The sequence below is a fragment of the Vipera ursinii genome (assembly GCF_947247035.1).
Source record: "Vipera ursinii genome assembly, chromosome: 6".
Classification (NCBI taxonomy): Eukaryota; Metazoa; Chordata; class Lepidosauria; order Squamata; family Viperidae; genus Vipera; species Vipera ursinii.
The window spans coordinates 44,870,207-44,929,272 of record NC_139515.1 but is presented as its reverse complement, the minus strand read 5'-3'; the positions used below and the strand labels follow the sequence as shown (position 1 = coordinate 44,929,272).

General features: G+C 40.3%; 1 protein-coding gene across 6 annotated transcripts; it reads left to right on the top strand.

Annotated features, from left to right (window-relative positions):
- Window positions 1–4,122: 4,122 nt before the first annotated feature.
- On the top strand, window positions 4,123–58,487 carry ZFC3H1 (zinc finger C3H1-type containing). 6 transcript variants are annotated; one of them, XR_014492885.1, is made up of 35 exons: window positions 4,123–4,840; window positions 8,004–8,417; window positions 10,720–10,766; window positions 11,024–11,222; window positions 11,340–11,566; window positions 13,949–14,072; window positions 17,621–17,718; window positions 18,669–18,872; window positions 20,011–20,175; window positions 20,477–20,614; window positions 21,632–21,750; window positions 22,547–22,693; window positions 24,555–24,729; window positions 24,870–25,001; window positions 25,924–26,472; window positions 26,700–26,809; window positions 27,783–27,914; window positions 31,133–31,254; window positions 32,304–32,405; window positions 32,520–32,636; window positions 33,290–33,473; window positions 34,091–34,277; window positions 35,102–35,293; window positions 36,171–36,408; window positions 40,574–40,676; window positions 43,032–43,230; window positions 44,594–44,688; window positions 45,588–45,698; window positions 46,318–46,422; window positions 46,925–47,090; window positions 48,574–48,674; window positions 53,933–54,034; window positions 54,375–54,666; window positions 57,337–57,399; window positions 57,526–57,565. XR_014492885.1 is itself a non-coding variant. In XM_083365938.1 (35 exons), exons 1-35 carry the CDS (start codon window positions 4,270–4,272, stop codon window positions 57,661–57,663), a joined length of 5,913 nt encoding a protein of 1,970 aa, XP_083222064.1. In that variant the 5' UTR covers window positions 4,123–4,269; the 3' UTR covers window positions 57,664–58,487. The 6 variants fall into 6 exon arrangements, 2 of the variants coding, with proteins under 2 accessions (XP_083222064.1, XP_083222063.1); XR_014492886.1 differs by lacking the exon at window positions 57,526–57,565 and having other exon boundaries at window positions 54,375–54,451; window positions 54,627–54,666; window positions 57,337–57,359; XM_083365938.1 differs by having other exon boundaries at window positions 54,627–54,666; window positions 57,529–58,487.
- The last annotated feature ends 579 nt before the right edge of the window (window positions 58,488–59,066 follow it).

The following is a 59,066-nucleotide window of genomic DNA, read 5'->3' as shown; positions in this document are numbered from 1 at the left end:
AGTTTGTCTTCAAACGTAGACCTCAGCTCTTCCAGGAAAATGTCTATGTTTCCAAGTTCCAGTGTGTCTTCATCATGAAGACTGGTCACCCATTCTGCAGCCTCCCCCTCTAGATTTGTTGCCGTTGCATTCACCATCACCCTCTTATTAGGGTAGGCAGGAGTGTAGCGATCTAGGTGAGCCCACACCTGGTTCATGAAGAACATCAGCTTATCTGGATCTCCATCAAAGGTGGCTCTGATTGGCAGTGGGTCTGCAGGGGGTGGAGAAACCCAGTACACTGGACACCAGTCATGCCGCTGGTACTGAAGCTGTGGCTGAGGTTGAATCTATCTCTGAAACCCTCTCGATTGCCCTACTGGGCTTGCAGCTCAGCGGTTCCCAACCTTTTCTATACCCTGCATCTCTAGAATGCTTCTGATATATTCTTGCTCCCCTTACAAAAGTTTGAAATAACGGCAACAAATTATGCATATACACTATAATTTTGAAAACCCAAGTTTTCACACCCCCTGAAATATCATCTTGCACCCCTGGTTGGCAACCCCTGGCATAAGAGATAGAGAGCTGTGGGAAGAGACCAAGGGGAACTCAGCAGCCTTCTGTACCAGAAATCTTCCTCTGCTCGGTAGAGATCCCTGATGGCTAGAGCTTCCTCCCATGCCACTGTCCTGTCAGACTTGTCCACATGGATTTTTGGTCAAGCCCCAGCTGGTGGAACTCTGTCCCTAGACTGGGCAGCTGTCTGCTTTTCATCTGCAGGAGTTGTGCCAGGATTAGCCATTGCTCCTTTCTTCTCTACCTTGGAATCTTCACTGAGTCTTTACCGTCCTCCCAAAAACATTGAGTAGGCGGTTGGGGCTCAGGACCCAGAAGATTGCTCCTAGATAGCCTTCTATCTTAGAGCAGTAAAAAGTTTAGGGAGGGTTGGTTTAATGCAGAGGTCCCCAACCTTTTGGGCACCTGGGACTAGTTCTGTGGAGAGAGGCTTTTCCGTGGACTGGAGGGTGCATTGTTTTGTGTGCTGCCTGCATCCCATGGATGGGGCTTTGCTTGTTTGTGTGAACCGGTTGCTGGCATGCTGTGGCCCAGTACCGGTCTACAGACCGGGGCTTGGGGACCCCTGGTTTAATGCCAAGGTTCTGACTAATGAAACCAAATAAATCAGAACTCCAACGCTTGGAAGTTTTCCCAAAGCACATATTTATTGGATACATAATATCGGTACTGTAAAAACTTAAACCAACTGTAAAATTCCCCTTAGGGATTCAATGTAACTAAATGTAACAATTCCCTCCCCTCTATTATGCTATAGATCATGCTACCCAGTGCTTTTTTTTTTTTTTGGAAGAAAAATAAAGGTGCCGGAACTCACACACGTCAGACAATCTCTGTCTACAAACTTTTATTACTTTCTTTGCCCACCCAGAGTTAAATGAAGTGAAGCATTCGATATTGTATGTAAGGTTTTGAGTGATGTAGTGGAGCTGCGCCATGCCTTGTGTCTTCATCATGCCTTCAGGCTGATAGAAATTGTATATTTCTATTTCATGGGAAGTAATCCTTAAGCATCCTCCTGTGCCCCTAGTGCAATTTTTTGTCTTGAGGAGTTGAAGAAAAAATTCAGCTCAAAAAGTTTAGTTGGCTAGAGCACAACACATGCAGCAAGCTGAGTCCTTGAAAAGCCTTTAGGACCCAGTTAGTTGCAGAAAGATTTTATTTCCTCGGTTCATCCCTTTCCCATACTTTCCAGCCTGGAGTCAAGGTAAGTAACTCACAGATTTTGCCACCTTCTTTCCAGGCATGCAGTATATTTAGCAAACTAAGCTGTTAAAGGGGATAGAGATTGGAGGGCAGAAGTGAGGAATTTAATTTCAACACTTAATTGAGGGTGGGGGAGAGATAGACCAGTCTATCAATCCCAGCTTTTTTTTCTTTATTGAAGAAATGTGGAGTTGCAGGGAGAGGAGGTAAAAGCAAGGAAAGGTTTTTGGAAAATTTACCTGAAGCTGCCACCTTAGCATGTAAGGTCTGGTTTCCCAAAGCCTAGCAAGAGCCAGGAGAGAGGTTTGCAGTCTTCTGGTAGCCAACCGAGCAGGACAGAAAGCTCTGAAAGGCTAGGAAACCCATCCTGTTTTTGCCCCAGAAGGGCAGTGGCAGAACCAGGAAAGGCAGGCACACCCAATCTTTTCATTCCCCATTGTTTATTGCTAGCAAGTCAGTCGGTTATACAGTGGGCATGAGTGCAAGCATGGAGTGGGAAGTAGAGCATGGGATATATTGTGTTGAGGGAGGCTTTGGGAGGCCCAAGGCAGGTGGGCTTGTGCCTGCATTAGGCCTCCCAGGATCTCTCCCACCCCGAGGCACCCCATGCTCCACTTATTGACCTGAGAGTTCAACAAATACACTAGGGAGAGCAGGGATGGCTAGTTGTTACTTGAGTTACTTCATTTAATGTTTTCCTGACTTCTGACCCTAATGGGCAAGCTCCATTAGGATTGTAATTTAAGGACCACCTGTACTCCACAGAGTATTCCAGGAGTTGCTACTCTCTGGCAATGCTAATCAGGGATGGTTTGTATCATTTGCTCCTTCTGTGTCACCTTATATCCTTCCCCCAAACCTGGGCTAGTTTTGTGTCAAGGATTTAGCAAAATTTCAAAATTGCTCTAGGTCAGACATGTCAAACCCGTCAAACACGTGATGTTGTGCAACATATCAGAACTTTTTCCCCATTGCCTGGGATGCGTCCGCTCTGCGGGCCGGCAGTTTGACACCCCTGCTCTAGGTCTAGGCTCATGTTCAAAAATAATTACAGGTGGTCAGATGCATAGGAGTGGTTATGTCAAACAGAAGTACAAGGGCAGCTTTGTCCTTTATCATTTCATACCTCTCTGTACCTGCAAAATGTTAGTTGGGCAACTTGATAGGTGGCTAAATTCAAAATCTACACTTGATTATATTCACTTATTCCTACCTCTCCATTTGCTAAAGAAAGTTATTGTTTTTTCCCTAACAATAGATGATGTTGAGTAGGAGAGGAAACAAACCACAAGAATCAACACTTTCCTAAACTTGTCCTAGGGAACATTGGAAAGTTATTACATACTAGCCTCATTGTTGAAGCTATGATGGCAATTAAAAGTATTCCACTTTTCCGCTGCATCATGAACTGAAGTGAAGCACTTAATTTAAATCCATCTGGCTTTGCATCCAAGTTTCTACAGTGACTAACCAAATACATATGGAAAGCCCAGAAGTAAGATATTAGCATCCAGCTGTTTCTAGCAATTGCCATTTTTTTTAAAAAAAACTATACTATGGTATTGGCTTCATGATTTAAACTGACAAGATTTGGAAAGGAACTCAGTGGTTTTTTTCTAACTTCCTGAATTTGAGCTGGGCTCCTCAAATCATGGTCCTATAATATTTCTTTCTAGAGATGGATCATGCTCAGATTCTAAGAAAGATTCTGTTTAATAAACTCCCACTGTCAGAGTATCCCTCATTTCAAGTTTGGATCGCCTTACAGTAAAGCTTCTGATGCACCTGTTGGAGCTTAGAATAAAGCTATACTTTTTTCCCCCTCCAGATGACAGTCCTTTAAATAATTGAGGAACGCTGTCACTTCTCCCGCTGGCTTTCTCTCCAGACTAAACATAGCCATTTTTAAACTGTTATTATTGGATTTCGTCTTCATATTCTTCATGTAAAGCTTATAAATGATAGTTATCCTCTCCACATCTTATAGCGGAGGATCCCACAAATTAATTATGAACTGTACGAAACCCACCGGTAAAGCTGAGTTCTGTCTTGTCCTGCATCTACGCCTAAATTAACCTCTATGCAGACTTTATTAGATCTTCAGACATTCTTTTCCTCATAATTTTTATAGCAGGAACAATTGCCGTTAAAGAACCGTTATTCTCTCGCAGTTCTTCGTTGAAGCACAACTGACCTCCTCAATTTCCTGACGGCGGGGGACTACAATTCCCAACGTGCACTTCGCTGCCCCTTTTATGATGCTCCTCTGCCCCCCCCGCCGCCGCCGCCGCCGCTACCCTTTGAGGAAGGGGAAGAGTAGAAAAAATTAAGTCTCGCGAGAGTCTTGAGAGCAAAGGGGAAGGGTGGTGTTTCGCGTACAAGTTTGGGGTCTGACTGGGCCGTCGCGCCACTTCTTAAAGGATACCGAAAGTGAGCGGTACGTCTGTGGGCGGGCCAGCTCGAGGCGTTTTCTTCTGCGGCCCAGTTAGCGCTGAGTAACTCTTAATGGCGGCTTCAGCGGCTGAGGAGAAGGCGGCGACCCCGAGCGACCTCTCGCCGAAAGAGGAAGGGGAACTAGAGGACGGAGAAATCAGCGACGACGACAATAACGATGCCCCCCCTGAACCCAGCGGCAGAGACCGGAGTGGCGCACGGGGCCCCTACGCTCGACGGAGGCCGCCTCCCGACCTGCGAAACAGCCTCCCGTCCTCCTCTCGCCGTTTCCCTCATTTGCGCCACCAGCCTCCCCCGGAACTCGGACACGGCCATGGGCACGGCGGAGGCGGCGGCTACCGGCTCAAGGAGCCTTTCCGTCCCCAGCCGCCTCCTTCCTCCTCATGCTCGCGGCTGCCACCCGGCCCGCACCCCGACGCCGGCCCGAGACTCTCCTTCTGGGAGCGCAGCCACAACGCGCTGGACCGGTTTCGTTTTCGAGGCAGGGCCTACCGGGGCGGAGGCCGCTGGGGTAGGAGCCGAGGTGGCAATTCCCCTGGAAAGCCCACGGGAGGAGGAGGAGGTGGCGGCGGCGGATACGGCGGCGGCAGCCAAGGCTGGAGGGAGCCTTCGCCTCGGAAATGTATCCTTGTCACAACTGGTGCCTCTTGCTGCTGCTGCTGTTTTATCTGGAGGGAAGGGGTGCTGTGCATGAAACGAGTGAAATTTGCTCTCTTCGTTTTAAGTCTGATTCTGAGTGTCTGTTAGCTAATACAGAGCGATAATTCGGGAGAAATCCTTTTGCTGTCTGCTTGCTCAAAGGTTGGGTGGAGACCAGTGACGACATCATAAAGCAGGGGTCTTCAAACTTGGCCCTTTTATGACTTGTGGACTTCAACTCCCAGAATTCCTCAGCCAGCTTTGCTGGCTGAGGAATTCTGGGAGTTGAAGTCCACAAGTCATAAAAGGGCCAAGTTTGAAGACCCCTGTCATAAAGAGTCGAGGGCTCTTTCTAGTCGGAGGGTAATGGAAGGTCTGAATTGCAGAGTTGTTGAGGTTTGCCGAGAAGAATGGGAATAGTGCTCTCAACAGATCCAGAAGTCAGCGGGTTGGGAAAGCTGATCTAGAAACAGGAAATGTGCAAACACACGAATATTTGCAGAAGGGGGGGGGGGGACATGTTTTCCTAGACTTTGAACCGCTTGGAAAGCTGCGGTAGAATTGAACGTTAATAGAGACTGGAAAGATTCGTTGCTTTCAATTCGCTCTGTTTTGTTATTAGCTTTGAAATGTTTAAAACAATTTCATATTTATGCAGATTATTAAGTTCAGTTTTGGAAGAGTTTATTAGTGCCAGGAGCCCTGTGGGATATTGTACAATAATCGTTTTTTTTAAAAAAAAAAACATGACCATTGGCTGTGTTCTAGTTCTAATGTGATTAGGATAGTATTTAATTTGTTATTTATAAACGTTCAAGTATTTGGTAGGAATAATTCAGGGAGGTTTAGTGTGCAACTTTGTATACTATATTGATATTAGTATAATATGATTTCTAAACAGTCAAAGGATTATACTGCAAATTACATAGCTTAAGCCTGTGTTACTAAGAATATATGGAGCATGTGACCTGCATTGGCCCAATTAGGTCAGCATATTAACACAGAATTCTGGTAGATTTTTGTTGCACTTGACTAGAGGCTTTATATCTTTTCATTGAAGGTGCATTTAATGAGTTTGAGCTGATATTGAATATCATTGCCAAACGTTACAACCACTTATTACTTAAATGGCATATATTGAAGATCTGTTTTTGTTTGGATTGGTTTTAATTATGTAGTTTTATTCATGCAACTATGGAGCAGGATGTAGTTTTGGTCTGTGTTATTTGCATTTCAAATATATGAAGAATCACCGAGAACCTCAGAAGCTGTTCTTGAATGGGAATTCTCTTGCAGTTTATCTTTATATTATTTTGAATAAAAATACCTAAAGACAGTCTCAAACAACATATGAGACTTCCTCATCTATTGCTTTATTTTTCGTATAGTTTAGTGGATGCACCAATAAATTGAGTTTTATTCAATTATATTTTAAAAGTGTAAAATTGCTTTAAATAGTTTTACATGATCATCTTGGCTTATGAGAATTATTTCAACATTACAAATAGAATAGCCAGCTTAAATTTAGCTAAATTATTGATATCTGTATTTGAAACTGCCCTGCCACTAGGCCATTGGATTGATAATTTGCAAAATGGGATAATTCAATAGAAGAGAGTTCTATTTGTCTATTGGTCTAAAGCCAGTTTGGTGTAGTGGTTAAGACTCCAAGTTAAAAAGCATGAACATGAATTTAAGTCTTCTCTTAGCCATGAAAGCTAGCTCGGTGTATTTGGACAAGTCACATTCTCAGCCTGACTCGCCTCACGCAGACATGTCAAACTTGCAACATCACGTGACGTCGCAAGACGTATCGGGGACTGTTTAGCTATTGCCAGAAAGGGGGTGGGGCAGCTTCCGGATGATGTGTCTGGCCTGCGGGCTGGCAGTTTGACATCCCTGCCTCACAGGATTGATGTGAGAAAAGTAGAAGGAGGAAGGTGTGTTGGATATGTTCGCCACCTTGGGTTATTTGTAAAAATAAGGCAGGATACAAATAGATAAAAATTTAGCAATAAATAATATTTTAATAAGATAAATATTGAAGAACTTATACATATTTTATCTTAATTATCAAATAGCTAAGTCAGACTTTCTTGTACGTTTGAAGCTTCCAATTTTTATCAGTTCAATTACTCCTGTATAAAACCCTCTGGTTTATAGTTCTTCAGTTCTTCTAACATATAGTTTAGGATGCTTTGTAATTAAATATAAGAAAACCTGCTGAAAAGTGTAAATGTGAGCCATTAAGAAGTATAAATAACATCAGAATTGAAAGTGAATAGTCAATATCTACCAATATCAAGAGCCTACGTTTGACTTGGCAAATAAATATGAAAGATTGCATATATAGAAAATTTACACACAGTAGAATAAGTTGTTTTTGTATGAGATAAATTTGAATTGTGTTGCAGAATTATTTTGTAGCCCCATATCTTGACACTATGTCCATTAGTACTTTTTAGATCTGATTACTTGCCCAAATTCCTAGCAGACGTCAAGAAAATATCTCTTGGGATGTGTACTGAAGCTAGACATATTTCAGATGAGAAATTATCAAACTTGATTGTGGCAATATCTTCAGGGGATATATCTAAAGTGCCAGAGAAGAAGCAGGTATAATGAAGAGCCACTCAAAATTTATTAATGGTGAATAAATCTGAATTTGTTACAGTATAATATGTTCTCTTTATTATGAAAATATTTTCCTTCCTTCCTTCATCTGTAGAAAGTAGGAAGGTTGGAGGGAAAGAGGAGGAGAAGTGGGGAGAAACGGGAGGGGAGTGGTGAGGGAAAGAGGAGAGGAGAGGAAGAGGGAAGTAGGAAAGAAAGGAGAAAGGGAGAAAGAAAGTAGAGAAGAGGGAAGAGAGAGAAGGAGGGTGGATACAGTGAAAGGGGAAATGGACGAGCAGCACCCAAACTTACGTGTATGTATTTATATATGGCGATATGTTTGTTGACTTGTTTGTGGAAGAAATGGGAAAATAAAATTGAATATAAAAAAAGAAAATATTTTAGAATATATAATGGTGTGAGCATGCAATAAAATCTCTTAATACTGAACATTGCACTTCAATATTGGCATATCTTCATTATAATGGTATCAATAAATGTATCCTAGATAAATTCTTTAATTAATGAATCAGCCAAAACATTTGGAAAGTCCCCATCTCGCAAGCAGAACTATTCTTCTAAAAATGATAACTCAGTTGAAGAGAGTTTTGAGGACCTTTTGTTGAAATACAAACAGATTCAACTAGAACTTGAATGTATTAATAAAGATGAGAAACTGTCTCTGAATAATAAAGAAGACAGTGCTCAGCAAAGCAACAGTGAAGTGGCCAGTTCAGAGGACCGAGTAACAATTGAGAATGTCAGTATTACAAAAGATGCTGCAAATGAAGTGTCTCCTGAGGAGAATAAAGTATTAACTTTTCAGGCATTTGAACTGAAACCTCTTAGGCAAAAACTGCCCACACTAGCTGAGAGGAGCAAGTTGAAAAAAGCAAAAGATGGAATAAAAGAACATTCACAGAAAAATGACCTGGATACCAATGAAGGTAATAAAAAATACATGATCTGATTATATGCAACCTTTTTGAAATTAAATTTCATTTTAAAAATATTTTTCAATGAAAAAAGTTTAAATTTTACTAGAAATAATTTATTTATTTTTTTTTATTTTTATTACATTTATATCCCGCCCTTCTCCGAAGACTCAGGGCGGCTTACAAGCTTAGCAGTAAATAATGCTTAGAAACATTTTGATTTATTAAGATATTTTCTGCTTATTGGAATTAAGCTATCAATTTTGAAAAAGCCAATAGTTCAAGTAAAATATATTAAAATTGAATCATAGAACTTACAGATTAAAAGTTTCTTTGATGTAGGCTTCATTCACATAACAAACTAAGTATGGGTTATTTTAATTTTGATTTACTGAATTAAGCCAATTGGCTGGGTTTGCATAGTTCAAAGTCATAAAAACAATAGCAAAGGTTAAAATTAACTAGATTTATGTTATATGTATACCACGAAACTTTCTTTTTCCACATTCCTGAACATCGTTTATTCAATATATACAATCATTTTATTGGTAGTATATATTGAAAGAATACAGCAGTTTTTCCTGAATGTTCAGTTGTGTTGGTAGTAACCCATTTTTCTACCACTTTGCCATTGGAAAGCCTGCAACTCATATGAAGCTTTGTTTATCGGACATCTGTCATCTAGGCATATATATTTTGAACATCATTACAATTTTTAGCCATGGTTAGTAGAATGAAGTTTAATTGGCTACATTGAAAGAACAGGAAGTCCTCAACTTAGGATGATTCATTTAATAACTGTTCAAAGTTATGATAGTGCTCAAAAAAGTTACTTATAACCAGTTCTGGCATATATGACAATCGCAGTGTCACCTCAGTGTCATGATCAAAATGCGAGTGCTTGACAATGGGTATACATGACAATTACATCATCTCAGGATGATGTAACTGGCATTTACAATCTTCCCAGAGGTCTTCCAACAAAGTCAATGGGGGAAGCCAAATTTACTTAATGACTGTGGCAGAAAAGGATCTTAAAATCAAGAATATCCTCCTTAATGATTGAATTGCTTAGCAACAAAAATTTTGGTCCCAACTGTGGTTGTAAGTCGAGGACTATTTATTTATTTATTTTTATTACATTTATATCCCGCCCTTCTCCGAAGACTCAGGGCGGCTTACAAGCTTAGCAGTAGCCTTCATTCTATGTATATGCCTGCTTGTTAGGGCTTTCACACACCCCCCAAGCGGCATTATTACAAAGTCAGCTTATTGCCCCCAACAATCTGGGTCCTCATTTTACCTACCTCGGAAGGATGGAAGGCTGAGTCAACCTTGAGCCTGGTGGGATGCGAACCTGCACTAATTGCAGGCAGCTGGTGTTACTTAAGGAGGCATTAGCCCACTGCTCCACCAAGGCTCTTAGACTATCTATTGGGTTGCTTTGATGCTGATCTCCATTCTGATGAAAAGGAGCTAGAAGCCTTCCTCCTGAACTCTTTTTACTGTTCTGTTATTTTTCAAATTTGAAGTTGGCTCCCAGAAGTTACTGCAAGAATTAATTAGGAGATATGGGTAGTCCTCATTTAATAGTCCTAATGGGGACCAAAATTTTCATTGCTAAGTGATATGGTCATTATGCAAATCATCACATGACTGTACCGCTCAGTGATAGTTTTGCTAGTCCCAGTTGTGATCATTAAGCCACTACCACACTGTTGTTAGGTCAAGACCTCACACTTCTCCCCTGTCATGCTCCCCCCATGCCTGTCTCTCCCTGCCCTATTGGCTGCCCTACATTTTCTGCCCCATCACCCCATTGTCCCATACTCCACTCTGCATTCTGCCATCATAACTCTTGAAGGTGGTCTTGTAGTCCAATGCCTGCCAAATGCAGGAATTCCAGACAAATTGCTGTCTGGTCTTTTCTTGAAAACCACCTGTGATAGAAAACCTCCAGCTTCAAAAAGTAGGCTGTACTGTTGCTTAATAGCTCTCACAGTCAGGAAATTCCTCAGTTCAAGTTCAGATGTCTCTGTAAAGCTTTCGCCCATTAGTTCTTATCTTTCCCTCAGGTGCTAGAGAGAATAAATGTATTCAAACTTTCCTGTGGAATCCCCTCATGTATCAGAAGACTACTGTCATGTCTCCCCTTAACCTTCTCTTATTTAAGCTAAATGTACCAAATTCCTTTTTTCTTTGTAGGATTTAGCTTTCAGTCCTCTTACCATGTTTTGTTCTACATTTTTAAATCAGATTGTTTGAATGATATTGTCAATATATTTAGAAAAATATTGTTCTCTTTTTCAAACAGATGAAACAGAACAAAAGCTTGACACTTCTGATGCAGCAGTAGAGAAGGTAAAATATATATTGCTTTTGCCACTGAAATCAGGAGCTTTAAGCATAACATAAATTTGCAGTGTATCTTAGTTTGAAACTACAGCTGAGCTTAATGGGGGTAATTCCTAGCAAATGTTTCAAAGTTCCAAGTTAGGTTATAGTGCCAGAGATTTTTTTTTCTATCTTAATGAGTTCATCTTGCAAGTGAAAATGTTTTGATATTAGAATTGGATGAAGGATTAAAGTGCTTATTTATTATTTTATTCCTATAATAGAAACTGTTGGATGAAGAACAAGAAGTATCAGAGTTACAGTTAAGACTACTAGCTCTTCAGTCTGCTAGTAAAAAGTGGCAGCAGAAAGAGCAGCAAGTAATGAAAGAAAGCAAAGAAAAACTAACAAAGACAAAAACCATACAGCAAAGGGGCAAAATCAGTACAAAATCTCATTCTGCCAAAAAGCCAAGTACTGCAGGTAAATAATTAATCTAGTAAATGGTGGTTTTCACAAGCTACATTCTTGGTAGATTTTCTATGGGGAGTTTTTTGGAGAAATTAAAGTATAGTTACCGTAATTAATTTTCTTTTAAAGCTAAGCAGGCTCTAAGAAAACAGCAGACAAAGGTATGGAAAAAATTACAGCAGCAAAAGGAACAAGAAAGACGTCAGAAGGAGGAAGAACAATGGAAACAGGATGAAGAGGAGGAAAGAAGAAAAAGGGAAGAGGAAATTAGAAAAATCCGTGATCTCTCAAATCAAGAAGAACAGTATAATAGGTTCATGAAGCTGGTTGGTGGAAAGATGAGGTCAAAAAGCAAGGTATTTACTTACATGCTACCTTTTGTAAGGAAAAGAGCACTTAAATGGTTGTTGAGGATATCACATAAAATATTGCTACTTCTGTATTGTATACTACACACACACACACAGACAGAGAGAGAGAATTTTATCTTTCATTTTGAGATGTTGGTGATAAAATTAATTGATTAATTGATTCTAGAAGGCATGCAAGGTTAACAATAAAAAAACCCAAGAAATTAACAAAAGATTAATACAGAAGACAGCACATACCTTAACAACAGGAACATGCTTTAGGACTGTAACCATCCAAATGGCTTATGAGTAAGTCCTTGTTTCAATGATTTTTTTGAATAAGGTTAGTGTGAAGTTCATGAATTTTGGGGGAATGCTGTTTCAGATTGATGACAACATTGTAAATGTTTATTCACCAAAATTTTAAGTTGGTGTATTGCTTTGCTGCAAATAACATTGCTAAGCATTAAATTAATTACCAAAAGTAGTGTTAGTATTTTTATAAGAACAGCATTTTCTTCTGAAGAAATACATCCTAAGTATATAACACATGGGGATATTTCATATTTTAGTACTGTAGAGAATAAAAGCATTGACTAGGTGGAATTCAAAGCTAGAATCACCTGTTTCTAGATTTATTCTTAATCTGCTTTTATTCATATTGTATATGTATTTAGTATGTATATATAGTGTTTTGGATCTTTGTGATCCAATCTTTGTTTACTGGGGCCAGTGCAGGAGTTCACCCCAATCTCATGAAACATGCCTCTTCTGCAAATTTCATAAGATCAATGAATAATATGGGCGCATCTTTGAAGAACTATATTAGTTAGTTAGTTAGTTCTCTCCAACAGTATAAAGTCATTAATGCTACCAGTATGGTTAGCCACCAAGTATTGAATCTACCGTACCATATTTCACTTTAACAACTTGTCATGAGAATGTCATGCAGAAACTTGTCAGAACCTGAGGTAAATTATTACTAAAAATGAGGTAAATTATTTTCAAAGTATTCTTTGTTCACTAAGGTTGTTACTTTATTAAAGAAAGATGCAATATGTATCTCACATGTTAATTTTTTGGCAAAGCTATGCTGATTTTTAACAATCATGGCTTTGTCTTCAAGATACAAAAGGCCTTTTGTATTATCTAACAGTTTTTCATGGCATTAGTGGGGTCATAATCCTGTTAAAAAGAGAGAAGCAGTGTGTACTTCTGCAGAGGCACTTGTTAGGAGAGAGGGGCCAACCACTTGCCCTACCAATGCATGAAACACAAGTAGATGTACTAGACATAGCTTGACCTGGAGAAGCAGTGTTGGCAGAGAACAAGGGAGTGGTTGAGGTTATGCAGAAAGATGCTTATTTCTAGGACATGAATTACAAGTAGTCCTCAATTTAGAACAAAATTGTGCTCAGAGGTTTGGTCATATGCTGGGGTAATTATTAACTGGGTCACCATGTGACCTGATTCAATTTTACAACCATTTTTACAATGGTCATAAAGCAAGTCACCTTGGTTCTTAAGCAAACCATGTGGTCATTAAGGGAATACAGTATATCCAATGGATGTTACAAAAATATTCCAAATCATAGTCATGAACTCTTTGGCATAGAGCTCTGCCCTGCATGCTGTTGAATCAATCTCACAGGCAGCTCTTCCACTCTTTAAAATCTAGCTGAGTCCTGCACATGAGGGGAAGAGAGCGACGGCTGTGTTGACAGGGTAAACCAAAGATCCAAGCCTCCTTCATTTGCCCTGGGAAAGAGTTTTTCTTCCACATATAGAGCAAAAGAGCTGCCTGTCCCCCTTCGGCAAGCAGCTCTTTCACACTGTGAGTGGAAGGGAACTCCTTCCAGAGCAGGTGAATGGGACTTGAATCTGTCGAAGCCTCATTCAGCTTGCCCAGGGAAGGAGCTTCTTTCCACGCACGGAGCAAAACCTGCCAAAGGAGGGCAAGCAGCTCTTTTATTCTGTCTGCTTAAAGAACACAACTGGGAGAGCTGGGATTGTAGTCATTCAGCAAAACGTTCATGTGAGCGTCTCATTTAATGTCTGCAATTTCCAATGGTAATTCTGGGCTCTGTTATGGCTGTTAAGTGAGGACTACCTATACAAAGTTATTTGGCAATATAATTGCCTTCAGAAATTTTGGTCTCTATGGTGTCTATAATCTGATTACCTGCCATTATAGGTAGGTCTTATGAGAGTTGTTTACAAAAGTATGAAAAGAAAACCAGTTTGCATAGCACCACTATAGCCTTTTTTCCTGAAAACAATTTGTACTAAAGCAGGCAGTTTTTTGACAGTTTTATTAGGAGTCAAGAAGGCAAAATTGTATTTGATTGTTTGAAGTTCAAATATAATTAATAAATATACTTTGTCTAGTCTTCAGATAAAGATTTGAGAAGGTCCCTAGATAAGCAATCTACTGAGAGTGCAGGAGGAATTTATCAGTATGACAATTACGATGAAGTTGCTATGGACACAGAAAGTGAAACTAACTCACCTGGTAAGTACTAATTTTTGCTGATTATGGTATATTCCTAATGCCATTTTTATATTTGCATCCTATATGTAACTAATTATTATTCCTGAATGCAATACTACTGAAATCTTTTGTTGATTTAAATTAAAAAAGGAACGCCTCAACAATTTTGCATTTTCACCAAGTGCCATGCAAGACACAAAAATTATGAATAAGATAAGAAGATAGGTTAAGGAATGTCAAGCCAAGGTAAAAAAAAATGCTATAATGGTACGATTGTATCATATTTTGATTGGTTGGTAAAAAAATAAACCATAGGCCTTTTTCTTTTCTTTTTCTAATAAGCATTCTGAACCCCATGTACTGTTGAACAGGCAATATAATTTGATACACAGATTTGGAAAAAGCATTTCCTTAGCTTAACTTAACCCTGAAGTGTTTATATAAGAATATATTGATGAGGCCTATGCAGTAAATGAAATAAAAGGCATTTTCATTGAAGGTTCCAGCCTCTCCATTTATCTTCACCTATTCTGTTTGATCTTTGTTGGCAGTTTTATTTTTCCCATTGTTTTATTTTTCTCTGTTGTAGATGATACGTATTAAAATATATAACTATGCTATTCAGTATATTCATAGGCAGTTTTGTTCTGAAAATAGCTTCTTAGTTTGAGTGATGTATTCAGATACTATTTTGTCTGTGGCCCTGCTTGCGTGTATATATCGTCCTCTTTTCAATCCCTCAGTTTTATTCCTTCCAATCAGTTTTGTTTAAATTATGCCATAAACTATTTTGTGGAGTTATTTTAAATATTGTAAAATATTTTATTCAAAAGTTAAAATGCAAACTCTCAAAAAAGAACCAAGAACTAAGCAGGACAGAAACAAGAATAAGCGTATAAAAATACACGAACCATGTTTCTCCAAAAATAAGCCTGTCTTTTTGTTGTTGTTGTTGTTCAAAAGACCCATTAGGGCTTATTTTCGAGGGATGTCTTATTTTTTTGCCCTCCAAGCAGCAGGCGGGGGGAGGCAGGGCCATCAGGGGTGAGGTAGCGGGTGGCAGGCTCGCTGGAAGACCAGGTTGGAAGGCAGGGGCTGCAGCATGGCACCACTCCTGCCCTACCACCTGCCTTGCCACACACAGGGAAGCACAGGAACTACGGAGTTTTGCATAGTACAAACGAGATAGAAGATACTGTTACTGCATCAAAGCCATTTAGTCCAAGGTGACCAGTAAATGTGTTTTCAGCTTTTACACTGTTCTATTGACTAAATAGAATATTAGTGGGTCTAATTCAAGGATCGCTCCCCTTTTCCTTCAGCATGGCCTAAGCTTTCCACGCTTCTTTCCACTTCAAAACCTCAGCTATTCATTTCTTTCCCCGCCTTCCCATCGTGCAATCCTAACCTCGCTTCCTTCCTTTAATTACCTTTAATTACTTTAATTACCACCTCCTCATTTACCTATTTCCACCTGCGAAGGGTAGGCTTGCTTTCTCGGTGGTTCTTCTCTGGGACTGTTTTCTTGCGGAGGGTCTACAAACATGGCTTTGAGGCAGCAGCTGGGTGAGTTTCAGTTGCCATGCGTGGCATTGTGATGCTGCAGGTTCACTACACTGCAGAAGTTTTGCTCGTTTACTTTGATTTTTGCCTTGTTGGAGGGTCTGCCCAGTTTGGTGATTGGCTTACAGGAGGGCTCCTCTTCAGCCTGGTGTGTGCTGCGTGCTGAAGTTCTGTCCAATATAGTGAAGTGAGTTTTAGCAGGCCAAGCCACGCTCTTGGCCAATCTATCCAATTGCAAATCTAATTCTGTTGTTGTCTATATAATGTCTCCTTCAGGTTAATATATAATTGTTATTGCTTTATTAAGGTTTTTATCCAAATTTTCAAAGAAAGCTTGTAAGTTAAGCATTTTTCCTGAAGGCTTCCAAGGAAGCTTTCAGTGTTTTCATTTTCATCTTTAACGTAGTCCAAAAAAACCAGGGAATTCCTCTCAAGAACAGTCTGTTACACAACAAACTGACCGCAGGAATGATTGAGACAATTTTTCCCATAGCAGAATAAAAGAAACAAAGGGAAAAATTCTTTGTCTCTTTGAGGGGGGAAAAAAAGAACCAGAGAAATATTCAGAAATAAATACAACAAACTTCCTGTAAAAGCTAGTGAAATACAAATTCCTTACTATAACAGTCCATTGTAAATCAAAGCACTTTCATTATGAAAAAAGAAACCTTTCAGCCATCAACTGCCATTAAGTGAAAATGAAAGTGTTTCATTACTCCATAAAAACCACCAAGAAAAAATTTAAAAATTACATTATAAAACAGCATGGGGTAAAGCAGCGGTGTCAAACTCAATTTCATTGAGGGCCGCATCAGCATTGTGGTTGCCCTCAGGGGGTCGGGTGGGTGTGGCCTACTGGGTGGGCGTGGCTAAAGTGGGTGTGGCCTGGGTGGGCATGGCCAGCTCTACATCGTTCGCATCAAGGGTGCCTATGGGGGCCTGGGCAGGAGTGGGACAGATCTGAGGGTCTCTGGCAGAAGGAGGGTCTCTGGGCCAGGGCCAAGGCAGTGGGGGCCGTTCCCTCACTGTTTCCAGGATGGCTTCGCGGGCCGCATGAAACCACTTCATGGGCTGGATCTGGCCCCCGGGCCTTGTGTTTGACACGTCTGGGGTAAAGGATAGTTAGGCATTCAACCAGATGTTTAACATTCAAAATATAGGTCAAAAGCAAAACCAAATTCAAAAAGTGATACGTTAAAAGGAAGACATCCTTAAAAATCCAAACAGCTGATAGGAAAAGGTGGAGACCTGATTCTCTGGCTGTTCTTATCGTGAATTGCAGCCAACCAGGTTTCTCTTTGCCGGTAAGTAGTATGGTCATCTGAGAGTCATCTGTGGTCTTTCCTAGTTGCTACCATTTCAACCTAGGGAGCAAGTGCTGTCAGAGAGCCGTCTTCGGCAGTGAAATCAGCTCTTCATTGGCAGGAAAAAAGTAGTCCCAGCCCCCCATTTTTGTAGTCTTGTTATGGAACAGATTTAAGATTCACTTTTAGAATTTCTTTTTGCTTGGTTTGTGCAGATAGACAGACAGACAGACAGTTTTGTTTTTCTCTCACTCATCCTCTTGGAAATATAACTGAAGAATTACGGCAGGAAGCTGAATAATGCACATATAAAAATAATTCTTAATTGAATCCTGGTATTTTTCATCTCTTTCAATTAATGAATAAGATAAGCTTGGAATTAAAATTGTGACATTATATTGGATAGTTATAATTTTCTTTACTCCATCATGGCATGATTTAAAGTATATGACTAGAGTAAGTACTGTAAAGCAGTGGTCCCCAACCTTTCCAGCTCTGTGGACTGGTGGTGGAAGGGGAAGAGGGGATGGTTTCATGAGCACCTGCTGCTTGTGCAAATGGAGCTTCGCTCGCTCACCCGTCACTTGCGTGGCCTGGTTCCAGGCCTTAGACTTGGGGTTGGGGATCTCTGCTATAAAGTTATTCCTTTAAATAAACGATAGTTTGTAGTAACAGTAGTTTTTTCTTATAAATATTTTCTAGAATCTTCTCCAGTACAGCCTTCTTATTTTGAATGTCCTGCTGGATATTTTCCTCCTGCTATTCAACAAATCTCACTATCCATTACACCACAGATTTCAGTAAGTGATGAACAAGATGAAATTTTTGAAGTAGAAAAACCTGAAAATTCAATTTTTTTATGCCTCCTACATACACTTATGGAAGTTCTCTGTGTATCATTTTTTTACATTGGTATGTTCATTTTGGCCATCTTGGGAATTCTCTTTTAAAGAACCCATTATAATAGGAGTTCTAAAATAGTTTTTCTGTTCTCTCCTTGCCTGAAAGCACTACTAATCATCAGTATTGTACAATAACAAGTTGTGCTAGAAAAGCTTGATAAAACTATGTAACTAATAATTATTTGACATTAATTTTGTATCCTCATATGCTGAGTGATCAGCATTTAGTTTGCAACTTTCTAACACTTCAAGATCACATTGCTAAAATTCTATTAAAAAAAATGGCAGACTTTTTGCAATATAATTCCCCCTCCCCTTCCCTTATTTATTTATACATAAGATATTTTTAGACCAACTACTTCAGGGACTCAAATTGTCTTATAGTTGAAAGAAAACAAATTGAAAAACATAGCTACTATAAAATGGCTTTATGCTGAAGTCTTTCAGCATCGTCTATGAAGGTCAAAAAATTAGCTGCGTTCCTTGGGAGTAATATATTTCAAAGTGTAAAGGCAGCTACGATTGAAGGGATCTTTCACTTAATGCAAGGTGGGAATACTTGGTCTACCTTGGAAACCACACAGTGCACTCTTGAGAATATCTGGGTGCCAAACTGTGTAACTTTAAAGGGGATCACCATTTTTATAGGGAACCAGAAGCAAATTGATAATGAGTACAGCACTCCTAGCTCTACTATCCCTACTTAATGGATAGGGCAATTACTGAATCTTCCAAGGCAACCTCCGCGTAGATGTCTTAAAGCAATTCATCTGTGAGCTGACAAAAACATAGTACTGGAGAATCTTGAGTAGCAATAACATGTATTTTTTCCTTTAAATTTCTTTTAGACTCTTCCACCAATTAGCCCATTGTACATGGAGGGTATTTCTACTGTCTCTCTGGAACCTCCACCACCTCTTCCTCCTCTTCCACCTGAAGAACCCGAACAGCCCCCAAAACCTCCATTTGCAGATGAGGAAGAGGAAGAAGAAATGTTACTACGAGAAGAGCTACTGAAATCTTTAGCCAACAAACGAGCTTTCAAACCAGAGGTATTTAATAGGTTTTAAAAATAGCCACTAGATGGCAGCCCTAGTACATTTTGATTTAGAATGTGCTTCGCTATTTTGTTTTGTTTTGGGAAAAGTAGGATGTATGATAGAAATCAGATAAGATGATGAGTTATTTTGAATTTTAAAGATTCTTCTGCACTTCAGCCATTTACTAAGGATTTAAAAGAATTCTGCTGTAAACCCTAGTAGAATCAAATTGGGAGCTTTAGAATCAAATTGGTATAACAATGTATGGATAAAGATTACCAATAAAGGAGAATATTTGTAGCTCAGGGTTGAAATGAGGGGTCCTTGGTGGTCTCCGAACTTGGTTGTTTTCTTGCAGACATTTTATTACCCAAATTAGGTAACATCACCAATGCTAGACTAGCTAGGAAGAAGAAATGTTAGTCAAGCATTGATGACATTACCTAGTTTGGATATTGAAACATCTGAACGAAACAACCAAGCTCAGAGAGCACAAAGGCCACTTTAAGGACTAACAAGAATGAAATTCAGCCAGTATTGTCCATCCTGGAAAGAAATCTGTGGGAATGGGATGATCATTGTGCTTACTTTGCAGATTTTACAATGTACAAAAAATACCTTCTATTTTTTTTAACTGTTAGAAAGTCCAGTGCATTTCTACTGTGTTTTCGCTAAAATAAGACCTATCCCGAAAGTAAGCCCTAGCTTGATTTTTGGGGACGACCTAATATAAACCCTAACCCAAAAATAAGCCACAGCTATGGTACGATTGCCAGCCAGATTTGGGGTGGGGCATGGCCAGCTGACATTGAGAGCACCTATGGGGCGAGGAAGATTTCTTCCCCCCCCCCTTACCTTCTCCCTGAGCAATTGCCTATTTGTTTGAAAAGACACTATTGGATCTAGCAGGATTGAATAATATTGTGGGGGATTTGGGTGATTATCTGATTTTAGTCAAATGGCAGACATTATCAAAGTTAATGGGTAATGAAAGGTTTATAAGTTTCCTACTTTTAAATAATTATACAGTACTTTACCCATATTGATACATGGAGAAACTCATAATGTGCTTGTATAGTTTATTGATTTAAATATATAACCTTAACAATAGTTTTTAATACAATATTTCTGTGATTGTATTTTTTTTTAGGAAAACTCAAATAATAACAGTCCACCTTCTCCACCTTTTCCCAATAATTCTTATTCTGTGCCAAGAAGTAATCTTTCAGCAGTCAGTATTAATACTGTGTGTCAGCCTCGTATAAAGAACACGAAAATTATTAGAGTACCAAGACCCCCCCGAACAGTCATTGCGGTAATAAAGCATTTTTAAATGTCATCATAAAGCATCTTATCTATTGTCATACGATGAAAGTGGCTAAAATTGAATATTTTGTTTTTTCTGCCTTCAATTGATAATATAAGGAAGCTGAGGAAATGCTGATTTCAGATTTACAATAAGAAGTAAAGTCAACGTTACTGTAAAAAAAGCTAAAGTTAACATGCTCTTCTGTAATAAATTGAAGTTCAGTGTACATTAAAAATTAATACTAGATTTTGCTTGTATCTTCAGTCAAAATGGTTATATTCTTTGACTGATAATTTTATTTCTGCAGCTTCCAAAACACAAGTCAGTTGTTGTTACCTTGAATGATTCAGATGACAGTGAATCAGATGCAGAACAACCTAATTCTACTAGTAATGAATTTGGAGGTCTGGAATCTATGATCAAAGAAGCTAGAAGAACTGTGGAGGTAAATGGATGAGTGCTGGCATGTATGTCATATATTTTTTTTGAAGAAAACACATTTTTTCTCTGGCCCTTTTCATGTATTTACCTTTTCTTGTGTTTTATTACTTGCTTTTATTGTTCTGTGTTGTAGATTATGATAGATGGCTGGTTTTTATTATTCCTTACTGGGAATATGAAAATTCATTTGATCAGGAAATAGAACTTTCAGTTTCTTCTGGACCATGCCATATTTTCAGTTGAGCAATTTTCAGAATTGTATCTTACAAACTTGAAGATCTCCAAAGTGTTCTGGAGATGATCTGGTTGAAATAGGCAGTTTTGGAATTGGACCGTTCCTAGAACGGCATATGCTGGCATAGTAGGAGACAAATAAAACATTCAAAATTTTCCAGAACATAATTTTGGAAAGGAGCCCTGAAATATTATTGGCCCCTTCCTCAGTATTAGTGCTATCTTGCTGTCCTCTTGTCTTCTAAATCCACATTCATAAGTAATCTCAATATACGTTGGAAGTATAACAACTAGAATTCCCAGGAAGTACGGCTGAAGGGAAATACTGTATATAGAAGCTATACCATATAAAAATGAATTCAAATTAACTTTTCTTCTGAACTTCTAATACTGTATTAAGGTTCCTTTATTGCAGGGGTGTCAAACTCAATTTCATTGAGGGCCGCATCAGCATTGCGGTTGCCCTCAGGGGGCTGGGTGGGTATGGCCAGGGTGGGCGTGGCCTACTGGGTGGGTGTGGCTAGAGTGCATATGGCCTACTGGGTGGGCGTGGCCAGCTCTACATCATTCGCATCAAGGGTGCCTATGGGGGCCTGGGCAGGAGTGGGACAGATCTCAGGGTCTCTGGCAGAAGGAGGCTCTCTGGGCCAGGGCCAAGGCAGTGGGGGCCGTTCCCTCACTGTTTCCAGGATCGCTTCGCGGGCCGCATGAAACCACTTAGCGGGCCGGGTCTGGCCCCCGGGCCTTGTGTTTGACATGTCTGCTTTATTGGGTCTTTTTGTTGCAGGCATCGAAACCCAAAGCACCTTTAAAGTCAGAAAAAGAAAATAATCCAGTGAGAACCCCTGAGTCACTACCAGAAGATAAAAAAATAGAGTATAGACTTCTAAAAGAAGAGATTGCCAGGTATATTTAATATACTGTATGATACTATATGTCTGTAAACTATCTAGAGTTGCCTCTGGTGAGATGAGTAGCATATAAGTTTAATAAATAAATGCTGTAACAAATAAGAAAACAAATTATTATTTAAAATCTTATTACCATTTTTGTTTGAACAGATTCATTTGGTCATTGTCAGGACCCACCCCAATTCACGTCTTAGGAAAAACAAAAACTCTTGGAGTCAGTTCTAGTCCAAAAGGAATTTTTACTAGGACATGTTTGGTTGTGGAAATACAAGACAGGACCTGTTATTGTTTTACAGATTGAAACTTTATAAAGAGTTCCTGGTTCAACCCCCCCTTCCCTCAACCCCATTTGGTCAGCCCCCCATCATTTACTTCGTGTCATCCCTTTCGTGGGAAAAAAGGGAACTTCAGATCTTTTACGGTTATTGCCTTCTTCCTTTACAGATTCAAATGGAGACACAGGCCAGATGCCTTCTTCCCTAACCCTCCCCTTTGTTCCCCCAGTTCAAAAGGTTTCCCTTGGTCTTTGAAATAACCTAAGGCAGGCTGAATCCACATCTGCTCCTCCTTCCTCAGGAGATGGCAGAATCCGGGGGGGGGGGGGATAATGTTTTAAACATACAATTATGAATGCGATATAAATGGATTCTGACAGTCATTTTAGTTTAATTTACCGGTAATTGGGATTGGCTTATTTTTCAGAGATTGTTCCACTTTATCTGAATTTTTTTATGATTTCTGAATTTCTGTAACTTGAAACATTTAAAAAAATGGTTTTCAAATCTTTTTAGTCGGGAGAAGCAACGCTTGATAATAGCTGGACCTTTGAAGACAAGTTCATCTCCAGTAAACTCTGATGTTGAAATTGATGGAGTTGGTAGGATAGCCATGGTAACAAAGCAAGTTACAGATGCAGAGGCAAAACTCAAAAAACACAAGTAAGTCTTTTCACTGTGATGTCATCTCTATGGATTGTGGTTTTATGGGGAAAAAGGGGTCAATCTTTTATATTTTGCTGCTTATTCACTGTTTGTTTGTATCCTGCCATTATTATTTTTACAAATAACTCAAGGTATTGAACCTATCCAACATACCTTCCTCCTATGTTCTCCACCACCCACCAACCCTGTGAGGTGAGTTTGGCTGAGAGAGAGAGAAAGAGTCACCCAGCTGGCTTTCATGGCTAAAGCAGGATTTGTACTCAAGTCTCCCACTTTCTAGCCTGATGCCTTAACCACTAGACTAAATTGGCTCTATCATGTCTACAATCTGTCCTTGACAGATAAGTGCTCATGAGCAGATGTTCATAACTTCTTTCTGGTTAATCTAAATACATTCTTTTAAACTTATCTTGCAGTTTGAGACTCATATATTTTTCAACCTAATTAGCTCTGCCTGATATTTATTGGGATTGTAGAAGTAGAGACTGGTAGGACTCACAGACAACTCCTAGGTTTTGACTGAGTATTCCAGTAACAAAATGGATGAAAAATCTTCCTGTGCCTTTTTCTTTATTCCACCTAAATTAAAAAGAAGACTGGAGGCTGATCCAATGGCAAATGTTAGGAAGTTAGAAGGTTCTTTCTTCCTTAATTCATTGAACCAGCCGGCCTTTGCTGGTCTTTGTACAAGACTTACTTATGAGCAAGGAAAAAACTATTTTACTAACAGAAATTGGTTTTGTAACCCCAGCTGATGAGATTCCTAATGGAAAGGAGGAAAAGCAGTGCAATTGGAGTAAATGGTCTGATGGTCTACTCAGATGGAAATCTATACAGAGTAATACTCTGTAAAATGCCATCTGCTCAAAGTGTTACTGCTAAGGTATCTCTCTAATGAGAAAGGAGTTAAGTTTACTGCAATCTTTGGAATAAGTTTGTTTACATAGTTGTTATCAGTGCACTTTCTGCTTGTGTGTTTTTGTTATTTTTAAACTGGAAAATATGTGACTCTTAACAATTTATGAGAAACTGAATATTCCAACTTCCAAGAGCTGCTTTAATGGCTTTTTGGAACTATTTGTATTGTTATAATAATGAATATTTGAATTTTAAAAATGGCAATACTTTTTCATGCAACAGTTCCATACATATATGTACTGTTCACTAAATTTTGGATGCTTCACTTTAAGTACTGTTTGATGCTAAATATATTTTGATACTTTATGATCTGTATTATTAATTTATTAATATAACTTGTGTTGAAAAGCTGAGCAATTATGTAAACACATTTTAAGAGTTCTTTTCCATAACACAATTTTCTGCTAAATAGGATATGATAAAGAGAGTTTCATCACGCTCCAATATATTTTTTTGTATTATATATTTTGTGTTGGAGTTTATTTATAGACACATACTTGCATTATTAAAAAATATTCGTTGTGATACTCTCTTTTTTCCACTGAAAAATACACTAGCCCATTTGGTGGGAATTGCGGTACATATATAGTAAATGTATGTAAAGCTCAGTGCTATAGATTTGTATATCTTTTCACAATCAACTTTTGCTAACTTAGATACAAATTTTAGATTGCAGTGTTGATTCTGAAGTTGGGTGGCCAATAAATTTAAATAAATAAAACCATTTGATTGCGATATCAGTGTACCAATTCTTTATAGTTTTAGCAGATTTCCATCCTTAATTTATTGTTTTATAATAATGTTCTGTTGTTAACCATAGTCTGATAATTTAAAGAAAATGTAACAAAAAATCATGAATATATGTGGTAAATTTCAGCTGCTTTTGATAGTGGTTCTGATATTACAGAGCTTTTATACAGAATGTAACTGTTCTCTTTAGACTTCTCTTGATGAAGGATGAATCTGTGTTAAAACATCTTCTGCAGCAAGAGGCAAAGAAGAAAGAATCTGTTCGTCTTGCTGAAAGCAAAATTGCTAAACTTAATGAGCAGCTGCAAGCAACAGAAAAAGTGCTAAATGCTAATAAGATATTTTTAAAAAAACTTCAAGAACAAGTAAGTATGTGAAGAAGGCCATGTAGCAGCATTTTAAAGAGTCGTTCATCTTATTAGATGTGTTTTAAGAGACTTTAAAATTTAATTTAAAAAATTGGGTTGGAATATAGAATTTGTTGAAGAATGTTTAAATTCTTCAGATTCACAGAGTACAGCAACGAGTAACAGTTAAGAAAGCATTGGCATTAAAATATGGAGAAGAGCTTGCTCGAGCCAAAGCCCTGGCTAGCAAAGAAATCGGAAAACGAAAAATTGAACACAGCCATTTTGGAGTAAGTTTTTCAAAATTTTAAGAATTATTGTTCTGAAATAGTCATTACTGTTCTGGGCTGGAAGTCGGAAAACAAGATGAAACAGAATGAAAATTACTTTACAGATACATCTAAAGTTTATGGGTTTTTTTTTCTAATAAGTGTAAGTGAAAAACTGAAAGGAATATTGCAATTTGAATATTGTCTAGTGTGATCCCAGGAACCATTCAACTTTTCCTTAATTTTTAAGGAGGATTTGAGCTTGTTTTGCAGTTTACTGCCTCTATCTCTATAATATGTCTTAAAAATACACATGGCTACATCTCCCCCCTGGTACTGGGACTGAGACAAGACCTGAGCAGATGCATCCAGTATCAAAACATGTTCCAGACCCAATACAGCCCAGTAATTAGCAGGAACAGAGCTGTTTGGTGCTCAGAATACAGCAGATAACAGAGCCCCAAAAGTATTGCCTGCCGTTTCTGCCAGGAAAAATGGAAAAAAAGGAAGTTGTACCAAGTCCATGAAAGTTTAAAGTTTGTAGTAAGCAAAATGCTAATTTTTACCTTCCCTCCAACATCTTCATAGTATAATGAGAGAAATGGAGACTTGGGTCTGTGCTTGCTAGCCATTTGGTACATGTTCTGAAAACCTGACCGGCCCAAGCTAACTACAAGATCTTTCTCATATGACCTGGGTGAAGAGGCAGTCTGTGAGAGGCCAAATGAGCACTTGTAATCAGTAAACTGTGGGTCATTGTAGATATACTTATTGTAGAATGGTTGAGTTTGAACCTTTGTAAATATGCCATAATGTTGCACTTTTCTGCTGAACATATAAATTCTCCCTAAAAAATTGTAATGATGAAGTTAGTCAAATGTTGTGTTTCTAATTTATCTTGCCCATAATTGAGTTCGTGTGAGAGATCTCTGCTTCTTTGCAGCCAAACAAAACATTGAAACTCGAGAAATCACCTTCATCAAGCCCAAAGAAACATTCTGCAGAGTTGATTGCACAGGAGAAAAAAAGGCTGCAACAATTGCAGCATGAGTATGCTCTGAAAATTCAGCAACTCAAAGAGGCCCATGCATACCAGAGTAAGGATCGGTTAACTGTTGTCCCTTCTGTAGAAGAAGAATCTGAATTTGCACTACCTCAGCCTTCCCTTCATGATCTGACACAAGACAAATTGAGCTTGGATACTGAAGAGAATTGTTTTGATGATGAAATTTTGTCCAATTGTAGTAGAGAGCGAAGAAGGTCTTTCAGAGAATCAAATTCTTTTACTAAACCTAATTTTAAGCATGTGGACACTCCCAAGCAAGAAGCTGCAAATAAACTTTCTAAAAAGACATTAGAACGACCGGAGTTATTTTTGGGTCTGAATATTGATGAACTGAAAAATCTTTATGTGAAAGCTGATGGCTTGAAAGAAGTCTTGGAAAAAAATGCACCATTCCTGATTTCTAATGAAGAAAATGCTTGTGGTCAAGTAAGTTGTATATTAAATAATAGAAAATTGATGGCTTCAGCTTATAGTTAATAATTCTTAAAATAGGAGTTAGGCTACTATTCATTAGCTTGTCTTACTTGATTTCTGTTCTCCTTGAAAAAAATAGGAAGACTAGTCTTAGCTCCAGTGCATTACATTTTTAGTTACTACGGTGTGGATCTTCATATAGTGTTTCAACATATACTCACATATACTCTCTTTCCTAGGAAATAACAGTGAATATAGACCAATTCACAACCCCAAATAAACAAACCGAAGGAAAGCCATACCCATTTGGACCATATCATAGTCCTCTTCTTGTTTTTAAATCTTACAGGTATGAACATGGGGTTGTTAAAGTTGTTTGCCATCAATGATACTGTAATAGGGTTGTTTTAGAACGCAGATGGGAATGTCTAATGTAATCAGAAAATGTCCTGTTGTCAAAGTCGGTCTAAAATATGTGTTGTCTTAGGAGCAACTGGGTTGTTCTGGAAAAATGTACCTTAACTGCACTATTAGAGGGATTGGGGAAGGATTAGAGAGAAAAGTACAGGTAGTCCTCAACTTGCAGCCGTGATGGAGCTTGTCAATTACTGTCATAAATTGGCTCATCACATGACCAACCCTATTTCATGACTAATTTTTTGCAGTGCTTGAAAAGCAAATGCGGCAATCAGAAAGCAAACACCATAATTGTGAAGTAAATGCCATGATAAGGAATCAGACTCATTGTTCACTATTGGGAGTTTTTACTGAAAATCAGAATGGAAGTAAATACTTTTTTTCTGCAACAAAACCAAACCATACCATAAATCATGATCATTTGACTGCAGGATGCTACAGACAGCTGTAAATGTGGGCCAGTTTCCAAACGCACAAAATATGGTTACCTAGTGGTAGGGAGGAGCAGCTGTTGGAACTTGGTACCCAATTGGGGGCTCTGATGTAACTTCAAATAGTAGCTAAGCAATTGATGATAAGTGACGGACTACCTGTATGTATTTAAAATACCTACTGTCCTAAGGTGGAAAGACGGTTTATAAGGATTGGTGCCCAAATGTACTTTCAAAAGACCTACAGAGACGTTGAACTCCTTGGTAATGGTTGTAATCTCATCTAATTGATGGTAACAGGTTCTGTGCACAAGAACAGTTGATCTTCCTTTTGGACTGAATAACAAATGATATTTTGGGTATCTGGCTATGACTACAGTTATCTTTAATTTGAATGCTATTAGTACCTTTCCCATTTTGCTTTGAAAATTATTTTCTTGATTATGAGTATATGATTTTGCTTATGTTTTTTAGGTTTAGTCCTTATTTTAGAACAAAAGAAAAACTTTACCTCAGCTCAGTATCCTACAGCAATAAGATTGAACCCAAACAGTGTTTTTGCCGTTTTGATTTAACAGGCACGTGCAATGACGACGATTGCCAGTGGTGAGTTCTTTTGTATCTTAAATTAACGGATTTGTATTGCAGATTATTGCCTGAAAAGGTGAAATGAATTTGTCATTGGTTTAAGCGGGTTGTCAAAACAAAAACAGCATAAGCAGTTTTAAGAATTATTAAAATATTGTAACATATTCTTAAAATGTGCTTGTTTTTCATTTGTGCCAGTAAAATTAACTTGAAGAATGTACATTCATACTTAAAAGATCTACTGTCTTATCTATCTCTCCGTCCATCCATCCAAACACACACACACACACACACACAAACTGAGGTCCCAATCGGTATTCAATATTGGGGGTGGTTAGTAAATTAAGAGAAGATTCTGCCTCCATCCTGCTGTATATTGCTCTTTCCTTAGTTATTTTGCTAAATTTAATAGTAATGTTTTTTATTTCAATGTTTTATATTGCAGCTTTTAATTTGTTAATGTAAGCTATCAAGAGTTACTTGATGGATAGTATATAAAAGTAATCAATAAATAAGATTTGTATAAAGAGAAGAGAAACAGCCAAGATTTCAAATTCATCCACAATACAACTCTCCAAGCTTAAAATGTTTAAACAATAACAAAATACTGTATAAATGACTCATATTCATATGTGTGTATTTGAAACAGCTTTTATTGATTGAACATAAGTCTTATAGAGAAAAAGGTTATACAGGTAGTCCTTGAGTTACCACTACAATATCAGAATTTCTGTTGCTGAGCAACCTGGTTGTTAAGTGAGTCATGCCCCATTTTACAGCTTTTTTGTCATGGTTGTTAAGCAAATCACTGCAGTTATTAAGTGAACCATGAGATCATTAAGTGATCTGGCTTCTCATTGATTTTGCTTGTTGGAAGCTGGTTGGGAAGGTCACAGATAGCAATCATATGACCCTGGGGCACTTCAACCATTGTAAATACCGTATTTTCCAGCGTATAAGACGACCGGGCATATAAGACGACCCCCTACTTTTCCTGTTAAATTACCATATTTTTCAGACCATAAGACGCACCTGACCATAAGACGCACCCAGTTTTTAGAGCAGGAAAACAAGAAAAAAAATATTCTGAACCAAATAGTACCGGTATACTAAAACAGGGCTTTTCAACCTTTCATCCATTGTACCACTTTTAGGACAAGGCAATGTCCGAGTACCACCAGTCGCCCAGCAAGGTGTCAAAAACTTGACCCCCCCCAAAAAGGAAAAAAATGATAAAGTACAGGTAGTCCTCGGCTTACAATGATTCACTTAGTGACCGTTCAAAGTTACGACGGCACTGAAAAAGTGACTTATGACCATTTTTCACACTTATGACCATTGCAGCATCCCCAGGGTCATGTGATTTACATTCGGATGCTTGGCAATCGATTCATATTTATGATGGTCACATTGTTCCAGGGTCATGTGATCGCCTTTTGCAACCTTCTGACAAGCAAAGTTAGTGGGGAAACCAGATTCACTTAATCATGTTACTAATTTAATTTCTCTCTCTCCTTCTTTCTCTCCCTCTCCCCCCCCTCTTTCTTTCTCCTCTCTTTCCTTCTTTCTCCCTCTCCCTTTCTCTCCCTATTTTTCTCTTTCCCTCTATTTCTCCCTCTTTCTCCCTCTATTTCTCTCCCTCTTTCTTTCTCCTGGTCTCTCTCTCCCTCTTTCCCTCTCTATTTTTCTCTTTCCCTCTATTTCTCCCTCTTTCTCTCCCTCTATTTCTCTCCCTCTTTCTTTCTCCTGGTCTCTCTCTCCCTCTTTCTCTCTCTCTCTATTTTTCTCTTTCCCTCTATTTCCCTCCCTCTTTCTTTCTCCTTGTCTCTCTCCCTCTTTTTCTCTCTCTTTCTTTCTCTCCCTCTCTTTCCCTCTCCCTCTTTATCTCTCCCTCTATTTCTCTCCCTTTCTTTCTCCTCTCTCTCTCCCTTTCTCTCCTTCCCTATTTCTTTCTTCTCTCTCTCTCTCTTTCTCTCCCTCTCTCTCCCATTGTCTCTTCCTTCTTTCCTTCCTTTCTTCCTTCCCTCCCTCTTTGTCCTTCCCTCTCCACGTTAGAGCAGTACCTGCGGAGGCGGCCCTACGGCCCGGCTTTCTCTTGCAGAAAGCAAGCTGAAACGGAGCAAGGGAGATTTCCAGGAACGCAAATCAGCCGATCTCGCGCTCCTGCAATCTCTCTCACTCGGTTTCAGCTTCCCTTGCTACAAGAGAAAGCAGGCTGAAACGAGGGAAATTGCAGCAGCGCGAGATCAGCCGATTCACATTCCTGGTAATCTCCCTCGCTCCATTTCAGCCTGCTTTCTCTTGTAGCAAGGGAAGCTGAAACCGAGTGAGGGAGATTGCAGGAGCGTGAGATCGGCGTTTCTCAGCACGTGCCGATTCGTGCTCCTGGCAATCTCCCTTGCTTTCCACTTGCGGAGGTTGGGGCTGGCCATACGGATCAGCTTCGGACCACTTTTCCCCCCTACTTTTGGGGGGGGGGGGAAAGTGCGTCTTATGGTCTGAAAAATATGGGTATAGGGTTTGGGCTATACTCGCTGTATAAGACTACCGTATTTTCCGGCATATAAGACGACTGGGCGTATAAGACGACACCCAACTTTTGAGAAGATTTTCATGGGTTAAAAAGTCGTCTTATACGCCGGAAAATACGGTATATGCCACTTGCCAAGGAATGAAGTTTGATCATGTGACCATGGGATATTGTGATGGTTGTAAGGGCTGGTTGCAAGTCACTTTTTTCAGTTGCATTATAACTTAGAATGGTCACTGAATGATTGTAAGTTGAGAATTACCTATAGTATATTTTTACTAAACTACCAAACTACTAAAAGTTACATTTGGTTTGTGATGGAGTACATTGAGAATCATTACTGCTCATTTTATTGCAGAATTTGTGTTTTATGTGTTAAAACCTGTTTTGTTCACTGGATTTAATTTTGGCTTATTAAGGTAATCCATACAGCTGGATTGTCAAAAAAACCCCCATCTGGCTATAAAAAATCCTATCAGAATGGCATTTTTTAACGTTGAATGCCTCACAATAGATTAATATAGCCGAGTATTCCAAAGGAAGGTTAATGTAAATATGTGCCCTTTATGAGAAAAGGGCATTGTTAGATAGCTTTGTTCTCAACTTCTGATAGCTTAGTTTCAATTAAAATAAATGTTTGTGTATTGTGATACTGTGTTCACAACTTTTTCTTACATTTTGTAAAAAGTATATTCTTTACTTTTAGGCAGCACATGAAAGACTGCACTCTTAGCAGGAGACAACTATTTGAGGATGTCATTTCATACAATTTATGTTTGATAGGCTGTTCAGATAAAAGCACTGATGAAGAGATAAGTACCGCAACAGGTATGTGCTTATTGATATATCAGTAAAGCTTTTCAGTTCTGTAGTGTTACTTGTTAAATCTGATCACATTTTTTGCTTAACATGTAAAAAACAAATGGCTTTCTAATGCTTCCAGTTTACTTTGTACTAAGATTCATGACAATATAAAGCACATACTGTGAATAATTATTAGGCAAGTGAGTATTTTGACCATATCATCTTTCAAGAAGACCATGATTTTTATGCAGGACAGTGCTCCATTCATGCATCGAAGTACTCCACTGCATGGCTAGCCAGGAAAGGCTTTAAAGATGAAAGAATAATGACATGACCGCCTTCCTCACCTGACCGAAACCCTATTGAGAACTTGTGGGCCCTTCTAAAATGGTAGATTTACAGTGAAGGAAAACAGTACACCTCTTTGAACAGTGTCTTGGAGGCTGTGGTTACTACTGCACAAAAGTTGATCGTCAACAGATCAAGAAACTGACGGATTCCATGAATTTTAAGGCTTATGACTTATTGGAAAGAAGGGTGGCTATATTGGTCACTGATTTTTTTTGTGTGTGAAATGTCAGAAATATTTATTTTTAAATTTTGAGTGTATTATTCTCACTTTAACAGATGAACATAAATAAGTGAGATGGGGAAAAATTGTTTTTCATTTAGTTGCATAATAATTCTGCACACTAATAGTTACCCAATAGTTGTGCACACATATTCTAAGAAAACCAAAACCTCATTTTTATTTTCTTAAATATTCAGGTTTGAGGTTTCTTAACATTTTGGATTGACTGAGAGCACTGTAGTTGTTCACTAATAACATACATCCTCAAAAAGACAACTTGCCTAATAATTGTGCACACAGTGTAATTTCATGTAAGCTGTTATTTAGTAATGTGACTCACTGTGTTAAAAATTAAATTTATAAAAGATTTGCTTACATTTGTTTTCATTGTAACAAGTTTCACAAATTTATTTTTTGTGGATTTCTTCCTAGGTGTGTGAATGTATTCTCTTGTAAAATTTTGATTGTAGTGTAAATCTTTGATATTGTCATTTCATTTCAGAAAAATACATAGAAAAGCTGTTTGGGGTAAATAAAGATCGCATGGCAATGGATCAGATTGCTGTTCTTCTAGTTAGCAATGTCAATGAAAGCAAGGGCCATAGTAAGTAACTTTTACAATATCAGTGGATAAGTGTTTTAAGATGCATTTTGCTTTAAGGTTCTTTTAAAAACCTATTGTTTTTCAAAACTTTCTTCTTTCTCTTTCCACTGACAGCCCCTCCATTTACAACCTGGAAAGATGAAAGGAAATGGAGGGTAAAGTACTTGAAAAAAACACCAGACAGTGATAGTAACAATGAAGAGGAATTATCTTCTGGCCCCATTAAATATGGTAATAACATAAAACAGCAAGAGAGATAGCTGATTCTAACTTGATGCAGAGAATACATGTCTCAGTTACTTCAGTTATGGAAGAATCCTTGTATTAATGACAGTTATTCAGCAGCAACTGTTAACATCCTCAGAAAAACCAAATAGTCATATTTAGTCAGATTTTTAGTAGAACAGATTAAAATTGTTGCTTCCAAGAGTTGGTTCTCTTTAACTCTTTCATTTTCAAAGTAAAACAGTTTTCTGGGAAAACACATTTTTTCAGTTTCTTTTGCTATGGAACTTAATTGAGCGTCTCCTCTTCTGTAGCCCATTTTGACTTAGAAAGCAAGGCCAGTTGCTGAAATATAGGTAGTCCTCGACTTATGACCACAATTGAGCCCAAAATTTATGTTGCTGAGATATTTGTTAAGTGAGTTTTGCCCCATTTTATAATCTTTTTCGCCTGAGTTGTCAAGTGAATCACTGCATTTGCTAAGTTAATAACGGTTGTTAAGTGAAACTGGCTTCCCTATTGACTTTACTTGTCAAAAGGTCACAAAAGCTGATTACATGACCCAGGACTGCAACCATTATAAACATGAATCAATTAGGAATAATTTTAGTCATGGATATTATGATAGTCAATGGAAAAAATATTACTTTTATTTCTAGCTCCTCCAGTAGAAAACAAAGCAAGCGTTCCCACTCTGGATACTGTTGTGACTCCAGATGATGTGAGGTATTTTACCAGTGAGACTGATGACATTACAAACTTGGAAGCAAGTGTACTTGAGAATCCTTCCAATGTTCAGCTTTGGATCAAACTTGCTTATAAGTATCTGAATCAAAATGAAGGGTAGGTCATTCTTATTGTGCAGATCTGTTGCACTTTTGCTCAGTATCTTCTCACCTATGCTCAGTCTTTTGTTTCCTTGCTCAAAAGATAAGTAAGCTGTTGTTTAAAAGCAATTGAAAAACAATTTGATGTATTGCTGTGTTATAAATCCAGTGTAAAGGTAATAAAACATTGGTATATTCTAAGATAAAGTCTCTTTTATTTTCATTGCTTTATTTCATTTCATTTCATTTCATTTATTGGATTTTTATACTAGGAAGCCTCCTCTGCTATAAAAATGGATTACACAATTCAGTGGTTTCAAAGGTCATATGGAAGTAAAATATTTCTCTTTTGCTTTTTTTAAAATTAATGGGATAAAATAGGAAATATTTGCCTAAAACTGATGATAATTGAGGAACAACTTCCATGAGAAGACTTAATTTTTTCAGAAAATAACTGGCAGATACTCTAAGAACATTAACTGGTAGCAAATATTATTTGCAAAATGCTGTATTGCAAGAAAGTTTATGTCATGATAAATCTGTTAATTTAAGGTACATTTTTTCAACAACATTCTGGCTGCCTACCTGCAAGTTGTTAAAATATTTTCTTGTTTCCCATTTATTTTTACAAAGGTCATCTGTGGAATGCTTAGATTCAGCTTTAAATGTTTTGGCCCGAGCTCTAGAAAATAACAAAGACAATTCTGAAATCTGGTGTCATTATCTCAAGCTGTTTTCAAAAAGAGGGCTTAAGGAAGAAGTGCAGGAAATGTGTGAGACAGCAGTGGAATATGCTCCTACTTATAAAATTTGGTGGACAGTAAGTATATTTTCTTTATTTAAAATATTCATATATCCCTCCCCATCTTATACCGAGCTCTGAGTAGGTCCCAGTCAAGAATTGAAACAGCATAGAAACCTCATTAAAGCTATAAAAACCATAAGCATTAGAAATAATGCCAAGTCAAACTTCCAACATGCAGTTATCTATCCTGTCCCAGTGCTTAGGGGAAAAGCCAGGTCTTTAGTGCTTTTCAGAAGGCCAGGGACCTATCAAACTTCAGAGGAAGCATGTTCCATAGGGCCGGGACTACCATAGAAAAAGCATACTTTCTACTCCAAGGGAGCAATATTTTAGGTCAGGGATGTGCATGGAAAGTTACCATGGAGTATTTTTGAAATATATTGATACATGTTTAAAAACTCTTTACTAGAAATCCTTTAATTAGTACAAAATATTTTCCCTGTTAAAACATTGAGCATTACTTTTTTTATGTGTGATATGAAAATTTGGAAGCTGAAGAATTATATCAAACTCTCTATTAATAACCTGATGGAAAAATCAAATGTTCTGAGTGTTTTGGAAAGCTAATGAGGTCAGGGCTGTCTGGATCTCAGAGGAGATGTTATTCCATAGGGCATGTTCCATGGCAGAGAAATCATGTTTCTGGGTCCCATTACATGGCACTATATCATGGAAGGACCCAGAGCACGCACATCCAAACAGAAAGTTGGGAACAGAAAGTCTCAGAAATAACCTGAATAAATTTAAGAGTTTATCTTTTGAAATGTTGTGTAATTTTGCTTTATAAACCAAAGTGATTCTTATGGTTAAGAGAATATTTTCTCCCAACTATTGTTCAGTTTCTAAGTCTTGAAAACACATTTGATGGAAAGGATTATGTATGTGGAAGAATGCTACAATTCCTGATGAAAGCTCCAAAGAGTGAGGAGAATATGGATATTTGGTCCTTTCACTTGCTGGAGATGTTACTGTATAGAGTTCACTTAAGTCTCTTTACTGGAAAGTATCAAAACGCCATTGCATTATTTCAGGTATTTGCTTATAATATAATTTCATCCAAATAATTAGAGTTTATTGATGGTTTGAGATACCTTGCAGAGTCTGGTAGATGCTCTGAATAAAAAAATTAGAAAAAATGAGCAGCAATGGGAGCATGCTAATTTTTATCAAATAATGTGGAAAGAAACAAGAATCCCTATTTGTTCACTAATCGTCTACTATATAATGCACAAAAGTTACAAGAATTGTGACTGAAAGTAAAAGTACTTTTAAAATAGACTTATGTATAAATGCATAGCCACACTTTTTTTCCTTTCTAGAAGATGAAATTACTTACTCTTACTGTTGGCCCTATGATTAATTGGTCCCTTTAAATTTACGGTTCTATGGTTAATAGTTCAGAATGCAAGGCAGGATCAGTATACAGAAATTCCAGTTTTTATTCCTGTGGCTGCTGATGTTTCACGAGCAAGACTACTTCCTTCCTTCCTTCCTTCCTTCCTTCCTTCCTTCCTTCCTTCCTTCCTTCCTTCCTCCCTCCCTCCCTCCCTCCCTCCCTCCCTTCCTTCCTTCCAGATTTATAAAGGTATACTTCCAAAAAATACCCCAGTCTCAATTGTTAGCCATCTTTGATAAGTAAATCTCACAATTCAGCTTTTATTTACAGGGAGATCTGCAACTTGGTTGAAATTATGCCTTTTGATCTGGGTAGTTGTCCTCCAAAAAGTCTAGATCTGAAAAAGTGCCTTTAGAAGATCTAGTTTCAAGGTTTGTGACTTGTAGAGCCATCTGCTCCAGATGATTGAACCTTCCAGGTGTGAAGGTTCAGTCTCCTCCTAGATAAGACTTCCTCTGAGGGAGGCATCACAAAGAGTTAAGTTTAAGCTTATATCACTTTCTCTTCCACAGAATGCTCTGAAGTCAGCAAGTGATAAGATCATAGTGGAACATCTGACTGTAAGTGACCGTTGCTTAGCTTGGCTATCCTACATACATTTGATTGAATTTGGAGATCTTCCAGTTAAATTCTATGATCCTGCCAATAGCAACTCTTCAAAACTAATGAAAAAGGAGTCCTTTTTGATACCTTGGAAAACAATGGAAGATGTTAAAGCTAATCCTGATACTCTGTTAGCTTTGTTTGAAGGTAACTGGTTTAATTCTTAAATAGTTGTATGTATATTGTAATAATGATACAGTCTGCTATTAATGATTATCAAGCATTGATTTTATCCTTTTCACATTAACTCAGTATATATATCTTATCATAGTGAGGCTTCTTTCTAAATAGGCACAGATAACATTATTATCTAGAAAGCCAGCATTGCAAACCACCTCTTCTCCAGAAACACTCTGGGAACTGAAGTCTCAATACAACTGGAAAGCACCACTGTGATCTTACTCAGTTAGTTCATGAAGCCAATTTTATGAAGCTATTGTTGAAAAATGTACTAAAGTTGAGTGTAGTAAATAATAGTAGAATAATGACTAGCTCAGGAATTCTGAGAGTTGAAGTCTACAAGTCTTGTACATCCATTATTTACTGTTTACAATTCTGTATCCAAAAGTATATGCACTATATTTGGGGGGGGGGAGCGGGCAGGAAGAGAAAAAACATGGATTGTGAAGATCTATAGATTGATAGGATATTTTATCAAAAATCCTGCTAAATTGTGTATTCTGTTTGTTTCAATGAATAGCATGTTTATGAATAAATTTCCAGACTATTTCAAATATTCAGTGAAATAGAATTAATCCATGATAGATGGATTAGAGCTGAAATAGTTCCTCACATATACTTTTTTTTGACAGCTCTTTTTCCATCCCTTATGTTGGAATTGCAACACTGGAAAAAACATTAATCTCGTTTAAGTTTCCATGGCATCTGGGAGGATGTTTTAAACTCAGATCTCTCATTTTTCGAGAAAATTTCTCTTTCCATTCTTATAAGTAGAGATTTGGTACCGGTATATCCTGTTTTTCTAAGAGAAACTCCTAGGGATCATAGGATTGTAATTCTATAACTTTAAAAAATGTTACATAAATCAGTTGTGATAAATTGCATGATTTAACATAAATTTTGTTCCTCATCTTATATAATCAGATTATAAATATAAGTACCGTATATACTTGAGTATAAGCCGACTCGATTATAAGCCGAGACCCCTAATTTTACCCCCAAAAATTGGAAAAAGTTGGTGACTCGAGTATAAGCCGAGGCTGGGAAATGCAGCAGCTCACGGTAAATTTCAAAAATAAAAATACAGGTAGATAACAATAAAATTGCTTTAATTGAGGCATGTGGAAAAGAGGGTCAACAAAAACAATATATTATCAGTATATTCAACAAAAACAATATATTATCAGTATATTCAACAAAAACAATATATTATCAGTATATTCAACAAAAACAATATATAATATTAAAGTATTAACAATAACTTTAAATGTACAAAAACCTTAACTCAATAAGCAACCAAGCTAAAACACAAGCATCAAAATCCTTCAAAACTGGATTCCTCCTCCTCATCTGTATCTGCAAACAGAGCTGCAGCTGTAGCTGGTGTGAGGTTATCATCATATACATTGTCACAGAGTTCACTGTCATCACTATCACAGTTGTCCTCCTCATGCAAAGCAGTGTCTTCACTGCCATCCATAGCATTACTTATGCCACATTTCCTGAAGGCGTGCTTCACCATGTCCTCTGGAATCTCTTCCCATGCATCACGAACCCACTTTGCTATCAGTTCTATGTCAGGCTTCATCATATTTCCACCTTTTGTTAGTCGGGCTTGACCAGATGACATCCATTCGCACCACATCTTTCGCACACGGTCTTTGAAAGGTTTATTTAAACACACATCTAAGGGCTGTAATACAGATGTAAGCCCACCTGGAATAACGGCTAAAGTAACTTGAGAAGACTTTGCCAATGTTTTTATGTCATCAGATGTGTGGGCTCTGAACATATCCCAAACTAGCAATGATGGTTTTTTCTTTAAGGCTGCTCCTGGTCGTCCATTCCAAACTTCTTCCAGCCACTTTTTTGTTCCATCTTCATCCATCCAGCCTTTAACATGTGGGCGCACTGTAATTCGTGGTGGGAATTTGACCTTTTTAGGCAAGGTCTTTCTTTAAAAAATAATGACAGGCCGCAGCTTAGTTTTTTTGCCTTTGGAATCTTTTCCAACTCAGCTTTCATTTTCCGCCACTCCCTCACTTGTTTTTCATCAACACCAAATTCCCTACTTGCAATACTGTTATTGCTTTTTTCTGCTCTTGACACAACCTTTAGTTTGAAAGCAGCTTCGTATGACCTGCGTCTTTGTTTTGGTGCAGGAGTACTAGAAGTACTGGGCTCCATTGGTGCAGGAGTACTAGAAGTACTGGGCTCCATTGGTGCAGGAGTACTAGAAGTACTGGGTTCCATTTCTAACAGGAATGGGGAGGTCTGCTAGGAAGGCGGCAGTCAAGCGTTGTTTCCCTCCTCGTGGGTGTGTGTGTGTGTGGGGGTGGCAGTCAAGCGTTGTTTCCCTCCTCAGTCAAGCTTGTTTCCCTCCTCGTGCGTGTGTGTATGTGGGGGGAGGGGCTTGTTTCCCTCCTCAGTCAAGCTTGTTTCCCTCCTCCTGCGTGTGTGTGTGGGGGGGGGAGGGGCTTGTTTCCCTCCTCAGTCAAGCTTGTTTCCCTCCTCGTGCGTGTGTGTGTGTAGGGGGGAGGGGCTTGTTTCCCTCCTCAGTCAAGCTTGTTTCCCTCCGTCTCTGTGTGTGTGTGTGTGTGTGTGGCAGTAAAGCCTTGTTTCCACGTGGGCCCCGGCGACTCCGCTCCCTCCCCTCCGGGCCGGGCTTCTCTCCGCCCGTCCGCCCGCTGGCTGGCTGGGCTGCTGCGCCACCGCTGGTCCCGGGCGAGGCAGCGGGCAAGCGAGAGATGGGGGGAGAAGCGCCGGCCGGTGAGTTGGGGGCGGAACGGGCGAGGCAGCGGGCAAGCGAGAGATGGGGGGAGAAGCGCCGGCCGGTGAGTTGGGGGCGGAACGGGCGAGGCAGCGGGCAAGCGAGAGATGGGGGGAGAAGCGCCGGCCGGTGAGTTGGGGGCGGAACGGGCGAGGCAGCGGGCAAGCGAGAGATGGGGGGAGAAGCGCCGGCCGGTGAGTTGGGGGCGGAACGGGCGAGGCAGCGGGCAAGCGAGAGATGGGGGGAGAAGCGCCGGCGGGTGAGTTGGGGGCGCAACGGGCGAGGCAGCGGGCAAGCGAGAGATGGGGGGAAGCGCCGGCCGGTGAGTTGGGGGCGGAACGGGCGAGGCAGCGGGCAAGCGAGAGATGGGGGGAGAAGCGCCGGCCGGTGAGTTGGGGGCGGAACGGGCGAGGCAGCGGGCAAGCGAGAGATGGGGGGAGAAGCGCCGGCGGGTGAGTTGGGGGCGGAACGGGCGAGGCAGCGGGCAAGCGAGAGATGGGGGAAAAGCGCCGGCGGGTGAGTTGGGGGCGGAACGGGCGAGGCAGCGGGCAAGCGAGAGATGGGGGGGAAGCGCCGGCCGGTGAGTTGGGGGCGGAACGGGCGAGGCAGCGGGCAAGCGAGAGATGGGGGGGAAGCGCCGGCGGCGGTGAGTTGGGGGCGCAGCGGGCGAGCGAGAGATGGGGGGGAAAGCGGCGGCGGCGGTGAGTTCGCGCCCTCCCACCCTGCCTGCCCCCTGGCCGGTGCCTTCGCCCCGCAAGCCCCCCCGACTTGGCCGGAGGAAGCGGCGGCGGCGCGACGCTGCGGGCCGGGAGGGGGGCGCGGCGGGGGCTGCCCCTCCTGCCGAGGAGCCGAGCCCGGCGGCGTGTGTGTGTGTGTGTGTGTGTGTGAGACCCGCAGGAATGGCTAGTTGCGTTTCTCTGTGTGTCAAGCCCCGTGGGCTCGACACACAGGAAGGGGGGGAATGTCGGAATGCCGCTTCCCTACCAGCCATTCCCGTGGGTCTGACACACACACGCACGCACGAGGGGGAGAAACAACGCTGGACTGCCGCCAGCTCTGCAAGGCTCTGCCGCTCCCTTCTCTCAGCAGCCTGTTCCGAACGAAGGGACAGTTCTTTTTTTTGTTGACTGGAGTATAAGCCGAAGTGGAGTTTTTCAGCCCAAAAAGTGGGCTGAAAAATTCGGCTTATACTCAAGTATATACGGTAATCCTTTAGTGATGGTAAAAGACTGGTTCTTTATTAGTTTTGAGACCTGCATTCTGATGTTCTTTTTCCCTACATATTGATGGCAATTACATATCTATTCAGTGACAAAATTTTATATTTCTAAGTGTGTAATTTTTCTTTTGTTTCTGTATTAGATGCCATCCAATCATGTACCAGTGAGGATGCCTCCACTGAGAAAACAATTTTTTGCCTTCCCTTGTACAGAAACATGATTGTTTTGCAGCAGCTGTTAGAAAGGTTTGTTGCTGAAAAACTTACTTTTTTGTGTGTGTTCCTAGGACCAGCTGTTTCTATCCTAATGTAACTGTTATATTAGAAGGCTAAAAAGAGGTTTATTATACTGTATATAATGCCCAACTCATAAAATGTGTGTCTGGGTGGCACAAAATAAAAATATTAAAAATTATATAAAAACAGTCAACCATTAAAAAAATATTACACTTTTTAAGAGGCAAGGAGAGAGTGACGGATACTAACAGCAGTAAAATCACCTCAGCAACTCACCAGGGACTCAGCTCCCAAGCCCGATGACATTGTGAAAAATTAACAGGATGACCCAAGCTGATCTCAGAGAGAGGGGATGATGTTTCATAAGGTGGTCACTATGGCAGAAACGGTCGGCCTCCAGGGTCCCGCCAAAAGTAATTAGCAGATGGGATATATGGCATCTGCAATTCTTTTGTTGTATCTGATGCGACAGACAGATGTAGTTGGGAAGAGGCAGTCCGTCAAATAACCTGGTCCAGTGTGATGAAATGTAGTGAGGAATTGGATCCCCAGGATACATTCCAGGGGGGTAAGAGGTAATTCAGTCCAAAGATCATGTCTGAGAAAAAAATGGGCAAAGATAGCCATTCCCTAATATTCACAGAATATGTTATAGATGCAGATAGTACTCAGTCTGCCAAGATTTTGTTTGTACATGTGAAACAATAAAGAACTCAGTTTGGAAGAATTACTACATGTCATTCTAGGTTCTGGGCCTGACATTCATACTAGGAAGGGCTTTAAAGGTAAAAACTAGCATTTTGAATTGGACCTGGAAGCAAACTGGCAACCAATGCAGCTGATAGAGCAGAAATATAATGTCTGCCATTCCAAGGATACACTTAATACTGCTGCATTCTGTACCAACTAAAGCTTTTGGATACTCTTCAAGGGCATAGTCCTAAAAATGGAAGGTCCCAATACCCAAAGTCACTCAGTCTTGCCAGGCTTCAGCTGAAGCCTATTATTCTCCATCCAGATCTTAAGCTTCCAGATACCAGGATAAGACATCAACAATATTACTTAATTCACGAGGTGCAGAAATACATAACTGGGTATCGTTAGCATACAGATGATACGCCATCCCATGGCAGTGGATGAGCACATCCAGTGGCTTGATATAAACATTGAATAGTAGTGGCCGAGATCTTTTTCTCCCCACTGGATATTGATCCCAAAGAAAGTAGGTGAACCAGTACAATATAGTGCCTCCTGCGCAATCCACAGAGTCGCATGTGAAAGACAACTTGGTTGATGCTATCAAACAGAGCGACAATAGGTGCATCAGAATGAGACACCTTGCAGCCAACTTGCTACGGCCAACTTGCTGCGGCCAATTCACCTCAGCCATCTTGCCACAGCCAACCCAGCATGGCCGTCTTGCCACAGCTACTTGCCATGAGACAACTTGCGGTGGGACAGTTCCACACAGGATAACTCGAACACAATAAATGTTATCCACCACTATTTTTTTGACAATATTTCTATTCACAGAAGCGGAAATAATGTCAAAGAAAGTATGGTGGATAACATTGTGTTGAGTTATCTCACGTGGAATTGTCACACAGTGAGTTAGCCACAGTGAGTTGTCCTAGAGCCTGGTTGCAGAACCCCTATCTCATCCCCACAGAGATCATCTAAAAACGTGGCCCATGCCATTTCTGACCCTAACCCATGCCTGAATTCTAACTGAAAGGCATCCAAACCATCTATTTCATCCAGCATCCACTGAAGCTACTGCACAGTAATCTCAACCAGCTTCCCTAAAAACTGAAGGTTAGAAACTGAAGGAGCAGTATTGAAGGAGCGAATCAAAACCTGAAGATGTCAAGGAACAACTCCCTCCTTCTACCTCAGTCACATGACATGCCCCCCCAAAGCCCTTTAACAAGGGGAATGGTCTGAAGACCAGGGGAATGGTCTGAAGAGCAGGTGGCCAAGCTCACAGCCGTAAGGACCCTAATGAGCTATAAAGTTCATGTTTCTGTTGATATATTTGAATCAAGTTCAGCTCCTGCTGAACTTTGGATATTGGCCAAAACTTTTTCTTGGCAGCATTATCCAGCACCCCGTATAGGGCTTGACATTGCTTTCTGGGATGTTTCAGTTCTTTAGCTGTTAGATTTCCTAATAGTTTCCTATATAATAGTAATAGACCCAACTTTTCTTAATGTTTTTAGATAGGTGAATATTAGTTGAGTGCTGTCATAAGAATGGAGTGGATTTTTAAAAAATTAAATAAGGGTTTTGTATTTCATTCTTTTAATATTTTAAATAATCTACCTACAAAAATGTTCATGGAAAACTTCACTGATTTCATTCAAGGTGGGAAGCTGCTATTGAGCTGTGTAAATCACTTCTGAAATTAAATCCTTTTGACTGTCATCTTTTGAAGATTCTAGTTGGTTTGTATTTGAGAACAGGAGAAATTGAAAGAGCTTGTGATGTGTGGCTCTCAGCATTTGAGAAGAATCCTCAGAATGCCCAGGTGTTTTACTTTATGTGCAAATTTTTCATGATGCAGGTAAAACAACTTGTTCCATATTTGATTTATTATTTATTACAGTTTCTCCAGTGCAAAATGATAACTTTATCATGAAATATAGTAGAGATTGCTGTAGAACAAAGTAAAAATGTGTTTTACCCGAATCAGTTGTTTACATGTTACAAGATTGAGATATGAATTTGAATGTTTTGGTTTATTAGGTGGATGATGTAGAACTTGGTGACAAAGGTATAATATTCCAGATGGATTTTTAATACCTTTGTTTTATATATATGAAAGGATCTTTTGTATTCTTTATGTATAAATCACAAAAGGTTACCGTATTTTTCGGACCATAAGATGCACCTGACCATAAGACGCACCCAGTTTTTAGAGCAGGAAAACAAGGAAAAAAATATTCTGAACCAAATAGTACCGGTATACTAGGAAGGAAGGAGGGGAGAGAGAGAGAGAAGGAGGGAGGGAGGGAGGAAGGAAGGAAGAAAGAGATAGGAAGGAAGGAAGGAAGGAAGGAAGGAAGGAAGGAAAGGAAGGAGGGAGGGAGGGAGGATGGAGGGAGCAAGGAAGAGAGAGAAAGAAAGAAGGAAGGAAGGAAGGGAGAAGGAAGGAAGAGAGAAGGAAGGAAGAGAAGGAAGGAAGAAAGAAAGGAGGGAGGGAGAGAGAGAGAAAGGAAGGAAGGAAGGTAGGTACCGGTAGTTTCTTTTCCCTGAATAGGTTTTCTAAGATGCCGAAGCAATTTCAAACAATTAGCAGTATTATCTTGCAAATGGGAAATCACTTCCAATAAACTTTGCAGAGAAACCTGCAGGGACTACTCCTCACGGCTTTGCTGGGGCAAATCGCCTATGAGGTTTAGTTTAGCAAAAACTATTTCTTTAGCAGCGAGGTAAAAGAAAGAAAATGTGCGCGCAGGGAGGGGGAGGCAGTCAGAAGGCATGGCAGACACGTCCGTATTTCCTCCCCTGCCGACCAATCACAGGGGAGGGGCGGAGAATTCCACGTCTTCATTCAATCACGTCTCTCCAGTGGAGCTGATGGACTGCGTTGACTGAACGGGAGACAAGTGTTTTCGCTTACCTTCGGACCATAAGACGCACCTCATTTTTCCACCCACTTTGGGGAAGGGAAAAGTGCGTCTTATGGTCCGAAAAATGCGGTAATTTGGTCTTGTGTTGTTGCTTCTGAATAATCTCTCTGACTATTCAGGTGCTCTCTTTTTCTGCTTTTATATAATTACTAAAATTTTACTTTTAATATTTCCATATGACAGCTCATTTAATTGAATTAGTTTCAAAAATCATTAAATTTTTTTTTACATAATGCTGTTGTATTGGATATTCTTTAATGTAAGCTAACATCAAATTTAATTATTTTATGACAGAATAGATCAGATAGTATTCCTGCACTGTTGCAAGCTTTTGTTGCTGCATTTTTTGAGTACGTTCCTCAAGAAAATCATCCTGTAGATTTATTACGGTAAGCCTGGCTGCTGTTTTATTCTATATTGAATTACCCTCAATTTTGCCGTAGAAATTGTGGCATACGTGTATTTGTAGAAATTCTAGTCGTACATTGTCAGGGTTCCACTCTACCAAGCATATTTTCAGGAAAATCATTTTTTTCCATTTGTCTATTTAATGAAAAGTTTTTGCATATTTAGTTTGTGCTTCATGCATTTAGTTCTCATTCCACTACACAACAGTTTGGTTACTAACAAATTTTGTTTTCATACTTGTGTCAATATTATGTCCAATATTTTATTCCTGCACGTAGATAAATGTTCATCCATTATTATAATCCATTAAACTAGGTCTTGCTTAGAATAGTTTCTTCACTAACTTCACTCAGTTTTTATTGGAACATAGCCACTTCTGGTATTCTTTCTGTTTTGTTAGTTTGAATTCAATTGTTACTAAAAGCAGTCCTGAAATTACTCAGTTACTCAGAGAAGCTCTTCTTTTTCTCAGTTGAAAATCCTGGCTAAGCTAATCAAGTTAATTAGATGAACTGAAAAAAATAATAATGATGCAACTGTTAAAATTAATTTTTCTCACTCCTTCACTTCTGAAATAACCCCTAGCAACTGCCACCTTTTAGGTTTTGTATGTCCTTTCATCAACGTATTGAGTACTTGTAATTAACAATTCCTCTTATTAATTAAAATTCTATGCAACTTCTACTATTGTGCTAGTAGTACGGATGGGGGAATGTTGCACCTGCCATAATTTGCAGATATGTGTTTGTTGCAGAATCTAAATTGATTTCTACTTAATAGCTAACATAGCATTTTTGCTATATGTTTATAAAGTTTCTGTTGCATAATATTAGTTCTATATAGTAAACATTTTCATACTAAAAGCAGATTTTTGTTGTAGGTATTTTTTGAATTTTCCAATGTCAATTGAATTTACACCACCCTTGTATAAGGGAAATTTTACGGAAGATGTTTTAAACCAGCAGATTCCTTACCTGTGGCAGATATACTGGTGAGATTGTTTGTTTCAATGCTAATATAAATTTGCATAGGATGCCTTATACTAAACGAGTTCTTGAAGGCAACCCTTCCGTCCCTGGTATATTCATCATACTTGATGAATGCAGCTTTCTCCTGTGGTATGAAAAAATGCTGGTAGTTTTTTTGTATCATGTCTTTGTGTAGTGACCTTCTGCATTTCAGTTTACAGTTTAGTGTTATGAGGTTAGATTGGGAAAAATTGGAACGGTGGGTACGTCTTAGGGTTTTTTTTCTACAATCCTAAATTCTACCTAGTGAAAAGGAGTACATACTTTTTAATAAAAAATTCAGATTATGTTAAAACATAATCTTTTATATAAAAAGTACTAGTAAACAATGAAATAAAGGCGAGTAGAATTTTTGTTCTGCTACGCAGTGTTTTGGAAGATGAAGAAAATGAGCTCAACTTTGATCAAGTTCTTTACAAGTCTGTGCACATAAATTAAACCATAGTTTAGTGTTGTGTCAAAACTTGAGCATATTCTGACCTTGTGACAGTTTTTGGTTCTAAATGTCAGTTTCTTCCATTGTCCTTTTCTTTTAGCAAAAGGAGTATGTGTTTGGTTACAAAAACATTTCTTTTTGTATAGTTTATACCAATCTCTTCATGGAAATTCCATAGAAGCAACAGATGCATTTGAGGCAGCACTTGGAGCAGTCATGCAAGAGGAAATAGTTCAGCAGATTTGGATGGAGTAAGTATAAATATGAGACATTACTTGACTATTTATTTAGCTAGCGTATTTATGTATCAGATTTCTAATTGCCGATCATACTTGCATGCCTCTGGGTAATTTATGGATAAAACATTAAGTGATACAAAAAGTATAGTTAGAAACAAGTTAAAAACCAGATTAAAACAAAGTTAAAAGAGACAATAGCAAAATCAAAAGGTAGAGGGAGCACCTTCAGGCCACCCCCACCACCCCCCTCATGTTGCTTGGCACTCTTGGACCCCTAGGCCAAGTTGGCAGAGCCAACTCTAACACTCTTCTGAAAGGCCAGGAAAGTGGGCATCTGTCTCATCTCTCATATAAAACGCAAGAATGCAAATGAACAACCATCACTTGAGCTTATGTAACAACCCTGAAAGCTGTCCATGGAATCCCCAAGGCTGTGAAAAATCTTGTGTTTTGAGGGTTTTAATAAAATAGCACATTCAGAAGTATTCAAATATGTTTTACTTGTATTTTCTAGTTACCTTGTTTTCATCAATGACAAAATTGTCAAATCCAACAATCAAGTTCAAGAATTCAAGCTTTTTACTGACCTTGTGAACAGATGTCTTGTTACAGTCTCAACACGTTACCCTATTCCATATAGCACTGCTGATTACTGGACCAACTATGAATTTCATAATAAGGTACAGTATTTCAAAATCCACAGTAAAGCACACCTAATGTAAGCAACATTACAAGCAAAGTTGAGATCTTTGATTAGCCAAAATGTTATAAGGACCCATCGGAGCTTGGGAGAGGGCAAAAGAAAATGTGATGCTCAAATCAACACTTTCAGGTGGAATGGAGGAAGAAACGTAATGATGAGGGATCCTTGGAGCTCTCTGAATTTGGTTGTTTTCTTGCAGATATTTCATTACCCAATTAGGTAACATCATCAGTGCTGATATTTACCTACCCTTAATGAAATGTCTGCAAGAACACAACCAAGCTTAGAGAGTACCAAGGACCCTTCATTTCAACCCTGAGATATAAATATTGTCCTGTATCGAAACTTGATGGTATTATAATAGTTTCAGGTTACTTGCATTGAAAGAGGTATCATGGCTGTATTTTCATTGTGCCTATGGTTCAAATTAACTGAATCAGAATCACCTGCGTTATTAATTAGGAAGGTTTGCCTTTTAGCAGGATTGGTGTCTATCTACCTTATTTCCTTTTCGTCACTGCTGTAATAGTACATCCGAGAGTTCCTTGGACATTTGTTTGGTCTTTTTATTCTTTTATTTTATTCTTTCCGTCTTCTGCTAGCTATTGTTTTTCTGCTTTGTGTTTTTATTTTATCTTCCCCTTTTTATTCCTCTTCACTGTTTGCCATGTACCGATAACCCTGAAGGCACCATTTAATAGGTGCACCAAATACAGTAGTAAGCTGCTGACTATCTAAGGAAATTACTTGCCTCCTTTCTACTTGGAGGAAAGGAAATAACCTTACAAAGCAAGTCATATGCAGTTGGTTTTCAAGACTTGAGAATATTTTTGTGTGGTCGGGTATTGAAGCTTGTTCATATCCTTATCTCTTCAGACTGTGCCCAGAAAAATGTTAGTTCCATCTGGGTCCTTGGAGTCTGAAGCTAATAGCAAAGGCATCAGTTCTGTTTCAGAGCTCAGCTGGACCATCCTCACATAGCACAACCTTCATCTTGGCTTACTCTTCCTTTATCAAAAGCCAGCAGTTGCAGAGTTTTTTCCATTAAAATCTGCAAAAAATACAAGAATCAACATAATCAGACACCTTCCAATGATGTTACTTCTGTTTCTCTCATGATTTGGGCCCAGGAAGGTTTATTGTTTGTTTGCTTGCTTGCTTGAATTATTTTTAAAACTAATAAAGGCAGGATTAACAAACAAACAAATCCCCAATAGAGTTGCTTATGCATGCCAGTCTGAAGCTAGATGGCATGCCTCTCCTTTCTGTGAAACAACTATAGGTAAAGTGATATATGATGGAATATCCCACAATTGTTTTATTTTGATAGGTATCGGTCAGACCAACCTAACTCTGAATTCAAAAGTGTGCATGCTATTTTCTCATTCATTACACTAGAGGACAGGGTTTTAAAAATAAATAAATGGGAGCTTCTAATGTTTTCAAAATCAACCTTTCAGGTTATTTCCTTTTATCTGAGTTGTGTTCCAAAGACTCAGCATTCCAAAGCTTTGGAACGGTTTTGTTCTACCATGCCTTCGAATCCTGGACTGGCATTCAAGTAAGAAATATTACTGGGAGCATCTAAAATTTTATATGCGTGCTTCTTTTTATTCTTTCAAATTCAGGGCAGTGTTGGAAAGAAATTAGGTAAATGAGCTGTGTGAGTAGTAACTCTTACAAAAATTGAACTACCGTATATACTTGAGTATAAGCCGAATTTTTCAGCCCACTTTTTGGGCTGAAAAATTCCACTTCGGCTTATACTCCAGTCAACAAAAAAAACTTACCGAGGACTTGTGCGCGGCCGAGGCTTTGGTGCTTCCGGGATCGCCCGCACCTCTCCCAAGCCACCGCTGTCCGAGACCTGCCGAAGTTTGGGGAGGTTTGGGGAGGTGCGCGCGCACCTCCCCAAACTCCGCGCCTTGCCTGCCTGCTTCTTTCCGCAGCGGAAAGAAGCAGGCAGGCAGGGCGCGGAGGAACGGAGACTTGCCGACGTTTGGGGAGGTTTGGGCGCCTCCCCAAACCTCGGCAGGTCTCCGTTCCTCCGCGCAGACCTGCCGACGTTTGGGGAGGTTTGGGCGCCTCCCCAAACCTCCCCAGGTCTCCGTTCCTCCTGCCGACCTTTGGGGAGGTTTGGGCGCCTCCCCAAACCTCCCCAAACCTCGGCAGGTCTCCGTTCCTCCTGCCGACCTTTGGGGAGGTTTGGGCGCCTCCCCAAACCTCGGCAGGTCTCCGTTCCTCCGCGCAGACCTGCCGACGTTTGGGAAGGTTTGGGCGCCTCCCCAAACCTCCCCAGGTCTCCGTTCCTGTTTGGGGAGGTTTGGGCGCCTCCCCAAACCTCCCCAAACCTCGGCAGGTCTCCGTTCCTGTTTGGGGAGGTTTGGGCGCCTCCCCAAACCTCCCCAAACCTCGGCAGGTCTCCGTTCCTCCGCGCAGACCTGCCGACGTTTGGGGAGGTTTGGGCGCCTCCCCAAACGTCCCCAAACCTCGGCAGGTCTCCGTTCCTGTTTGGGGAGGTTTGGGCGCCTCCCCAAACCTCCCCAAACCTCGGCAGGTCTCCGTTCCTCCGTGCAGACCTGCCGACCTTTGGGGAGGTTTGGGCGCCTCCCCAAACGTCCCCAAACCTCGGCAGGTCTCCGTTCCTGTTTGGGGAGGTTTGGGCGCCTCCCCAAACCTCCCCAAACCTCGGCAGGTCTCCGTTCCTCCGCGCAGACCTGCCGACGTTTGGGGAGGTTTGGGCGCCTCCCCAAACCTCCCCAAACCTCGGCAGGTCTCCGTTCCTGTTTGGGGAGGTTTGGGCACCTCCCCAAACCTCGGCAGGTCTCCGTTCCTCCGCGCAGACCTGCCGACCTTTGGGGAGGTTTGGGCGCCTCCCCAAACCTCCCCAAACCTCGGCAGGTCTCCGTTCTTCCTGCCGACCTTTGGGGAGGTTTGGGCGCCTCCCCAAACCTCCCCAAACCTCGGCAGGTCTGCGCGGAGGAACGGAGACCTGCCGAGGTTTGGGGAGGTTTGGGGAGGTTTGGGGAGGCGCCCAAACCTCCCCAAACAGGAACGGAGACCTGCCGAGGTTTGGGGAGGTTTGGGGAGGCGCCCAAACCTCCCCAAAGGTCGGCAGGTCTGCGCGGAGGAACGGAGACCTGCCGAGGTTTGGGGAGGCACCCAAACCTCCCCAAAGGTCGGCAGGAGGAACGGAGACCTGCCGAGGTTTGGGGAGGCGCCCAAACCTCCCCAAAGGTCGGCAGGAGGAACGGAGACCTGCCGAGGTTTGGGGAGGCGCCCAAACCTCCCCAAAGGTCGGCAGGAGGAACGGAGACCTGCCGAGGTTTGGGGAGGTTTGGGGAGGCGCCCAAACCTCCCCAAAGGTCGGCAGGTCTGCGCGGAGGAACGGAGACCTGCCGAGGTTTGGGGAGGCGCCCAAACCTCCCCAAAGGTCGGCAGGAGGAACGGAGACCTGCCGAGGTTTGGGGAGGTTTGGGGAGGCGCCCAAACCTCCCCAAAGGTCGGCAGGAGGAACGGAGACCTGCCGAGGTTTGGGGAGGCGCCCAAACCTCCCCAAAGGTCGGCAGGAGGAACGGAGACCTGCCGAGGTTTGGGGAGGTTTGGGGAGGCGCCCAAACCTCCCCAAAGGTCGGCAGGAGGAACGGAGACCCGCCGAGGTTTGGGGAGGTTTGGGGAGGCGCCCAAACCTCCCCAAAGGTCGGCAGGAGGAACGGAGACCTGCCGAGGTTTGGGGAGGCGCCCAAACCTCCCCAAAGGTCGGCAGGTCTGCGCGGAGGAACGGAGACCTGCAGAGGTTTGGGGAGGTTTGGGGAGGCGCCCAAACCTCCCCAAAGGTCGGCAGGAGGAACGGAGACCTGCCGAGGTTTGGGGAGGCGCCCAAACCTCCCCAAAGGTCGGCAGGAGGAACGGAGACCTGCCGAGGTTTGGGGAGGCGCCCAAACCTCCCCAAAGGTCGGCAGGAGGAACGGAGACCTGCCGAGGTTTGGGGAGGTTTGGGGAGGCGCCCAAACCTCCCCAAAGGTCGGCAGGTCTGCGCGGAGGAACGGAGACCTGCAGAGGTTTGGGGAGGTTTGGGGAGGCGCCCAAACCTCCCCAAAGGTCGGCAGGAGGAACGGAGACCTGCCGAGGTTTGGGGAGGTTTGGGGAGGCGCCCAAACCTCCCCAAAGGTCGGCAGGAGGAACGGAGACCTGCCGAGGTTTGGGGAGGCGCCCAAACCTCCCCAAAGGTCGGCAGGAGGAACGGAGACCTGCCGAGGTTTGGGGAGGTTTGGGGAGGCGCCCAAACCTCCCCAAAGGTCGGCAGGAGGAACGGAGACCTGCCGAGGTTTGGGGAGGCGCCCAAACCTCCCCAAAGGTCGGCAGGAGGAACGGAGACCTGCCGAGGTTTGGGGAGGTTTGGGGAGGCGCCCAAACCTCCCCAAAGGTCGGCAGGAGGAACGGAGACCCGCCGAGGTTTGGGGAGGTTTGGGGAGGCGCCCAAACCTCCCCAAAGGTCGGCAGGAGGAACGGAGACCTGCCGAGGTTTGGGGAGGCGCCCAAACCTCCCCAAAGGTCGGCAGGTCTGCGCGGAGGAACGGAGACCTGCAGAGGTTTGGGGAGGTTTGGGGAGGCGCCCAAACCTCCCCAAAGGTCGGCAGGAGGAACGGAGACCTGCCGAGGTTTGGGGAGGCGCCCAAACCTCCCCAAAGGTCGGCAGGAGGAACGGAGACCTGCCGAGGTTTGGGGAGGCGCCCAAACCTCCCCAAAGGTCGGCAGGAGGAACGGAGACCTGCCGAGGTTTGGGGAGGTTTGGGGAGGCGCCCAAACCTCCCCAAAGGTCGGCAGGTCTGCGCGGAGGAACGGAGACCTGCAGAGGTTTGGGGAGGTTTGGGGAGGCGCCCAAACCTCCCCAAAGGTCGGCAGGAGGAACGGAGACCTGCCGAGGTTTGGGGAGGTTTGGGGAGGCGCCCAAACCTCCCCAAAGGTCGGCAGGAGGAACGGAGACCTGCCGAGGTTTGGGGAGGCGCCCAAACCTCCCCAAAGGTCGGCAGGTCTGCGCGGAGGAACGGAGACCTGCCGAGGTTTGGGGAGGTTTGGGGAGGCGCCCAAACCTCCCCAAAGGTCGGCAGGAGGAACGGAGACCTGCCGAGGTTTGGGGAGGCGCCCAAACCTCCCCAAAGGTCGGCAGGTCTGCGCGGAGGAACGGAGACCTGCCGAGGTTTGGGGAGGTTTGGGGAGGCGCCCAAACCTCCCCAAAGGTCGGCAGGAGGAACGGAGACCTGCCGAGGTTTGGGGAGGTTTGGGGAGGCGCCCAAACCTCCCCAAAGGTCGGCAGGAGGAACGGAGACCTGCCGACGAGCCGCGGCCACACAGGGTATTCCTGTGTATTCAGGCTTGCAAAATGGCGGATCGAGCCTCTGCTGGCGGCAGAGGCTTGCAGAACGGCGGATCGGCTTATACTCGAGTCAATAACTTTTTCCAGTTTTTGGGGGTGAAATTGGGGGTCTCGGCTTATACTCGAGTCGGCTTATACTCAAGTATATACGGTATACTGAATTTGGTGTGAGATGAAGCTGGCAATAGAAAAATTGATTATGAAAAGGGTTGGATCAGGCTGGGGGCTATGAAAGAAAACCTGTAGGAGAAGCATTTGGACAACCATTTAAAATACTCGTGACTCTTCCCATCTGCTTTTTCCTCCCTCCCAGTCATCCAATCCAGTGTCCTCAGCCTATATAGAGTTATAGCTTAGAAAGTTTGTTGAAAGGTGAAAATGATCTTAGCATCCTAGTTCCCTAAACATAAATATGGTTCTTAAACTATAAATATTATCCAGCAAGTCTGTAAGAAAATATTGGGCACAGTAATAGTTTAGTGCTTTTTAGATAAACTTGAGCAAATTGTTATGTTAATGTATTTTCCCCATTGCTTTTTGACTTAACTGCACAACCTAGAAGAGGATTTTGGTGGAACCTGATTTCATTTAAAAATCACACAATTAAAAGTTTGTTCAGGAACTAAAAGAAGCAAGTACCATACATTGGATTCAAAAACTGACATTAAACTAGGAAATGGATGCAAGCAGATGGCTGAAGAGATGTTTTCATTAGCATTAAGCCAGCCAGCATTTAATGTTTAATAATTTCAGTCTTTTGAGTAGGCCTACCTGTTGTCTATTAATTAACTAATTAATATTAGTAATTGGTATCAAATAGCAAAAACTAATTAATAGGAATCTTAGTAAACAATTTTTTTATCTCTTCATAGAAATGTTTGTTTATTATGCTGCATTTACTGATATTAAAACCAGTGCCCATAGACATACATTGGGACAATTTCTAAGTAATTATCTGCCTGACCAGGTCAATTTTTTTCATCCCAGTCTTTTCATTTCATCACTTCTCCATTCATACCAAATTTTCTGTTCAGTTTTCAGAGTTTATTCTAGTAGCAGAGTCCCAATCCCAATGTAATTTCTTTCAAAAGAAAAAGAGATAAAAAGTATATTAATATGTGTTTTAGTAATATGTTTTCTGGAGTAATTTAGCCTGGTGGTTTTAGCTGAAGTTATCCTGACAGTATCAAGCAGTAACAGTGGTTTACCGATAGACCAATTACTGAAGGAGGTTACAGACTCCCCCTTCACTGGAAGTGTTTAAGCAGAGACTGGTCAATCACCTATTGAGCCCTGAGCAGAATCCCCAATACATATCAGTTTGAACCCTCAACTTGTATTTGCATTGGGTTTTCTTTTTCTGGAGATTAAAAAAAAAGTTTTATTTAACATGTTGATTTAGCTATTACTACATTTTCTCATATACTTCTTTGTAATTGCAGGTTGCTACAGCAGTATTGGGAAGAAAACAATGTTCAAATTTTGAAACTGCAAGCCAAGATGTTTACATATAATATGCCAACTTGCCTGGCCATCTGGAAAATGTAATTCAACAGTCATACACCTGTTAAGATAGATATTGTTGTAATTTTCATTGTTTAAAAAGGTTTGCTTCATAAAACTGAAATAGCCTTCTAATTAGTTTCTACTAGAAAGGTTTTTCATTGTAGTCCAGTTCACACTCTTTGGTTTAGAAATGTACACGATATTAAAGCGAGGACCTTGCTTTCCCATTCAAAAATATTTCAGAAGTAAGTATAATTTGTGTATATAAGTAAGGAAAAAATGATTTATTTCCTTGTTGCTACTTTGGAGTGTTGTACTGTTCAAATTATTGACTTCTGTTTCCTCCTCCTTTCTACCCTCCCCTTTATATCATAATAGCACTATCCAGTGATGATGAACTGATCATTGTCTGCAGTGTTTGTACATAATGGGAACAACTGAAATGTCTTGCTCATGTAAGATGTGTTTATAAAATGGATCTTTTTTGTCTCTTCACTATAGATTGTCATCATTGGGAGTTAGTCTCTATTGCTTTCCAGGATTTTATAGTTTCATTCCATATCCAGTGTTCCTCCCTTCAAGATACTCAGTATTCAGTAAAAATAAATCATTTTTATTTCTTCCCTTCAGAGCCATTGCTGCTGAATGCTTTTTAAAGGGACAAAGAGAGGTATGTAAGGAAAATATACTAAATAGAAATAATTTGAAAATAATTGTTCCCAAGGTTCTTAATTTGTCTCATCTCTGATATAAATTCTATTAAAAAAGAAGCAGCAGCAATACTGTTAAGAATAAAAAAAACAATGGTAGTTTATTTTGTAGGGAAAAAACCTACAGAGCTTGTACTATTGAATACATTTTACACAACAAACCGTGAATTCTGGTTTTGCAAAATATGAATTAATTTGCTCTTCATTCATATGACAGGTAAATAAATCAAGAAGTGAAATAGTTTGATCTGATGTCAAAACTTAATAGCCAGGGCCCCTGGGCCAATCACAGTATTTATTAACTTTTTAGTAATAACTTTACTTACATTAATTACATGTGTTAATTATACTTCTTAATTAATTCCTTAGTCCATAATTCAGACATCAGGTGAAGCTATCCTCTTCCTGGTTTACTTGCTTGAAAGAAGAAAGTGAAGCAGGAGCAGATAAGCTAGGTGTGCATATGTGTACCTAAAACACATTCCAGCAGATTTTTTTAATTTGTTGTTTGCAAACAATCCATTATGTTCATTTGAAAAAGCAAAAGAAAAGGCATGTGGTTCAGTTGCTTCTGTCAGATGCAGTAACACTATACAGTCATGGCCGAAATTGTTGGCACCCCAGAAATTTTTCCAGAAAATCAAGTATTTCTCACAGAAAAGTATTGCAGGAACACATGTTTTGCTATACACACGTTTGTTTATTCCCTTTGTGTGTATTGGAACACAAGAAAAAAAGGGAGGAAAAAAAGCAAATTGGACATAATGTCAAACAAAACTCCAAAAATGGGCTCGACAAAATTATTGGCACCCTTAACTTAATATTTGGTTGCACACCCTTTGGAAAAAATAACTGAAATCAGTCGCTTCCTATAACCATCAATAAGCTTCTTACACCTCTCACCCGGAATTTTGGACCACTCTTCCTTTGCAAACTGCTCCAGGTCTCTCTTATTGGAAGGGCACCTTTTCCCAACAGCAATTTTAAGATCTCTCCACAGGTGTTCAATGGGATTCAGATCTGGACTCATTGCTGGCCACTTCAGAACTCTCCAGCGCTTTCTTGCCATCCATTTCTGGGTGCTTTTTGACATATGTTTGGGGTCATTGTCCTGCTGGAAGACCCAAGATCTCGGACGCAAACCCAGCTTTCTGACACTGGGCTCTACAGTGCGACCCAAAATCCTTTGCTAATCCTCAGATTTCATGATGCCTTGCACACATTCAAGGCAGCAAAACAACCCCAAAACATCATTGAACCTCCACCACATTTCACTGTAGGTACTGTGTTCTTTTCTTTGTAGGCCTCATTTCGTTTTCGGTAAACAGTAGAATGATGTACTTTACCAAAAAGCTCGTATCTTGTGGTCTCATCTGTCCACAAGACATTTTCCCAGAAGGATTTTGGCTTACTCAAGTACATTTTGGCAAACTGTAATCTTGCTTTTTTATGTCTCTGTGTCAGCAGGGGGGTCCTCCTGGGTCTCCTGCCATAGCGTTTCATTTCATTTAAATGTCGGATAGTTTGCACTGACACTGATGCTCCCTGAGCCTGCAGGACAGCTTGCATTCCTTTGGAACTTGTTTGGGGCTGCTTATCCACCATCAGGATTATCCTGCGTTGCAACCTTTCATCAATTTTTCTCTTCCGTCCACGACCAGGGAGATTAGCTACAGTGCCATGGGTTGCAAACTTCTTGATAATGTTGCGCACTGTGGACAGAGTGGCAAATCTAGATCTCTGGAGATGGACTTGTAACCTTGAGATTGTTGATATTTGTCCACAATTTTGGTTTTCAAGTCCTCAGACAGTTTTGTTCTCCTCTTTCTGTTGTCCATGCTTAGCGTGGCACACACAGACATACAATGCAAAGACTAAGTGAACTTCTCTCCTTTTTATCTGCTTTCAGGTGTGATTTTTATATTGCCCACACCTGTTACTTGCCCCAGGTGAGTTTAAAGGAGCATCACATGCTTGAAACAATCTTGTTTATCCACAATTTTGAAAGGATGCCAATAATTTTGTCCAGCCCATTTTTGGAGTTTTGTTTGACATTATGTCCAATTTGCTTTTTTTCCTCCCTTTTTTTCTTGTGTTCCAATACACACAAAGGGAATAAACCTGTGTATAGCAAAACATGTGTTCCTGCAATACTTTTCTGTGAGAAATACTTGATTTTCTGGAAAAATTTCTAGGGTGCCAACAATTTCGGCCATGACTGTATTTGCACCACTTTAGTGCCCTTGTGTCCTTTCACATGCTAATTGGGTTGACTTAAATTCAGTCCCTTTGGCCTTGTGACATCTCATTTACAATATAATTCTACCTATACCTGCTTAGTGAGCTTTATTGCCAGATAAGCCATTTTAAAGATTTGATGCACAAAGAGAAAAGTTTTTTGTTTTAAAATAAGACAATATGAAGTTTTATTCTAAGATGGAAAATCGTGTTTTTGTATTCATTCAAATATGCTGGATTTAACGGTTGTTGTTTTTTAAAAAATGAGGTTACTAGTCGTTGTGTATAATCAGTGTGATAAACTGATCAAGACAGTTTGATGTAGAGATGAATGAGAAAAATATTTATTGAGTGATAACATCGAATTGTTTTTTTTTGTCTCTCCTTTATAGGTCCATCACTTATATCAGAGAGCCTTTCAGAAGTTACCTCTTTGTGCAACCCTGTGGAAAGATGTAATGTTTTCTCCTTACGTTTCAGTTTAAGGTTTCATTTCAATTTTCTGCATATCCCATGTCCATTGATGTGGTGATATTCAAGCTTCTGGCTAAATCTCATGTCTGCTTCCCCGTCTCTTACAGCAGTTCCTATTTGAAGCATCAGAAGGAGGTAAAAGTGATAACCTGAGAAAACTAGTTTCCAAGTGCCAAGAGGTTGGAGTCAGCCTAGATGAGCTTTTAAATTTAAACACTTACAGAACAGAAAGCACGAATCACTGAACGCTGGGCGCAGTCAGTACTAAGTCCTCTCAAATGCCAAAATCATTTTGAAGTGATTCTCCAGGCTGATCTCTGGCTTTAGGCTTGTGTAAAGCAGATGAGCCGTGCTGAGCAGCTCAAGTCTCTTTTGGCTTGCTTTCCTTGAACCTGGAAACAATTAACATGGCGCCTTCTTGGATAAACGATGCCCTCTATGGCCTGCTTCTTGGCCCTGCCAGACTCTCATAACATCATGTACGTAAGTATAGTTCATCCCAATGACAGACATAAAATGTATTAATTTTTTTAAAAACTTGCTCCTTTTCATTTTCTTTTGTGCTATTACTGATTTCCCTTGACACTCACACTGATGCCTGAAAGATCTATGTTTGGAGTTAATAATGAGGGCCCTGTTTACATGAAAAACAACTAGTCTGTTTTGTTTTACTTTTTATTTCCCTGTCCTTGTTTCCCAGTCCCTTTTTTTCAGAGATTTGTTTTGATTGCAGGATTTAAAACAAAAAAACAACCGTTCTTAAGCAAAATACCTGCCATGGCCACAAGTATGATTTTTGTACTTGGAGGCTATGAGGGTAGCTTAATGCCCTTTCTGCATTTTGGACTTGTGGCAGAGACTAAAACTTGAAGAATACAGTTTCTATTACAATGCCAGTGCATCAGAACCTCAAGAGTGATCAATTCTATTATGTGCAATTTTTGTAAAGAAATTTTAATTTATAATAAAAGTTTAACAGTTAATAATATTGAACTGATTTGTATTAAGATACTACACTGTAGTATTACTGTTTATACAAAGATATTTTGAATATACGTTTTTAAAAATCTGTTGTCTTTGTTGTCTTTTACTAGATAGTACAAATGTGGTTTCTGTTTCCATTCTTTTTTTAAACAGCACACAACAGTGGGACAGCTAACAATCTTTTCAGAGCACAAAGCCATAAATAGTAGAAGTAATAAAATAGTAAAGCTAAAGTAGTGATAAAGATAAAATAGTAAAGATACTACTAGTAGTAATAGTAGTAGCTCAGGCTACTAGACACTTGTCCAGTGTTTTTTTTTTAATCCAGACTGAAAATATGTACCACAAAAAATATAAGAAACAGTCAAAATGTTTGCATCCTAGAATCACACTGCATTTGTCTTGTGCAGGTTTTAATTACTCTTTTGTGGCCATTCATGATTAGCATACATATATAGAAACCCACTAGCTATTCCCTTTCTGGGTTATCCATCAGTGGTGTCATGTAGACAGCAAAAGAAGTAAATAATATGTAAAAGAAGTTGAATACACAAGGCAAGAGGAAGGAAAAGAGCATTTAGCTAGATTTAGTTTATATCAGCTGCGTTCAATAGCATTCCACACATTTCTATCTTTACAAATCATTCTTGCTTCCACTATGTAC

Bases quoted from the DNA above. Each gene is read 5' to 3' on its own strand.
- ZFC3H1 (XM_083365937.1), top strand. From the start codon at position 4,270: ATGGCGGCTTCAGCGGCTGAGGAGAAGGCGGCGACCCCGAGCGACCTC. The intron at 8,418-10,719 runs GTAATAAAAAAT...TTTTTCAAACAG, and splicing joins TGACCTGGATACCAATGAAG to ATGAAACAGAACAAAAGCTT. The intron at 48,675-53,932 runs GTAAGAAATATT...TTGTAATTGCAG, and splicing joins AATCCTGGACTGGCATTCAA to GTTGCTACAGCAGTATTGGG.